This window comes from Schistocerca piceifrons, chromosome 4 (genome assembly GCF_021461385.2).
Source record: "Schistocerca piceifrons isolate TAMUIC-IGC-003096 chromosome 4, iqSchPice1.1, whole genome shotgun sequence".
In the NCBI taxonomy this organism is placed as follows: domain Eukaryota; kingdom Metazoa; phylum Arthropoda; class Insecta; order Orthoptera; family Acrididae; genus Schistocerca; species Schistocerca piceifrons.
In genome coordinates this window covers 590,450,584-590,522,672 of record NC_060141.1, presented here as the reverse complement: position 1 = coordinate 590,522,672, position 72,089 = coordinate 590,450,584, and positions in this window count along the sequence as shown.

The window sequence follows — 72,089 nt, the reverse complement described above, 5'->3', positions numbered from 1 at the left end:
CGCAACCACCTCATATCGTAGTAGGAAAATTTGATACTTCCGTACGAAACGACTAGACAGCTGTTTTAGTCTCCTAGTCAGCACCGCAGTAAGAGGAAAGATCTGAACGATGTAATATGCTTTGCACAAGACGTCGGTATTTAGAATCCTAACTTTCTGAAGCAGGTTAAGCGAATGCCCGTTTATGTTCCAGGATTGCTTCTCGTATCCTTTCCTTAACCGGCTTCCAATTAAGTATAGACATTTGGCGTCGAGAACGGTCAATTACGACTCCCAAAGATTTATGTCCATCGACCATCGTCGCCCGCGAAATGACAGCATTATCAGGACCCCGTAATTTTATTACTTGACATCTGCCTTCGATGCGAGCACCAGGTGCATGGCAAAAAGATATCCATCGTAGCCTTGAACAATGGGATCTCAGCTGGAGAACGCGGTAACAGCAAGCGTCTGCGCGCACCGAGATTGCCTTGCCCGAGTGTGTCCACCCTTGTAAATGAGCGACCATTCTTCGAAGAAGAGGCTCAAGTCATAGCATAAGCAATGACACTAAAAGCGGACTTACCTGAGGAAAACCCCTAGAGATGGTAATAGTGTGTGTCAGTCGGCCATTGACAGCCACCCAAGCTTGGATACCCGTAAACAAACTGCACAAGGTCCTGCGTGCGTCAATTGTGAACCCAGTGGCTTCCGGAACCTGGAACAGAAAGCTGACCAGGTCGAACGCCTTGTGAAAATCCAAATACGCCCGAGCACCAGGAACAAGTAACAGCGTCCACCGATATTGGCTCTGAGCACTATGCAACTTAACTTCTGAGGTCATCAGTCGCCTAGAACTTAGAACTAATTAAACCTAACTAACTTAAGGACATCACACACATCCATGCCCGAGGCAGTATTCGAACCTGCGACTGTAGAGGTCGCTTGGTTCCAGACTGCAGCGCCTAGAACCGCACGGCCACTCCGGCCGGCCCACCGATATTATATCGCGACTTTCTGCTACTGGGCTCAAAGTACGACCAGGAATACAACTTTGACGGTGAACAACTTATCCCAGCAAAGCAAGCAGCCGACCATTCGCCGCCCTCGCCACCGTCATATAGTCAGAATTTAACAACGTAATCGTGCGAAATTTATCAGTTGCTGGCTGACCAGAACTAATACAATTTTGCCGGCTTTAAAGACTCGGGCTCATATGCTCCTCTCAACACTTCATTCAAAATCAATGTAAAAGTACTATCCAACAAAGGCCAAACACGAACTTAAAACTCCTGAGGCAGACCATCCAAAGCTGCCGATTTGTGAGCCGGTTATCTGACCATAAGGTCATAGACATCGTTACATTCGAAAGCTTCTGAAAACGCAGCATTAGGAGCTGATGTAAGTCTACGATCTAGAGCCTGAACAAATAAATCGGATGGCGTATCGACAGGAAAGGATACACCATACAGCCCAACATAGAATTGATCTGGCGAATGCAATAAGTCCTTTTGTGCAGTCACAGCATTACCGTTCTCTGTCTTGAGGAACGTGATACACCCACGTCGATGAAGAACGATGTCGAATAAGATGAAATAAGAAGTGAATTCATCCGTTAACCTCGGAACGTGACTTGAATCGCGTCCCCGACCTTTCCATTTGACACTGCTCCAACTGTACAGTTGCGCCGCTACATGCCAGCCGTCTGCAAACCGTAGCAGAGGCTGATCGGAAATTTCATAAAGGTCACGTAAGAGAGTGTAGTAACATTCTGTCCTCCGTAATACCTGCGCACTATCAATGCAGAATCGTATCAACGTTTGTCTGAGCCTCGGTTTTGCCAGTTGAACTCAGCGTTCCAAAAGAGGCATATCGAACAGTTGAGCAGAGAATACGGTCCAACACCTCCATGCATCACCTCATCGAGAGAGGGATCCACCACGTGTGCCGCATTCCAGTCATCCTCTCTGTGTATTAACTGTCTTATGCCATGATTCCCTAACTTCGGTCGTATATGTCCTAGGGCATAGCAGAAGGTGCGCCATTCTCACAACATGCACAAGTGTGAGTCTGTTGCCGGCCGGGGTGGCCGAGCCGTTCTAGGCGCTACAGTGTGGAACCGCACGACCGCTACGGTCGCAGGTTCGAATCCTGCCTCGGACATGGATGTGTGTGATGTCCTTAGGTTAGTTAGGTTTAAGTAGTTCTAAGTTCTAGGGGACTGATGACCTCAGAAGTTGAGTCCCGTAGTGCTCAGAGCCATTTGAACCATTTTTTTGTGAGTCTGTTTTAGGGCAAACCTGTGGAGGTACACAGGACATCGCCCGTGGCCCATCAAAAAGTGCACCATGCCGCGTCTTGGGTTTATGTACTTCAAATTTATCCAGACTCGTCTTCCCTTGTCGGCTGTGTCCTATTCCGTCTGACATGTACCAATCCTCCACTTATATGAATGCGTGGTGTCTGTTTCTTTCTTTCTTTCTTTTCTTTTTTCGGACGTGCCGGAAGGAACAGACACCACGCAGAATGCGCAGCTGTTCCACATTACATGAAAATTGAACATGCAGAACGGGGGAAAGGAAAGGAAAGGGAGGGGATCACTGTTGTCAGCTGCATCAGGACGTTATGCGGAATAAGCAGCGACGACTAAAAATGTATATAGGACCAGGATTCGAAACTGGAATTTCCTACTTACCAGGGAGGTGTGTTAATCACTGTGTCATCCGCGACACAGTGTTATCGCAACTGCGTGGACTATCTCAGCACGCCTCATGGCGGATGCACAAATACGTCTGACGTCCGGCGAAAATCTCAGAGAAGGAACATGGAGGAATTGCGCAAGGACTGCGGATTGGTGGCGTTCGATGAGAATATGGATCTGCCGTCAGGGCATGCCGACATAGTCCGCGCAGTTGCGACAATACTGTGTCCCGGATGGCGCAGTGGTTAACGCACCTGTCTAATAAGCGGGAGATCCCGGGTTCGAATCCCAGTCCAGTAGACGTTTTCACTCATCGCCGCTAATTCCGCGTAACGTCCCGATGCAGCTGACAGCAGTGATCCGCCCCCTTTCTTTCCCTTCCTTCCCATCTCCACCTTCAATTTACACTCCTGGAAATGGAAAAAAGAACACATTGACACCGGTGTGTCAGACCCACCATACTTGCTACGGACACTGCGAGAGGGCTGTACAAGCAATGATCACACGCACGGCACAGCGGACACACCAGGAACCGCGGTGTTGGCCGTCGAATGGCGCTAGCTGCGCAGCATTTGTGCACCGCCGCCGTCAGTGTCAGCCAGTTTGCCATGGCATTCGGAGCTCCATCGCAGTCTTTAACACTGGTAGCATGCCGCGACAGCGTGGACGTGAACCGTATGTGCAGTTGACGGACTTTGAGCGAGGGCGTATAGTGGGCATGCGGGAGGCCGGGTGGACGTACCGCCGAATTGCTCAACACGTGGGGCGTGAGGTCTCCACAGTACATCGATGTTGTCGCCAGTGGTCGGCGGAAGGTGCACGTGCCCGTCGACCTGGGACCGGACCGCAGCGACGAACGGATGCACGCCAAGACCGTAGGATCCTACGCAGTGCCGCAGGGGACCGCACCGCCACTTCCCAGCAAATTAGGGTCACTGTTGCTCCTGGGGTATCGGCGAGGACCATTCGCAACCGTCTCCATGAAGCTGGGCGACGGTCCCGCACACCGTTAGGCCGTCTTCCGCTCACGCCCCAACATCGTGCAGCCCGCCTCCAGTGGTGTCGCGACAGGCGTGAATGGAGGGACGAATGGAGACGTGTCGTCTTCAGCGATGAGAGTCGCTTCTGCCTTGGTGCCAATGATGGTCGTATGCGTGTTTGGCGCCGTGCAGGTGAGCGCCACAATCAGGACTGCATACGACCGAGGCACACAGGGCCAACACCCGGCATCATGGTGTGGGGAGCGATTTCCTACACTGGCCGTACACCACTGGTGATCGTCGAGCGGACACTGAATAGTGCACGGTACATCCAAACCGTCATCGAACCCATCGTTCTACCATTCCTAGACCGGCAAGGGAACTTGCTGTTCCAACAGGACAATGCACGTCCGCATGTATGCCGTGCCACCCAACGTGCTCTAGAAGGTGTAAGTCAACTACCCTGGCCAGCAAGATCTCCGGATCTGTCCCCCATTGAGCATGTTTGGGACTGGATGAAGCGTCGTCTCACGCGGTCTGCACGTCCAGCACGAACGCTGGTCCAACTGAGGCGCCAGGTGGAAATGGCATGGCAAGCTGTTCCACAGAACTACATCCAGCATCTCTACGATCGTCTCCATGGGAGAATAGCAGCCTGCATTGCTGCGAAAGGTGGATATACACTGTACTAGTGCCGACATTGTGCATGCTCTGTTGCCTGTGTCTATGTGCCTGTGGTTCTGTCAGTGTGATCATGTGATGTATCTGACCCCAGGAATGTGTCAATAAAGTTTCCCCATCCTGGGACAATGAATTCACGGTGTTCTTATTTCAATTTCCAGGAGTGTATATAATTCTCCACTTGTTTAAAATTCTGGTTTGTCGGTTATGCCCTTTCCAGTTATTTCTGCTATTTTGTCGCGTCTTCATCTCTTCAGGCCAGTAGGTCGCCATTAACCCGACTTTGGAAATGTTACCCCACTGAGGGGCAATCCGGTAGTAGAAGCCGATATGCGTTTCGCCAACAGGGATCTCACTGCACGCAAATCCTATACTCCTATGGTTCTGTAACGCAGTAGAAAAGCTTTTATTAAATTACACACAGCAAAAAAAGTTTTGCATCACCCCGGTACCTAGAACTCCTGAAGATAGACGTTGACTGTGCATACTGTATCACGGACATAGTCCCTTTGGCTCTTCAGAGATGTCGCTAAACCCACGCAAAGATGTAAACAACCACGCATGCGCAGTGCCTATTAGACGGAGGAGGTCCGACAGTCGGTCAGTTCCAGTCATTCCACCAGGAAGAAGGAACACGGCTCGTGTTGTCTGTAGTTCAACTATGCCTAGACGGTCAATACCACGGTTCGACCGCGTCCGCTTTGTTACTTTGTGCTAGGAAGGTCTCTCAACAAGGGAAGTGTTCAGGTCTCGGAGTGAACCAAAGCGATGTTGTGGAGAGGAGATACAGAGAAACAGGAACTGTTGATGACATGCCTCGCTCAGGCCGCCCAAGGGTTACTATTGCAGATAACGACCGCTACCTACGGATTATGGTACGGAGGAACCCTGACAGTAACGCCACCATGTTGAAAAATGCTTTTCGTGCAGCCATAGGACGTCGTGTTACGACTCAAACTCTGCGCACTACGCTGCATGATGCGTAACTTCACTCCCGACGTCCATGGCGAAGTCCGTCTTTGCATCCACGACACCATGCAGCGCGGTACAGGTGGGACCAACAACATGCCGAATGGACCGCTCAGGATTGGCATCTCGTTCTCTTCGCCGATGAGTGTCCCATTTGCCTTCAACTAGACAATCTTGGGAGACATGTATGGAGGCAACCCGATCAGGCTGAACGCCTTAGAAGCACTGCCCAGCGAGTGCAGCAAGGCGGAGGTTCCCTGCTATTTTGGAATGGAATTATGTGGGGCCAACGTACGCCGCTGGTGGTCATGGAAGGCACCGCGACAGCTGTACGATAAGTGAATGCCATCCTCTGACCTGTAATCTAAACGTAACGACAGCATATTGGAGAGGCATTTGTCTTCATGGACGGCAATTCGCGTCCCCATCGTGCACATCTTGTGAATGACTGCCCTCAGGATAATGACCGCTCGAATAGAGTGGTCAGCATGTTCTCGAGACATGAACCCTATCGAAAATGCCTGGTATAGATTGAAAAGGGCTGTTTATGGACGACCTGACCCACCAACCACTCTGAGGGATCTACGCCGAATCGCCGTTGAGGAGTGGGACAATCTGGACCAACAGTGCCTTGATGAACTTGTGGATAGTATGCCACGACGAATACAGGCATGCATCAGTGCATGAGGACTTGCTACTGGGTATTAGAGGTGCCAGTGTGCACAGTAGTCTGGACCACCACCTCTGAAGGTCTCGTTGTATGGTGGTTCAAAAATGGTTTAAATGGCTCTGAGCACTATGGGACTCAACTGCTGAGGTCATTAGTCCCCTAGAACCTAGAACTAGTTAAACCTAACTGACCTAAGGACATCACAAACATCCATGCCCGAGGCAGGATTCGAACCTGCGACCGTAGCGGTCTTGCGGTTCCAGAATGCAGCGCCTTTAACCGCACGGCCACTTCGGCCGGCCGTTGTATGGTGGTACAACATGCAATGTGTGGTTTCCATGAGCAATAAAAAGTATGGAAGTGATGTTTATGTTGATCTCTATTCCAATTTTCTGTATAGGTTCCGGATTTCTCGGAACCGAGGTGATGCAAACCTTTTTTTGATGTGCGTACATTACCATGTTACCTGCCTAACTGAACCAGCTGTTCGACTGAATTGTAAGGAGTAGACTCTGTTATTCTCTGATCAGCTATATCGTTCTGTTGTATCTTCTGGTTACGTGGTTAACGTTGGTGCAAAGGAGGTGGGACAGAAACATTAACTACTCGAGTTGCTGTTACACATCCTGTGGATATATGTTACGAAATTTCTAGGAAGTACGGAGCTGAGTGGGGAAAATCCGAGCCACCCCTCAAGAGCCGAAACACATTGTTTCCATGTCGGCCCAGTGTGCTCTTCCTCTTCCCTTGGTATTGTCCATGATAGGTTCAGTTTCTGGGAGGAGAGGGCTTGTTCAGCCTGTAGTTAGCGGGCCTCTCTTTTCCTAATTCTCCTGAGTGGGTTGTGGTCTGAGTATGAGTGGCCAGCTCGAGGACTGTTGTCGTCCTGAAGACGGCCAGTGTATCCACCTCTCGTTGGAGAGAAACTTGTAAAGGTTCTCTTAGGAGCAGCACCTTACAGAGGCGCTGTAAGCCGGTGCAGGAAATGGCCTACGTTCTGCTCTTGATTGCAACTGGCTGAAAGACTTGAGTGTCAAAGAGAGTGGTTTAGAGGTCGAGAAATCAAGAGTCGGCCGTCGGCCCTCGGGCGCTTGAGGTGGCAAGTCGTGGGCAAGTCTGTGTTTTAATGTGGGGATAGTTTCGGAAGCCTGAGTTAGTGATCCTTCGTGATCAGCGAGATTGCGTGTTCGGTACGGAAAACCTATAAAGTTTCCTACAGTGCTTTCCCGTGTGCGAGTGCCGAATTCTGTTTAGTCACTTTACTGTTTTTCTCGAAGTGTTTTCCTGGTTTGCCATCATGGAATAGTTCGGTAGAAAGAGACCTCATAGCAGAACGCGGAACCGTTAGCAAGCTGGAGATAGTGTTGGATAAAAGTGACGGACTTGGTTAGGTTTAGTTGATACCTCTAAATTCCATTTATTTGGTGGAAATTTGAGTGTGGTGTTCTTGTGTGACTTCTTTGCTGTTGTCCTTCAACTGTATTCCTGTTTCGTTATTGCGATGAGCTGCGTTAGTTCCTAGTGGCCTGCTGGAGGCAGTGTGAGGAACTGTCAGTGGTGAAGAAATTCCAGCCCAGTGGTCGGATCTCGAAGTCTTTTCGATAATAGTTGCACTGCTCCAGAGCTTTTAGTTATTGACTTTGCAGCCTGAGAAGTGTAACTCAGTCCCGCAGTTCAAAGTGGTGCTGGTGACCCCAGTTTAAACTGATTTTTCTATCGATGGGCCAGCTCCATCAATGGACCGCTTGAATTTCTCTGTGAATATTGGCAATAGGCACATCGCAGCAGCCATTAAATGTACTCTGAGTTGTAAATGATTCGCCAGCTTAGTGGTTAGATGTACCACTAAGACACAAAGCAACAGTGAAAGAAGATAAGATTTGCACTATGTGCTCGTAATTGACAAGCATTAATGACTGAAACGGCAGAGTGATCAGGTAATAGCGATTAAATTTCTGCAACCATCTTTGGGAAATAGAAATTCTCGCCATTTTGCTATATTCACAATATAAAGTGCTGTGTACAGAGACTGGGTGTTGTTAAGCAAAGCCGTGCGAGCGATGAGCCGTTTCGAATTTTGACTAATCTCAGGCCTTTGTAGGTCACAATGCACAACACTTAAGTAATGGTTTTCATTATATGTTTCAGATGGTTTGTAAATGTTTTAATAATGTCTATAATGTGGTTTCTTTAATCTTCAAAGGCGACATTTCTACTTTTAGCATCCTTGGTTTCGAATACACGTTATACTGTTTCAGATGGCAACAAAAACTTCCTAAAAATAAAATGTGAAATGTTTTGACACGTATTTTGACGTGTATATCCATTAACAAATATTACACTATAACCATTCATGGAAACTGCCTGGCCTAAGGAAGCAAACCAGTAGCCTTGATGGAGCCGATGGCACATGTTTTTATTTTTCAAATACTTCGTTAACACTGAATTTTTATGGAGTCTATGTCTACAATACAGAAGTGGAAATGGTAATATTAAAGTTACACTGAAAGTAAAATATTTACCACAGAATCCGAGGGTTTTATTACACATTGGCAGGGACCGTACCCTGAAGCAGAGAATGAATCCGGGTTCGCCAGTAGAAATTTCCAATGAAATCCGCAGAGCAGAACGTCACGTGATTTGTCCTGCACACCGAACATCGCCGAGAGTGTGTGGATTGTGGCCGCGGACGCCAGTGTGATTTCGTGCGACGGCACGGCACTCCGAAGCACGTACTAAAGGAACACTTCTGATCTGACTGTCCCGTTTGGAGCACTGTAGGTCTTGAAGAACTGGTATGAGACGGTCGTGTTATACTGCGCTGCTGTCGTCGAAAGGCAGGACAGTTAAACTGTGTGTACAGGGAGATCCCGTGACGACGTTAGATTAGGGGGGGTGATGGGTACATGCGTCTCTAGTCCGGAAATGACCGAATCGAAGGGTAGATGCGAATATCGATTTTAGTTCGGCTTAGCCTCACGCAGCGCTCAAACTAAGGGTCCTAACTTCCGAACCCTGATCATGACGTACAAAAATCCCACTGATTACTCCCTCTCAGATAATTTCCCCTGTTGATGGATCAGTAATAGCGCATATAACTTGATATCAGAGAGAGCGAAAATCCTGACTCTAAGATGTACTATTCATCTGCGTAAGTTTTACAATCTGATACATTTACAACAGTTGTTCAAAATCGCCTCAAGCGACAAAGCAGGTATGATGGCATCGTCGCACAAAGTTCTGTTGGACCCGTTGTAATATCCACGGTGTCGTTCGAACAGTGTCGTAGGCAGCGAGAACTCTTGCCAGGCGATCATCTTCAGTCTCGATAAGCGTCTCGTACATAAACTTTTCACATGCCCCCAAAACAAGCAGTCAAGTGGGTGAGACCAAGTGAATGTGATGGCTACAAAAGAGGACCTCCTGAGCCTATCCACTTTTTAGGGAATGTCTGAACAAGGTGTAGAAAATGAGGTGGAGCTCCATCATGTTGGAACCACATCTGTTGACTAACAACAAGTGGGATATCTTCCTACCCTACACTCTTAGGAACAACGGTACCGGTACATGTACTCTACTGTCACAGGTATCAGAAGGATTTTAGTTCATAACTTTTGCATAGCCCGTTCCCGGACCAGGGTCTCCTACCTGAAATTGGTACATTTACCCTTCTCAATCATCCCTAAAAGTTTGTAACACCATCACGGAATCATCCTGTATATGCGAACTGGCTATGTGGAATCAGCGCAGTGAGAATGTGACAACGTGGAGACGTGACGCAATCGATGAATCGAGCTGTCGCTTTTGGACGAGACAATAACCACTCCGCTAATGAAGTTCCCCGATTTGTTGGGGAATCAATGTGGACTGTTTAGTGTGTGCAGCGAATGGTGTATAACTCGTAGCTGTGTAATACAACGCAAGAACAGTGGTCGTGAAAATACGCTAACCGGCACGCGCTTGAGGTGAGTATTGTGTCCTATTCGCAACAGTCTGTTTCGAACTTCACTGGAATTTCTGGTCCTTCCCAAGCAGTTTTCGAGCGAACATTGCGAAGAGAAATGCATGCAGCGGACATTTGGAGTCGAGCAACTCGCAAAAGGCCCTTGCTCACAGCGGTACATATCGCTGCACGCCTTCGATGGAAGAGAGAGAGAGAGAGAGAGACAGAGAGAGAGAGAGAGAGAGAGTAGCGCTGTCAATAGTTACAATCGTGCCTCTTTTCGAATGCTGCAAGGTGTCGAGTGCACCCACGACCAAAAGAGGCGCCTGACCTCCAGTGTTGGGAGTGTGCAGTTCTATCAGGAACTGAGGTTGTTTTCGAACCATTATTGCCGGCCGGAGTGGCCGAGCGGTTCTAGGCCTACAGTCTGGAACCGCGCGACCACTACGGTCGTAGGTTCGAATCCTGGCTCGGGTATGGATGTATGTGATGTCCTTAGATTAGTTAGGTTTAAGTAGTTCTAAGTTCTAGGGAACTGATGTCCTCAGAAGTTACGTCACATAGTGCTCAGAGCCATTTGAACCATTTTTTGAACCATTGTTTGGCTCACTCGTTCAAGTTACCGTGAACATGAATGAATGTATTTATTTGAGCATTCTTGGTGGCCGGGTGATTTCCTTCCTTCAACAGCCTCGTTTTTGACCCACTTCGTCGCCGAATCTAAGCCATTCTCAAGGTGGTATTACTTGGTACGCTACAAGATAAAAAAAAAGACACTCCACGAAATAATTATCCGAGTGGGACGGAAATAGGTAGATGTGTCATAAATGAACAGAGAAACAAGTCTTTCTAATTTCAGAAAATCTTAGCAAAACACTAACGCGTTGATCCACATTTGGCTCTTATGCAATCAGTTATTGGGTTGAGCACTGATTGATGAGGAATATCATTTTAAATTCTGTCCAGTTGATGCGACAGATCGTCAAAATCTGGAGCTAGTGCAACGTCCTGCCCTTAATGGTCCAGGTGCTCACTGTCGGGGATACATCCGGCGACCCTGCTGGCTGTGGTAGGATTTGGCAAGAATAAACACAAGGAGTAGAAACTCTCACCTTGCTGAAATCTAAGACCAGGATGGCCATCCATGAGGAGCAACAAAACGGGGTGTAGTATATCAGCGACGTGCCGCTGTATTGAAGGGTTCCGTGGGTGGTAACCACAAGGGTCGTGCTATGAAAGGAAATAGTGACCCAGTCCGTCATGCTTGGCTGTCAGGCTGTATGGCGGTTGACAGTCAGGGCGTCTCCAGACACTGCTTGGACCTGGAATCGCATTGAATGGGGTAAATTGACTTCAGTGATAAGCCTTGCTTGGAAATTAGACTCGAAGATTAGCGAAGACGGGTCTGGGAACACCCTGGACATCAATGGGGTATCACTGTGACGGTAGCCCAGCATATGGCCTGACAACCAGGAGTAATCGTCAAGGATGCCATTTCTTCTCATAGCAGGACGCCTTTGGTGGTCATCCACTGTATCCTAACAGTACAGCGGTACGTCGACGACGTTGTATACCCCGTTTTGTTGCTCTTCATGCAAGCCATCCTGTGTTACATACACTACTGGCAATTAAAACTGCTACACCAAGAAGAAATGTAGATGATAAACGCGTATTCATTGGACAAATATATTATATTACAACTGACATGTGACTACATTTTGCCGGCCGGAGTGGCCGTGTGGTTCTAGGCCCTACAGTCCGGAGCCAAGCGACCGCTACGGTCACAGGTTCGAATCCTGCCTCGGGCATGGATGTTGGTGGTGTCCTTCGGTTAGTTAGGTTTAATTAGTTCTAAGTTCTAGGCGACTAATGACCTCAGAAGTTAAGTCGCATAGTGCTCAAATCCATTTGAACCATTTTTCGATTTCATTTTCACACAATTTGGGTGCAAAGATCCTGAGAAATCAGTACCCAGAACAACCACGTCTGGCCGTATTAACGGTCTTGATACGCGTGGGCATTGAGTCAAACAGAGCTTCGATGGCGTGTATAGGTACAGCTGCCCATGCAGCTTCAACACGATACCACAGTTCATCAAGAGTAGTGACTGGCGTATTGAGACGAGCCAGTTGCTCGGCCACCATTGACCAGACGCTTTCAGTTGGTGAGAGATCTGGAGAATGTGCTGGCCAGGGCAGTAGTCGAACATTTTCTGTATCCAGAAAGGCCCGTACAGGACTTGCAACATGCGGTCGTGCATTATCCTCCCGAAATGTAGGGTTTCGCAGGGATCGAATGGAGGGTAGAGCCACGGGTCGTAACACGTCTGAAATGTAACGTTCACTGTTCAAAGTGCCGTCAATGCGAACAATAGGTGACCGAGACGTGTAACCAATGGCACCCCATACCATCATACTGGGTGATACGCCAGTATGATGACGAATACACGCTTCCAATGTGTGTTCACCGCGATGTCGCCAAAAACAGATGAGACCATCATGATGCTGTAAACAGAACCTGGATTTATCCGGAAAAAAGAGGTTTTGCAATTCGTGCACTCAGGTTCATCGTCGAATACACCGTCGCAGGCGCTCCTGTCTGTGGTGCAGCGTCAAGGGTAACTGCAGCCATGGTGTCCGAGCTGATAGCCCATGCTGCTGCAAACGTCGTCGAACTGTTCGTGCAGATGGTTGTTGTCTTGCAAACGTCCCCATCTGTTGATTCAGGGATCGAGACGTGGCTGCACGATCCGTTACAGCCATGCGGACAAGATGCCCGTCATCTCGACTGCTAGTGATACGAGGCCGTTGGGATCCAGCACGGCGTTCCATATTACCCTCCTGATCCCACCGATTCCATATTCTGCCAACAGTCATTGGATTTCGACCAACGAGAGCAGCAATGTCGCGATACGGTAAACCGCAATCGCTATAGGCTACAATACGACTTTTATCAAAGTCGGAAACGTGATGGTGCGCATTTCTCCTCCGTACACGAGGCATCACAACAACGTTTCACCAGGCAACGCCGGTCAACTGTTGTTTGTGTATGAGAAATCGGTTGGAAACTTTCCTCATGTCAGCACGTTGTAGGTGTCGCCACCGGCGCCAACCTTGTGTGAAAGCTCTGAAAACCTAATCATTTGCATATCACAGTTTCTTCTTCCCGTCGGCTAAATTTCGTGTCTGTAGCACGTCATCTTCGTGGTGTAGCAATTTTAATGGCCAGTAGTGTATCATCAAGATAATACCCGGCTGCACGTGACGACAGTTTCTGTTGTTTTTCTTCGCGCTTGCGAACCTCTACCCTGGCCAGCAAGATCCGAATATCTCCCGAAGTGAAAACGTCTGCAGTATTATGGGCAGGGTCCAACAAACAGCTCGGTATTTTGAAGATCTAACGCTCCAGTTGGGCAGAATTCGGCGTGATATCCTTCGGCAGGACCTCCCGTCAATCAAAAAACTTCTTGCCTATGGACCAGAGCTGTTTATGGAGCTCTTTCTCTTGACAATCTTTCTAAAATTGTAATCATTTATTTGTCTGTAAATGTACTGCACTTCAACTGATTTCCGTCCCATTCGGATAATGGAAAATCCCTTCGTGGTGTGTGTGTGGTGTGCCCTGTCTTTTAAATGTAATTGCGTTGTGTCTTCTGGGGATGGCCAATTTTTTTGTCCTCTTACACTGCTCAATGAAAAGCACAGTGTGGGTGAACTTGTATACTGATCTGCATGATGCAGACGCAGACGGGCACTGCTGGACGGGTCAACCCGGGCCACAGCTCTGGGGGAGTGAGGGAGGGGGTCAGATAATCCCTGAGGCGACGCCCGCGCAGAGCTGGTGGCCACTGTTGGCAAATCTGTCGTCCCGGACCCAAACTGCGGCTTCCCCGGCTGTGGACTTTGGAAACTCGCTTCGTCCGCGGCGGCCAACTCATTGTCTGCCGGCGCTCGCCTCCGCCCTCTCCGCCGCCTCCAGGGGCTGGGATTATCAAATTGGGAGCGAACCGGACCGGTCTGTGTTACGCCGGGCTGTTTGCAGTGGTTAAACGTTCTGCAAGTAGCGTGACGGGCATTGGACCCAGCTCAGCGGCTGCTGTTTGTGATGCACAAATGGTCGCGGCGCCGCCCGGCGTACACAGTACAGCCGGTTTACTGACACACTCCCGGTGTCTTGCGCAATCTCATCTGCGCAATGGCTCCCGTCCGTAGGCGATCTCACATTCCGGCGAGAATCAACGCTGGCAGTAAGAAAAGCTAATGAAGTTCCAAACACTTGTGAATATAATTTCAAAACACACATCCTACTTATTAATCACAGAAATATTCAGTAGAGTTAGATAAAAGCTGCGAGAGATTCTTTCCAGCAGGAGCTTTCTAAACGACATCGGTGTAGGGTGTTCCAAAAAGAATTCTCCAGTTTCTCAAGACTATATCTTCTGCAGAAAAGAAGACTCAAACTTGACGTGATTATTAATTTACAAAGACTGTCTAACTTGACGTATAGATAGTGGTTGTAGCTTCAGATAAAGAACTATGGTAGAAAGTACACTACTGGCCATTAAAATTCCTACAACATGAAGATGAGGTGCTACAGACGCGAAATTTAACCGACAGGAAGAAGATACTGTGATATGCAAATGGTAAGCTTTTCAGAGCATTCATACAAGGTTGGCGCCGGTGGCGACACCTACAACGTGCTGACATGAGGAAAGTTTCCAACCGATTTCTCATACACGAACAACAGTTGACCGGCGTTGCCTGGTGAAACGTTGTTGCGATGCCTCGTGTAAGGAGGAGAAATGCGTACCATCACGTTTCCGACTTTGATACAGGTCGGATTTTAGCCTATCGCGATTGCGGCTTATCGTATCAAGACATTGCTGCTCTCGTTGGTCGAGATTCAATGACTGTTGGCAGAATATGGAATCGATGGGTTCAGGAGGGTAATATGGAACGCCGTGCTGGATCCCAACGGCCTCGTATCACTAGCAATCGAGATGTCAGGCATCTTGTCCGCATGGCTGTAACGGATCGTGCAGCCACGTCTCGATCCCTAAGTCAACATATGGGGACGTTTGCAAGACACAACCATCTGCACGAACAGTTCGACGACGTTTGCAGCAGCATGGACCATCAGCTCGGACACCATGGCTGCAGTTACCCTTGACGCTGCATCACAGACAGGAGCGCCTGCGATGGTGTATTCTACGATGAACCTGGGTGCACGAATTGCAAAACCTCATTTTTTCGGATAAATCCAGGTTCTGTTTACAGCATCATGATGGTCGCATCCGTGTTTGGCTACATCGCGGTGAACGCACGTTGGAAGCGTGTATTCGTCATCGCCATACTGGCGTATCACCCGGCGTGATGGTATGGGGTGCCACTGGTTACACGTCTCGGTCACCTCTTGTTCGCATTGACGGCACTTTGAACAGTGGACGTTACATTTCAGATGTGTTACGACCCGTGGCTCTACCCTTCATTCGATCCCTGCGAAACCCTACATTTCGGGAGGATAATGCACCACCGCATGTTGCAGGTGCTGTACAGGCATTTCGCGATACGTTGAAGCTGCATGGGTAGCTGTACGTGTACACGCCATCCAAGCTCTGTTTTATTCAATGCCCAGGTGTATCAAGGCCGTTATTACGGCCTGTTCTGGGTACTGATTTCTCAGGATCTATGCACCCAAATTGCGTGAAAATGTAATCACATGTCAGTTCTAGTATAATGTATGTGCCCAATGAATACCCGTTTATCATCTGCATTTCTTCTTGGTGTAGCAATTTTAATGGCCAGTAGTGTAGCAACCATATAAAGCTAAATCTTCTTGGATCCACCAAGGACACCGGACGGCGGCTAAACAATCAGTATGTAGAACACAAACCAAATAACAGCCGTATTTCAATCATTTCTTAGTTATTTTTCTCTAAGCTATCAGTTTCGGCACTTCGCTGGTGTCATCCTCAAGTTCCTATGCACATTGTGAACGGATGTTACCACATAGCTTGGTGCAATACGCCAGGAGTTATCAAATAAATCTGTATTGAGTAGTTGTCTAAGCGTTGGGACACTCACTCCAGAAAAATAATCACGGAAGGCAGACTTATTTGATGGGTCCTCTTATATTGCACCAAGCTTTGTGGTACATCCGTTCTCAGGCTGCAAAAGGGCCTGAGGACGGTACCAGTGAAGTGCCGAAACAGGTAGCTTAAAGAAAAATAAATAAGTACTGATTGAAAAAGACTGTTTTTTTGTTTTTGTTCTACATATTATGAAGCTATACTTTGAAGTCTGACAATGCTACATTGTTTGACATTTCTTTAAAGTCAGTACCGCCATTAGACTGTTTTTTATTTGCAGTGTTACGTTTACACGACCATGATTTCGGCTTCAAAGTGTCATTATCAAGTGTTTTAATTGCTATATAGTGCCTAAGATGGCATACTGTCATATTTAAATTACACTATCAGACACATTGTCTAAGGTTCGAAACTGTGTCTAATAGTGTAATTTAAATGTAACAGTATATGACAGTACATTACAATTAAAACACTTGATAATGGCAGTCTGAAGCCGAAATCATGATCGTGTAAAAAGTAACACTGCAAATAAAAACAGTCTAATGGCGGCACTGACTTTAAAGAAATGTATTATGACTGTGGCCCCGCATTATGAAAAAATTATTGTTTGATATTTGTTTGGCAGCCGTCAGTAGTGAACCCCTTCCGTGAATTTGTAAACAGAAATGAAACTGACCATCGTTATGTGATACAATACTTTCCTTTGAAAAGTCATGGTTCAATTGATATTGAAGCTGAGTCACTGCGGGGAATCTGATCCTTCGTTTACAATAGCGAAGTATTGGTTGTAGAGTTTAAGCGAGGACATACTAACTACCAAGACGAACATCAGAGTAGTCGATCAAATGAGATGACTATTCGAGAAATCGCAAATAAAATCCGCAAAATGGTACCTACTGAAAGTGTACGAGCGAACAGAAATCCCAGTCAATTCAGAGAGTGCGGTACATCGCATGCTGACTGAAAATTGGGACATTGAGAAAGCTGTGCGCATCTTGGGTGGGGCGCTTACTCACAATGGAACAAAAAGAGCGTCATGCCGATTTTTCAGTCGAGTGTTCGACGTTTTTTGCTGCAATAAAGTCGAGTTTTTGCAACGAATCATAACCATCGATGTAACATGAGCCAATCACTTCACGCGTGAGACAAAGTCACAGTCAAAACAGAGAACTGAAAGGAGAGAAACGACTCCAAAAAATACGAAGACAGTTCCATCTGCATCTGCAGGCAAGATCATAGCGTCAGTTATTTATGATGCGAGTGGAATTATTTTCACAGATTATGTTCAAAACAGAAAAGCAATCCTTGAGGAGAATCGTACAAACTCACTGCTGCGTTTCAGTGATGAAAATAAGCGAAAACGGCCGCATTTAGAAAAAAAGAAAGTTTTGTTTCATCATGACAGTGCAACGATTCCCACATCTACTGCTAGTGTCAAATTGAATGAGTTAAAGTTCGAGTTGCTTCCTCATGCATCCTATTCGCCAGATTTAGCCCCCTCTGATTAGTTTCTGTTTCCAAACTTGAAGAAATGCTTCGGTGGTAAAAGATTTGTCAAGAAAGAAGAGGTGGAGTCTGCAGTTCACAGCTGTTTTGCTGAGCTTGACAGTTCTCACTAGAAAGAGGGTATCAAAGCAGCTGAACGTTGCTGAGAGAAACTGAAAAGAGACAACGTAGATAAATAAAGATTTTTTCCCCCAAAAAATTGTTTTGTTTTGTTGGTCAAGTATTTCTGGGACATCTCTCATACACATCGAAACTTAAAGTTTACCTTGGCACCAACTGCAAGTTTTGGGCTCGTGTGGTTACCGGTGCTGGTCTCCTGATGCAGCTATAGCTCACTCGCAACCTCGATCGCTTGCTCGTTCAGTGTGTGTCGATTCGACTTTGCGTAACACACCAGCAAAACTAGTTAAGTTCATTTAGACAATTTAATAATGGCAGAGCATATGGTGGAAACGAAGTACATTATCAATAGAATAGAAAACAATTTGGTAGGACAGTACAACGAAAGCAACGGTGACGAATCTTTTAGAACAAGTAGGAATACACCTTTAAAAAATCACAAAGACTGAATACGTGTTAAATCAACAGACACATTTCGGTAGCCGTATCCTTTTATTAATTTTAGAGAATTATTTTAAATGTATTTCCTTATATATGTCGACTTATTTAAAAGCCTGATATCTGACGCTACATAACATACTTAATCTTAGGTCATCTAATATTAAACTCTATCTGTGAAGTGTATTGAAATGTTGAAACAAATGTGCTCCTGGAAAGACGTGATGTGCACTTACAGACTGGATAAATCAATGTCTGTTGACACAATGGCGTTAAAAATGCTCTCCGATTTTTCAATAAGTTTGTCACTGCTTCTCGTCATATTTTACGTTACTTGAGTCGCGAATTTCTAAACTTTGCGTCTAACATCCTCTCAACAGGAACACGCGTTTAGCATCGCCTCACCCAAAAGTAGACGTAAATAATGTGTTAGGTTGGTACATAAATTCGTAGCATTTTTCTTTTGCATGCTGGTCTTAAGATTGCTAAGCGTTTATTTATCGATTGTAATTTTTTATTTTCAGTTCACTGATGCTCTCTGAGTCTGCGTCTTATCATTTTGTCATTTAAAGATAGTGAGTGGAGCTGTGGACGCTAGAAAATTGAGCGCCAAGTGGAGAAAATTGAACATTTCTGACATATTCTTCTGTCTGAGTTCAGTAGAGGGGTGGCAGCAGCAGCGGCAGTCAGAAACATTTGAGGCGTGTATGGGGATAAGGCACTGGGCAGATCACGGTAAAGAAATAGTTTTCTAGTTTCAACGAGAATCATTTTGACATAGTGACTCTTCATTTTCAGGAAGATCTTTGGGATTTGATATAGTTCATTTAAACACATTCATCCACAATGATCCACGTCAGTGTACTAGAGAACTGGCAAACATGATGAACTGTGATCATTTCACTATCGTACGACATTTGCATGCAATTATGGGTGGCCAAATGTGTATCAGTAGTAGAGCAAAGCTGTTACAGCCCACTGACATCATCCAGGATGGCGGCCGTGACGTCAGATGACAAACTATCGCTATCCAAGATGGCGGCCGTGACGTCACCTGATGACATGAGTAGCATTATCCAAGATGGCGGCTTTCTGCAGGAATATGCCACACTCCCCTGGTGGGAGGTTTGAATTTAGGTGGGAAATTGAATTATGTGCTTGTACGAGTCCCCCTTTCCGACTTTTTGCATGATGGTGCGTTATTCTCTTGGAAAATGGGGGAATTTCGAATTTTGGAGGGAATTTTGCTCTAAGAGCGTACTCCTGCAACTGAGGGGAGTTACTATGGTGTTGCGCCAACCAGAGGCTGCTCATGATGTCATTCAGTTCGAATGTAATTTGTTTAAATTTGTTTAAAATTGTTTAAATTTGTTTAAATTTATTATCTACCTACAGCATTAGTGGCTTAGTTTGGTGGTACCACCACAGTAGGCTGAGATATCAGATGTTGGTGTGGAAGGAGCATGAGGAAATGTTGGTGGCAGACAGAGGGAGTTTTAATAGCTGTATTACATGCACCCATTCAGCTGAGGAGTGCATCCACAGCTCACTGCATTAAGAATGAAAGCGAGCATATGAAGAGGAAGAATACGGTCCTGCAAATTAATGCTTTGCATAACACAACACATGGAAACATCTGTCTCAGCTCCCATCACACAAGAGACAACTGCCTCCAATTCACCAGACCACCAACCTCTTTTGGGCAGCTGGAAAGAGGAAGGAGTGTACTTTATTTATTTTTGAACAATTTATTTAGGGACGGTTTCACGTAGTTTATTTATTGTTCTGATACAAAACACTCACCCTCATGTGCTTGGGGTCACAATATACAGTTTACAGACCTGGAAACTACTTATAAATAATGCAGTACACTGATGTGCAGAGAGGCGAACAACTAGTAAATAGCCGAAATAATCGGTACACAGTATACAGATGTGCAAACTACTAGTAGATCACGGAAATAATGCATGCAAACACGCTCACAACGCTGAAAATAATGCATTGCACAAACACTCGGTGCATGTAAAAAACGCAACTTATCAGCAACTCGAACCATGATTCTACTGGATGGAAAGCCTAAGTGCACCCCCTAACACATGGAAACTGTCAAGATGCGGGAGAGGAATGTTAGGCTAGTATACTTTATTTTGCCGGCCACAGTGGCCGAGCGGTTCGAAGCGCTGCAGTCTGGAACCATGCGACCGCTACGGACGCAGGTTCGAAACCTGCCTTGGGCATGGATGTGGGTGATGTCCTTAGGTTAGTTGGGTTTAAGTAGTTCTAAGTTCTAGGGGACTGATGACCTCAGAAGTTAAGTCCCATAGTGCTCAGAGCCATTTTTTTTTTTTTTTTGTACTTTATTTTGGTCAGGAAACTGACGCAAATATCCGTCCTAATTACCCAATTAATCACATAGATCGTTCCTAATTACACAACTACATGCATAGCACTGCCTAAAATCACAAAAACAAATGATACCATACAAATGGTCTTATCCTGCTGGGAAAAAATTTCGCAGTACCGTCGAAACTGAAGCAAATATTGATCCTAAATTACATAATTAATCACAAAGATCGGTTTCAATTACACAATTATATCCATAGTGCTGCAGAAGGACAGTCTAAAATCGCAAAATAGTGCAAAAACTGATCATACAATACAACTGGTGTTATCCTTCTGGGAGAAATATCTCGCAATACCATTCGAAACCAGCGACAGAAACACTCAAAATCTACACCTACAAGCTAGGCGGAAAAAGGCTGTGGTGTAAGGTACAAACGTTATTCTTTTTGGTGGAGAATACGTTCAACTGACTAGATGCTGGTGCTGGACAGAGAGGAGTTTATAAAAACTGTATTACCTGCAAGCATACAGCATCTATTGCTGTTTGACATAATAGTTCACTACAGATGCCCACTAAAAATCAACCTACAACCCAGCAACCAAAGCCAATACACGCTATTACAACTGATGGGAAAAAAATGCGTCACAGTTCTAATTACACTTCGAAATTGTCGTTAAAAAACCATCACGTGTAATGAACAGATCATAATGCTGCACACGTACTGGAGAAAATCGTTGTCCTAAAAGACTGCAATTGAACTCGCATTCTCCTCAATGTACAATCACAAACTGTCTAAAATCTAACTATGGGATGAGTTGGTCGAGGGAGCTACTACACCAGCAGCCTCGCGATACGTCCGGGCCACCGCTCATCTTGATACGATCACCCTTCACCAACGCAAAAGCAGATATAGTTAAGCGTTAATGCTCACTTCCTTTCTGCATACAGTGAGCTGTGGATACACTCCTCAGCTCAATGAGTGCATGTAATGCAGCTATTAAAACTCCCCCTGTCTGCCACCAACTTTTCTTCATGCTCATTCCACGCTGACAACTGATATCTCAGCTGCTTGTGGTGGTACCACCAAACTATGCCACTAATGCTGTATGTAGATAATAAATTTAAACAAATTTAAACGAATTTATACAAATTTAAACAAATTACATTCAAATTGAGTGACATCATGAGCAGCCTCTGGTGGGGCAACACCATACTAACCCCCCCCCCCCCCCTCAGCTGCAGGAGTAAGCTCTTAAAGCAAAATTCCCTCCAAAATTCGAAATTCCCCCCCCCCCCCCCCATTTTCCAAGAGGATGACGCACCATCGTGCAAAAAGTCGGAAAGGGGGACATAATCCAATTTCAAACTTCCCACCAGAGGAGCGTGGCACTTTCCCGCCAAAAGCCGCCATTTTGGATAACGCTACGCGCGTCATCAGCTGACGTCACGGCCGCCATCTTGGATAACGGCACTCGCGTCATCAGCTGTCGTCACGGCCGCCTTCTTGGATAACGGTACTTGCGTCATCATCTGACGACACGGCCGTCATCTTGGATGACATCAGTGGGGTCGTAACAGCTTTGTTCTACTGCTTGCATCTCTGCCTACTCGTCATCAACTGGTTTGTGATCATCACTGATCATTGTATCGCTACTGTGGCGAGAAATGGTGTCTATATGATATCATAAGGAAAAGAAGGGGATTTTTGACCCCAAACAAAGCAACAGCTCCCCACAGAGAAACATGCGCGAATCCACAAAAGATAATGTTATGCTGTTATGCATCTGGTGGAACGGGGCCGGTGTGGTGTACTGTGCGCTGCTTCCCCAAGATGTAACCACCACAGTGGATATTTATTGACAACAACTGAGACGTCTTGCAAACGCAATCCAAGAACAACTACCAGAACATGAAGTGATGCAGCTCCAAAATATTTCCCGTCCCCATTCTGCAACACTGACGAAAAATGCTGTGCAGGAGTTGATTTGGGAATTTATTCCTCACCCACCATGTGAGTTGGGAATTTATGCCGCACCCACCACGTTCACCTGATCTTGCGCCATCAGATTATCACCTTTTCCGCTCTCTATCGAAAAACGTTGAAGGACCTTCCTTTCCGGATGAAAATGCAATCCGACCATCACTCGACGAGTTCTTCACTTCAAAACCACGTGATTTCTGCAGTTGCGGAATCGAAAAGTTACTCCAGCATTGGCAGATTGTTGTAAATAGTGCATGAGAATATAATATTGATGACTTAAATCTCTGTTATGTGTATCTGCTGTGCTTATTTAAATTACACAAAAATGCTACAAAATCCTGCACCAGCAAATTTGAAAAAGATTTGCGCGCGATGATAGACACACAGGGTCCGAAATGGCTCGTGTAAATAAATAAAAGACGAAAAAACTATGACTGAAGGCATTATTATTTATGCTTCCTATGTAGTGAATACAGTCATGCCCACAGCTGCAAAATATGGATGAATATAGAATCTCAATCAAGTTTCAGCAAATGAAACCTCTGTGACGCAACTGTAGACTGATTCGAAATAGGGTGGTTCACGACGATTACCAGTCTTGAGACCACGGAGCGGAAACGGCACGCGCTCTCACCAATGTCCACTGCAGTGTGTGGTGAATCTTTTACGTATTGGTATTTATATGTTATCAATAGTTGGAGGTAATGTTATTCTGGCTGCTTCACAACTGAAAAAATTATTTACGTTAGTGTCTGACTTGTGGTACTTCTCACTGTTAGTTCACCCGATACGATATTTTTATATTAAAAGACACCAAACCAGCACACAAAATTTCACATACACAACTGCATTTATTATTGCAGTCGAGATTTGTTAATTATCGTTTACTTTTACGAAAATGGATCGGTAAGGATATTCTCGCAAATTTGTTAAGCGGTGATCGAAAAAAGCTTACTGAACTCACTTTACTGATATATTATTCAACATTGGGAAAACTGATTACTTTGACTGTTTCAAAAGGAAAAACCGCTAATCAAGAGAATTCTCCTACATTTACATTTATTTTTTCTTGTCAAAATTAGCGAATACTAAGAGATTTTTTACGACTTAGGCCGTTATCATTTAGAACAATGGCGCTGACCTCTGCGCCAATGTTTCCCTGCAAAATTTGCATGAAGTATTGAAATATATCACTTCGTGAATATAAGAGTTGTTACAGAAAAAAATTAGCGACACTTTTAAGAAATATTTCATTATATTTAGGCTAAATATTACATGAAACTTACACGTTTTCGTGTCACGTCACAAAATGGCTTCTTGCGCTACCAAGAAACAAAAGGAAAAGCGAGCGATCCTTTTGCAAAAGAACAGAGATTGCAAGTACATTCCCGGATCATATTAATTGGTTGCAAAGTCTTTTTGATTTTTCTGCGATAATATTTATTTCGTTGTGACGTCAGTTTTGGTATATCTCCGAAGTTATTGAATAACTTTATTGTCACGTTATGTGGCGTACCGCCACAAAAGTTAGCCAACGTACCGCATGTACCACTGAACTCTATAACCATGGAGGAATTTTTTCTGACGCCACGCCATGTGGATTCCCAGTAAGGAAAGAATTTCTGCTTAAGCGTTTGGCGTAAGACTCAGATGCGAGAGATGTAATGTAAGTGGGTCTCTCTTTGTGTTAATGTAGGCGTCTGAATTATAATTAAATACGTTCAGATTTGGTTATATTCATTTTAAAATCGAAGTAACCCCCGCAATTGTTAAGTGATATATGATATGTGATTTTGTAACGTCTGTTACGGAAAAGATAGCTAGTACCGCGAGCTCAGCCGATCTTGGTAAGGAGACGTTATGTGCCGTATTTAGTTAGCATCTAGCCACTGAATTCGTTGTGGTACAAGCAAAGCGCGTCCCTGAGATACTTGCCTATCATTTATCAGTCGCCTGCGATCATTTTGAGCAATCACAAAATACGCATCATCTGCCCACTGTCTCTGAACCGTGAATCTGTAGCTCTCGATTCTGTCAGATACATGTCCCACAGAACTGATAGCGGTATTAAATTACTACGGCTAATGAATGGTGAAACTTCAAGAGCCAATTTCTTCTTTTCAAATCAATGCATTATTTTTAGATGCGTATCTGCCACTGTAGGGAGAGCGCGGGCCATCATCACCAATGACCGTTGCTCCAGTGCTCTTATTTGATAATCAGTTTGTCACCATTTCTATCACCATTTCAATTTCAAGTTTTGGAGTGCTATTTAAAACTAACGAATCATGCTTCATCATCGTTTATGTTCCCTTGGTGACCCACATCGGACAAAGTAAAAAAGGCAAGCCTCCAGAAACGAGGAATGACGGCACAACAGGAGTATTTTGTAAAGCATTCCAGGCGAATGCCCGCGCCATCAAGGGCCCCGCCGCCGCCGCCGTGTAACTATCGGAGCACCGCCGTGCAGCCCTCTAATTCAGTCGGCGAGCCGTTACAGCTTCCGTTCAATAACGAGGAATAATGCCCGGTGTAATGAGACGGGAAGAGCGCGCCAGATGTAAGCGGTGCCCAAATGCCTTCAGCCGTACAGCAAGTACCTCGAGTATAAAACGATCTTCCCCAGCTCCACGGGAAATATTAATACGGTGCGTCCCTTGTTAAAGCACTGTGTTGTGTGATTACGGTTTTAACCGCCTAGCAAAGGGAACAGGTAATGAAACAGAGGCGAAAAGTACTCTTCAGAGAGCGCGTTACAGGCATTTACAGACCAGTTCTATCCTCGGCTTGTCGGAATCAAGGCCGTATAGCACACAATCACAAAATTTATATATTAATTAAGGAAGCCTTCAGAGCAGTTTCCCGCGAGAAATGGAGTCAAATCCGTTTCGATGCTACAAAGGAAAACAGTAATGACTAGTGTGTCTCTAACTTATGACGGTTTCCCTCGACAAATATGAATGTGGGTCAGAGAACAAATTCGTTAAATGGAATATCAACAATACGAGGGCGGTTCACTGAAGAATAATCCTAACTTTCTTACAGTCACATTTCTAGCACTAGAATTAAATTTTATATTTCCGTAGCTTAATGTGTAAGAAACATACATGCCTCACTAGCTTCATTGTTGGCACTCCAGGTTCCCGCCTGTCAGAGACAGGAAGCTGAGCCATGTCCAGTATCGTCTACCGCAATAATGGAGGTGACTTGCTTTGAACAACTTGCGGCTTTGAAATCCTGCTTTCAACAAACCTTCATATGAAGCCTGTGCAATGTTACAAGAAGCGTATGGCGAGTCATGACTCTATTCTTCCTTACAGCACAGCTCTAAGACCGTTTGAATTGTTTAAAGACGTGAAACAATCAATTTGAAAGGCAGACGGACCTGACGCTTCAATTGGTACTTTACTAAAGACAACATCAACACCGCTGCTGTCATTGTCAGAATACAACGAATAGCCTTATGAAACTTTCTGAAAAACTGAAAACGTCACTGTGGGCCACCTACAGCTTTGTGACTGGAGGTAACGTGCACATGAGATGTGTTTGCGTGTGGTGTGTTCCAAGACTGATGATTCCCCCCCACCCACACACACATATACACACACACAAAAAAAGACATTCGCTTGCAGGTCTGCAAGAGGTGAATCTGATGTTCGAGGAAGATCCGCAGTTTCTTTCAAAATTAATCGCTGCTGATGAATTGGCAATATCATTTTGATCCTAAGAGCAAACAACAAAGCTCAGTGTGGAAATCTTCATCACTAACCCTAGGACTGTCAGAGATGTTAGTTATAAAATCAAGATAAAATCCACAGAAATCCAATCATAAGACGAGGTTGAGGAGGGGCTTAAAAATTCTTGAAGAAATTGATCTGAGCGAACTTTTATTGATATATTTGAAAAGAACATGATATAACGTAAGTTACTTCCATACACAATTTTTACACAGATTATTTTTTGGACCTGTCATACTTCTCAGGTGATTTGACACCTTTTAGAAGATTAGTTCGCTTGATTACATAACTATAAAACTCTGCAAAGCTCATCTGAAAGTTACAAGTATACTGTACTCTCAGTTACTGATACATCCAAACGACCCCTTCCTGAGTTCATTCAGCTCCCATTAATGAAAAAATTCTCTCAACGTTAGAACTACGTGCAGCTCTGTCTTCTGAACGATGAAAGATGTATTTCTGAAAAATACCAGATATTTTTTCTGGACAGGTGATACTGTCTTCCAGTTATCCTCTGAAACTCTTGAAAACAAAAAATTCTTCAAATGCACGTACTGATCAACCATTGCTGATTCACAAATATCTACTTCTGTTCCTCTTAACTAAACGAATGTCCTTCCTATGTCTTCCCATTCCACTTACTTAATCAAAGGCATCCACTCAAAAATGTCAAAACCCTTTGATGAAACCCTTTTTTTGAGGTAAGTAATGACAGCTTCATAGAACTCTTTTACTTCGTTGTGAAATTTTTCGATGATTAGTTCACACTGATGATCTTCCGCATTTTTTAAATTTCTCTTGTAGGGAAATTATTGTATTCTCAGCAATGACCTTTAATTGAATCACAAATATGTTGCTACTCTCAGTTTTCTACTCTCAGTTTTCTCTGTTTGCTTACTAAACGAACTAAACCGATGGAGTGTAAATCAAAAGTATGGCACGTCTTAGGCAGCAGAGAAAAGTTCTACTGATATCTTTGATAGTTTTTCTGCTGACAAGAAATAACGATTTCAGAGTTCCCCATAGTTGTAAGAGTGTCTCACTGCAGATATTAAAAACAACGATCTAGTTTTGGTGTGTGACAAGAGTTTCCTATAGCAGATATCCACAAGTTCACAAAAATCAGCGAGTTTTAAGGCTCTTATTGTGTAGATGGAAAAGTAGTTAAAAGGTTTCACCACAATTAACTTGACATCAGTAGATAAATTATGTGCAGCAGTTAAAACAGTGCTATCTAAAATGTGTGATGAACAGACCAATCGTTACAACTTCTACCTAAGTTTCGTTTTTAACCGAGTGACTACGTTTTTTTCACCTCCAAGGTACAACCTCCCAGTTGTCGCTGCAAATTGAGACACAACTCTTTATAATAATTTTAAGATCTCAAATGCGTAAGCTGGATTAAGCTGGAAATAGTCTTTGACGTTTCAATTTGTTCAGAATCCAGCTTAGTTTAGTTTTATCCCTTCACTTGCATCAAAATACGGGGTGTTCAAAACGTCTCTCCGCAGTGCCGTATGATTGTTGGCCGCGCGTGCCGTATGATTGTTCGCCTGCCTGGGTTAATTCCCTTCCAGTGGACTCTCGCAACATTCCACTGTTTCGTTTATCTCAGCTAGCGTCAGTAGTATCGTTTGTGTGTGTCGTTACGTGTTGACGTGAACGTTTAAGTTTAGTTCCTTTGTTCCGTTTTTGTCACTGTCAAAATGCTAACCATTGAAGAACGTGCGTTTTTAGTCGAACAAGTGTTCAAAGTTGGCGATAAATACACGGTTTCATTTCGTCAAACACTTACTTCAGTTTTCCCTGTGACAACACTCCCACATCATGTATTGTGCGAGATTTGACTAACAAATTTTGAAGTACGGGTTCAATGACAGATGCGCCGAGAAGTGGTCGTCCTAGCGTTTTGCCTGAGGGTATATTTCTCGATATTTCCGATAAAAAGTCCATGAGTCAGAACACGACAATAAGTAAACTCGCCCAGGAAATCGTTGTTGGTGCCCAAACGGCCCACACAGCTGTAAGGAAAAATTAGGACTTTTCCCATACAAAGTGACAGTCGTGCAAGAACTGAAAAATACTGATCATGGCAAGAGACGGCATTATTGTCAGTGGTTCAAAAATTTATTTCAACAAAATGGAAACGTTTTTCACTGATGAGGCGTGGTTTCATTTATCCGGGTACATGACTTCGCAAAATTCTCGTATGCGGAGTACTGCAAATTCATTGAGTATTTATGAGGAACCACTACTTCATTCTGTGAAAATAGCAGTTTGGACTGCAATTTCTAGACGTCGGTTTGTGGGTCCCATACTTTCCAACGAAACAATAAATGCACAACGATACTGCAGTGATATTCTGTACCCATTCATAGGAGAACCTGTGTAAAGTGAAATACTGAACGGTTATTTTGAACAAGACGGTGCAACCGCCGATGCAGCTCGCGTTTCAATGTCACTGCTTGCTGATGTTTTTGGTGATCGCATAATTTACAGGGACTTTGGCCTCCACGATCGCCTGACCTAACACCACCTGATTTTTTCTTCCAGGGTGCAGCGAAAGTCGCTGTCTATAAAAACCGTTCAAAATCCATCGATGAATTGGAAAATGCAATATCCACTTTCACTGCTTCTATTACAGAAGTGTTGTAGCTCGTGTTTGGAAACATGTTTAGACGAACTGAATCGGGTATTCAACAACAGGGGGGACACTTTCAACATTTAATGTGAAAATCTGTAAGTAAAAATGAATATTCAATAAATTAATAACTTGTATTTCATTGAGTTTCAATTGGGTATATTCACTGCAGCATACGGCACGCGCTGCTAACAATCATACGGCACTGCGGAGAGACTTTTTGAACACCCCGTACATTCGGGTTTGATTGTGGTTCGATGTTGGACTGCATGGGAATGTGAGGGCAGACATACAGGTTTTGGTCGACCACGTTCGACCACCATAAGGGACGATCGCCGTTTTGTAGACCGAGCGTGGCGTAACCCCTTCACATCCGTACCTGCTACCCGAGAACAAGTAATGGACTCCCTGCAACGCCCTTTGTCATCCCGCACCACTTGTCAGTTACTATCAGCAGCCGGATTAGGAAATCACAGTCACATGCGTAGTGCGCCATTAATATTACGACATAAACTGGTGCGTTTAGAGTGGTAACGCAACTGTGAACAATTGACTGCTGAGAAATGGCGTAGGAATGAGCGCAGCGGTAAATCGTGATTCTGCCTCATCCAGGCGAGTATGCTAACGACCCAGGTAGAGGTCAAATTCTTCCAGTGTTTTGGAGAGGCACAGCGGTGTTACTTCTGGTGCCGTCGTGTTGGGAGCCGTTGGGTGGGCATGTCACGGCTAGTAGTGATAGTGAGAGGTGGCATGAGTCCCCTCTCACATTTCTATCTTACGATTTTCCTCTCTAATTGCATGCAGTGGAAAGTCGCTATTCCTTCACACGCGGACTTCCCACGCAGCGTCTCTCGTCATCCGGGTGGTCCAGTGACAGGCGGGCACTGCTGATCTGGAAAGGGTTAAGCCGACGGGTGTGAGGAAGTCGAGTGAATGCTTTGCAGACGCCGACATTGTCAAAAGACACGCCCGGAGGGGTCTGAAGTAGTGACTGGGCTAGAGGTTCCGTTACTTCGCAGAAACTTAGCAAAAACACTTTCTGGCGGGCTACCAGCAAGGCGTGGGAATGGCTTGTGTACCCAGGCAGTTGTGGCGGGAAAATTCCCGCGCTTTCTGCAAAATAGTAACTGTGATTGGCTTGCTCAGGGCATAGCTCCGTGACGTAGCAAAATCAGCGCAGAAATTGGCGCCAAGAATCTCCATTGGTGGAATGGTAGTGCTCCGGCAATAGACTGGAATTTTCCGCCGGTTTTCGAGTTGCTGATTGGAACGTTTAACCACGGCCACTGTCGTGGGGGCGGGAATGTTGTGTGTTCGGCCTGTATGGGTGCTCTATGTAGTCAGCTCTCGCCTTTCGGTCGAGGACGTCGAAGCAACCAGCCATCGCCTCCGGTACGCCAAATCGTGTTCTTGCAGTTAAGAAGACAGATTGGTAATGTATGTCCGCAGCACCGGCAGACAGGGATTTTCCTAGGTGATAATCAGAGCTCAGCAGAGCGCGCCTGTTCGTCTTTTTCTAACTTTGTTCTGTCTTGGGTAGCAGCAATTAATGTTGGGTTGGCTATGTGTTTTCTCTTAAGATTTGAGTTGCAAGGAATTGGCTCCACGTACCACTTCGTCATAATCCTCACAATCTAGTCTAGGGACAACTTCACATTCACAGCGTTTGTTTGAGTATCAAATTTGAGCCAATTTGATGTATTGTAAATGTTTCATGTGTTTTTGTTTATTATTTTGTGTTTAGTCTGAATAAATCATATTGTTATTTTGGACAGAACTTTCATTCCGTTAATCGGTAGAGCAACCCTATCATTCCTCACTATGTTAATGAAACCTTCGTTTATTTAACTTAGTTATCAAATTAAATTATTGCAGGTGCCAAACTCTCTTCTACTCCACTGGCAGGGTTGATTAGAGTCAGTTTGCGTTTTTTTTTTATCCTTGTGCAACAGCAAAAGTCGGAGTTAGAATAGGGGGGCTTAGAGCATCATTTACATATGTAGATTCTAGAAGAATTTAGTGTTAAATACGCTGCTAGCCCCGGCACCTCGCAACAGAACTCTGACGGCCCAACGGTACATTACTGACACCACGTATCTTCATGTTTTACCCGTCATGTGACCGTATTGTGGTGCCACTTTCAACAAGACGATGGTCGTTCACACATGGCAATGTGTCTATGAACTGTGTGCGCGATGTTGATCTCATAACCAGCAGGTTTTCTAGATCTGTCCCCGATGGAACATGTACGGTACCAGCTTGGACGTCAATTCCGTCCCTGCACTAGCAACCACGATATCAAGGACCGGCTACAACAGCTGTGGGCTAGTTCGCCTCAGGAGAGGCTGTAACGTTTTATGACGCCCTTCCCAATCGAATCAGTGCATGCGTGCAGGCCAGACGGGCTGTAACGTCATATTGATAAATTTGATTCGATTTTGCAAACGCTTATGTAATATCACGTACCCTCTCATCCTGTTAAGTGTCATTTCGTGTCCTCCGCCACTTGCGGGCGCTTTAGGCACACGCTGGTCACAGCCGCGTAAATGTGGGGTTAACAGCGTAGAATTCCGTAACATGTTGATTATTGTGAGACGCAACCACATTTATAGAACTACAGGGTGTTCAAAAAGTCTCTCATTCACGATCCGTGTGAAGACTTTGGTTGTAAGTCAGGACCGTTACAGTGACTAAACAACCTGTGGCAAGACAGCCCTCGCAGAAAGCGATCTTTCTGTCCTGTATCTAACCGGCCACATTCTTCTCCACTCTGGACAGATCTAACGCGCCTGATTCTGCATTCCATTCTTGGGAACGCTGAGCAACGCGAACTCCTATGTCTCCTCACAAGGGAACCTCCCCATCACACCCCCCTCAGATTTAGTTATAAGTTGGCGCATTGGATAGGTCTTGAAAAACTGAACACGGGTCAATCGAGAAACAGGAAGTAGTTGTATGGAACTATGGAAAAAATAAGCAAAATATACAAACTGAGTAGTCCATGTGCAAGATAAGCAACATCAAGGAGAGGGTGAGCTCAGGAGCGCCGTGGTCCCGTGGTTAGCGTGAACAGCTGCGGAACGAGAGGTCCTTGGTTCAAGTGCCGACACGGTAGCTCAGCGTGTTCAGTTAGAGAGCTGGCTGGCCTCTGTAATAAAAAACTGAGTGAAAAGATCAACAACGAGCATCGACGGATGTGATGTGACGTCCGCCACGACGAAATATAACGAACCGTAACGAACAAAATGAAAAAAAAGTCTTCCCTCGAGTGAAAAGATACTTTCTTTATTTTCGCAAAGTTATGATCTGTCCGTTCGTTCATTGACGTCTCTGTTCACTGTAATAAGTTTAGTGTCTGTGTTTTGCGACCGCACCGCAGAACCGGGCGATTAGTAGACGAAAGGACGTGCCTCTCCAATGGGAACCGAAAACATTTGACCGCTAGGTCATAGGTCAACCGATTCCTCCACAGGAAAACACGTCTGATATGTTCTATACGACACTGGTGACGGCATGTGCGTCACATGACAGGAATATGTTGTCGACCCACCGAACTTGTACACTTGGCAAATGGGTAAAAAGATTCTTCTACCTTGCAGGATTTACGTTTTCTTGTGGATGTGATGTTGTGTTGTTGTTGTTGTTGTTGTGGTCTTCAGTCCTGAGACTGGTTTGATGCGGCTCTCCATGCTACTCTATCCTGTGCAAGCTTCTTCATCTCCCAGTACCTACCGCAACCTACATCCTTCTGAATCTGCTTAGTGTATTCGTCTCTTGGTCTCCCTCTATGATTTTTACCCTCCACACTGCCCTCCGATACTAAACTGGTGATCCCTTGATGCTTCAGAACATGTCCTACCAAGCGGTCCCTTCTTCTTGTCAAGTTGTGCCACAAACTTCTCTTCTCCCCAATCCTATTCAACACTTCCTCATTAGTTATGTGATCTATCCATCTAATCTTCAGCATTCTTCTGTAGCACCACATTTCGAAAGATTCTATTCTCTTCTTGTCCAAAATATTCATCGTCCATGTTTCACTTCCATACATGGCTACACTCCATACAAATACTTTCAGAAACGACTTCCTGACACTTAAATCTATACTCAATGTTAACAAATTTCTCTTCTTCAGAAATGCTTTCCTTGCCATTGGCAGTCTACATTTTATATCCTCTCTACTTCGACCATCATCAGTTATTTTGTTCCCCAAATAGCAAAACTCCTTTACTACTTTAAGTGTCTCATTTCCTAATCTAATTCCCTCAGCATCAGCCAACTTAATTCGACTACATTCCATTATCCTCGTTTTGCTTTTGTTGATGTTTATCTTATACCCTCCTTTCAAGACACTGTCCATTCCGTTCAACTGCTCTTCCAAGTCCTTTGCTGTCTCTGACAGAATTACAATGTCATCGGCGAACCTCAAAGTTTTTATTTCTTCTCCATGGATTTTAATACCTACTCCGAATTTTTCTTTTGTTTCCTTCACTGTTTGCTCAATATACAGATTGAATAACATCGAGGAGAGGCTACAACCCTGTCTCACTTCCTTTCCAACCACTGCTTCCCTTTGATGTCCCTCGACTCTTATAACTGCCATCAGGTTTCTGTACAAACTGTAAGTAGCTTTTCGCTCCCTGTGTTTTACCCCTGCCACCTTCAGAATGTGAAAGAGTATTCCAGTCAACGTTGTCAAAAGCTTTCTCTAAGTCTACAAATGCTAGAAACGTAGGTTTGCCTAATCTCTCCCAAAAAAGTGATGAAAACATAAGAGTTTGTCACATAAACTGCAACAAATGAATGCAACAGTTTCACAGTCGCGCAGTTTTCCCTGTGCTCTGTCAAAATATATGTTTTCTTTCGATGTTTGTTTAGGTGTAACGTCCCCATTCCACGGCGCAGCTACCTCGCATCGGACGGACAGATAATAATTGCCTGAAAATAAACTTTTCACTCGAGGGAAGACTTGAACCAAGGACCTCTCGTTCCACAGCTGCTCACGATAACCACGGGACCACGGCGATCTTGAACTCACACTATCCTTGATGTTGCCTGTCTTGCGCATGGACTACTCAGTTTGTGTATTTTGCTTATTTTTTCATAGTTCTACACAACTTCTTCCCGTTTTCTCGATGAAAAATGGAGGACTGTGTACATACTCCATGAAAAATGGAGGACTTTGAAGAACGAGCCCTGAGCAGTGCACACCTCCGCCCATCATGCTTCTACAGATACGTCGACGATACTTTTTTAATCTGGCCACACGGCAGCGACACGCTGCAGCAGTTCGTCAAACATCTGAATGGTGTACATCCAAACATAAAATTTACATTGGAGGTAGAGAAGGAAGGGAAGTTACCTTTTTTAGATGTGTTGGTAGAGCGAAAGCCGGATGGACGACTGGGCCATTCTGTGTACAGGAAGCCAACCCATACAGACTTACATCTGCATAGCCATAGCTTCCATCATCCGTCTCAGAAGAGAGCTATGCTGAATACTTTAGTACACAGAGCCAGGACTATTTCCGACAAGGACCATCTCGGTCCCGAGATCAACCATTTGATGACTGTTTTCAAGAGGAATGGTTATTCTGCCGGTGAAATTAAATCAGTATTGTCCAAGAAAGTAAGACACGATGCCGGCCACATACAAGAAGAGGACCAACACTTAGCGCGGCTTCCTTTTTGCGGTGCTACAACGAGCAAGATAGCCAGAGTCCTGAAGAGGCAAGGAATAAAACCACCTAGGAAAATTAAGGAAATGTTGAGACCAGTGAAAGATAGTCTCGGCTTAAGAGTGCCGGGAATTTATACTATTCCTTGCGAATGCGGCAAGAATTACGTGGGCCAGTCTGTAAGAACCGTTGCCGACCGCTGCATCGAGCACCAGCGTCACCTGAAATACAGGTATTTGGAAAAATCAGCGGTGGCTGAACATAGCCTGCTTAACAAGCATAAGATTTTATTTGAAGAAACCAGAGTAATAGCCCACACATCGAATTACTGGGACTCTGTGATCCGGGAAGCAGTCGAAATTAGGCTTAGCGACAATAACTTTAATAGAGACAACGGCTATGCACTTAGCAACACTTGGAAGAGTGCACTGGATAAAGAAAAATCGCTGAGAAAAACTTCTCGCACTTTACCTCCTGATTTAAGGGATGGCGCTGCAAGCAAGGCGGGATAGCAACTACATCTATGGAAGTAGAGAGCACCACTTCGCTACGCGCCATATCGCTGACGTATTCCAGCCAATAAGAAGCCGTGCTTTGCATATAAAAGTGGGAACCTCGCTAGTTCACGACAGTCAGTTTTAGCCCTGACGACGACCATGGAGGTAGTGGTCGAAAGCTCGGAGATTTATCCTGATTTGACGCGGCATGCACACCGAGAAATTTTTACTCAGGAAATACGTCGCGAAAGACTTCGTAGCTATAACTGAATCTGATGGGGGTGCGATGGGGAGGTTCCCTTGGGAGTGTACATCAGGACCGCCGCAGTAGCTAAACAACCCGCTCAGTGAGTGGCGGCGCACAGGAAGCGGCGTCGCGCTGCCCCCTGAGGGGAATCCCCGGCGGCGTGTCGCATCACAGCGGCGCCGAGTGCGCCCCAGGAAATGAATGGGCGTCTCCCAGCGACCACTAATTACCGGCGCAGGCGGCGGACTCGTTACCGCCGCACGTCCCATTATGTGCCCGCCGGCCGCCGTCCTAATATCGTTATTAAGCAAACTAATTTCTCACGTGTCCGTAGAGTGCCGCCGTCACGGGCGTCTAACGTCTTCATCAGCCGCCACCGCCGCTGCCGCCGCCGCCGCCGCCGTCCCCGGTCACCGCCTAGGCCAGCCCTCGCTGCCTCCTGCTTGCTATGTAAATGCGGATTCTCATTAACGAGCGAACTACTACGCTGTTTCTCCAAATTACGTTTCTTGTTGGCCGCGTTAATTTCCTACCTCCTCCTCCCCGCCCCCTCCACCTACATTCACTATTGGGTGCCTTAAAAATTTTAGCTTGTCGCACCAAAACTTCATCGTGATGGTCCTTTTTACCATTCGGTTAATACCGCCCGGCACAATAATTATTATTCCGAAGACGTTGGCTTCTTCCAGCTTGTTCGACCATACCTGCTTCCTCCCCTACTCGAAATATTCCTGAAGTTACATCCTCACTATTTCACTCCTAATTAAGCTATTTTTAATAATTACAGAGGTGATATGTCAGTGTACAATAGCTCGAAGCGTTAAGCTATTCAGTAAGTTTTCGCCCGGGTTTGAGTCGAGACAAGATTTCTGGCTCACAGCTCCATTTCGTATAACGCGTCGCTTTCTGCCACGATCATCCTAGCCTTGTAGAAGCATGCTTAATAAGATGAAGCAGAAGAGGTGTCGTGTGTTTCATGTGTTTCTTTTTCCTTTAACAGTCAGAAGTGAACCATTCACTTCCTCTCTCTCCTGTCTCACCAGAAGATGGAACGGAAACATTTAGGAACCTGCACATAAAAATTACTCCAGGTGCAGATAGATGGGCTGCACTGATCACTTCCTGGGAGGTAAAAAGGTGACTAATGGCCTTAGATGTTTGGTCTCATTAAACCCACAATCAGCAACGGCAACCAGCAGACAGAAAAGCAAATAATCTATACTGCCTCTGTCGCTCAGTTTGTAAAGGTGTTTTCTGATCCCAAGAGCTTAACGTTTCTCTGTAGTAGATTTTCTTCTCGCCGTTCTGTCCCTAGTGAATTGCACCTGACGGGAATCCTGTGACGATTATGGGCTAACTACAATGCGATGAACTGGTTGAAATGGCTCTGAGCACTATGGGACTTAACATCTGAGGTGATCAGTCCCCTAGATCTTAGAACTACTTAACCCTAACTAACCTAAGGACACCACACACATCCATGCCCGAGGCAGGATTCGAACCTGCGACCGTAGCGATCGCGCGGTTCCATACTGAAGCGCCTAGAACCTCTCGGCCACAGCGGCCGGCTGCGATGAACTCTCCAGTGTATGTCTGACCTCATATACAGGCCGTATAAGTGCAGATATTTTTATATGTAATACCATAATATGTACACATATCAGTGTGCTGGTTGTTTTTGCTCTTCATCGAACAGTCTTCCTGCAAACACGTCACATAATTTACTCCCAGATGTTTCCTGCACGGTCGTAATTGTGCATCTGACGGTACAACGCCTATCAGTAGACCAACCGTTTTGCGTCAACGCGTCCACACTTCATCGACTGACCTGCTGCCGAGGGGAAAATAACTGCTAATGTCGTGCTCTTGCCACATGGAGATACTAACGAACCTAAAAACATATGACTTGTAATAGCTATAATTATTAGTTTGCAGATGACGTAAATACTGACTTAATATTATTTAGGACAGCGTCCTGAGCCACTAACAGAAACTTCTGCACTTCTACCCGTTATACCCTGTATAGTTTGTGAAGGTGAGGCTGCTTTATATTTATCAGAATGGTCCAAATGGCTCTGAGCATTATGAAACTTAACATCGGAGGTCATCAGCCCCCTAGCACTTAGAACAACTTAAACCAAAGTAACCTAAGGACATCACACACATCCATGCCCGAGGCAGGATTCGAACCTGCGACCGTAGCGGTGGCGCGGTTCCAAACTGAACCTCGGCCACTCCGTCCTGCCAATATATTCATCATTGCATCTAAGTTTACACAATTTAGCCGAAAATATACATCACTATATTGTCACCCTATTTACGATTCGTCAGACACAACTAACAAGATTATACAGTAGACGAAGCTCATAGGACAGACACTGAGAAAGTGGATTGTGGATTAATGCATTCCACGAATTCCTATATCTTTCGTCAAGAGCAGTGAAAACTTGTTACATATTAGCACAGCATCACATTTTTTACTATGTTCCATATCACTTAATAACGTCTTGCCGATGAAATTACCGTATGCTGATGATTAATAAACACGTTGATTTATATGCGTGTTACAGCATTTATATTGTGGTACTGTGTCTTCTCAATTTTGTAACCCGTTCACAGTGGCATAAACTGCATAATAATGTAATAATATGACATATTCGATTCGATCGACTATAAATAGGAGAAATGAAAACTCTTTTTCGCTACAGTGGACTTGCTGCATCTAAGTTACCGAAACAAGACCGTACTCGTCGTTCAAACATAGTCGATAGCACTCACATTATTGTCTATCTCAGTATGTAAATGACATAAAATCGTATAAAACATGCCAAGGAACTGGGCAAAGGGGCAGTGCCATCCCAGTTGATTTAGAGTAGATTGGGCTGTGTATTTTGTAGCACAACGGAGGGCAGCAGAGACAGTCAACAGGCTCATGAAAGTAACCTGAGACATATTTGACCCATATTACGCTTACACAACGCTTTTCTGTAGCAGTTCAGAACAGATGCTAACAATCCCATAAAACGAGAACTGTAAGTTTATTACATTTAAGTCCCCAACAGAATCAAGCAAAAACATTTGAAGATTGGAACCGTCAAACGTACTAAGTGCCTAATCTCACCTTGAGGATAAGCACAAAAAACGAATGTATTTGTTTGATTTTTTCCATAGTGTTAAAATAGCGGCTCAACTACCTATTGAAAGTGTAGAAAATACTAAAATTTACACGTTTCGAAGGACGGGCCTTTATCGTCAGAACTGTCATACAATTCTGAAATTGATAGAGAGATAATATGGACAAGTACAGTGAAATTACTTGGTTACTTCCCTTGCAACCGTGTGTTCTTGAAATGTACATCCACAGCACGCTCAAGTGGTACAGTAGACTAAAACTGAATGGCATATATTGTTCTGAGTACTGTCATTGTCACAATGAAGACCATTCGCGTGCACGGCCCGTGTATCTCAATGAAAGCCACATCCAGAGGGCGAACACCGAAGTAACGCAAGTGACCAGTTCGTGACTGTAAACGCGAAATCGGATACGAAAGAACAAATATAATGCATAAACTTGCTGGTAAGCTCAGAAATATAAATGCCCTCAACAACAGAACAACTGTGTAGCGCCGGCCGCAATGGCCGAGCGGTTCTAGGCGCTTCAGTCTGGAACCGCGCGACCACTACGGTCGCAGGTTCGAATCCTGCCTCGGGCATGGATGTGTGTGATGTCCTTAGGTTAGTTAGGTATAAGTAACTCTAAGTTCTAGGGGGCTGATGACCATAGCTGTTAAGTCCCATAGTGCTCAGAGCCATTTGAACCATTTGAACAATAATGAAGTATAATTTAAATCAAGGAAAAATTAAGAGGCTGATAAATACAACAGAGCTGGTATCTACACTTGTAATACGAACTAAATCAGCGAGACTGGTAGGTCCATCATGTTGAGGTAAAAGGACCATAGGGCCGCTTTTCGATTTAATAATTTGGAAAAGTCAGCCCTAGCCATACATATTTAAGAAACTGGCCATCCTAATATGGGATTTGATGAGGATTTGGCAATTTCGTATACACGAGATAAAGACAGGAAACTGGATCTACTAGAACAGTGGTTTCCTACCTTTATGAGACCATTACCCCAAAGTGAAATCAGGTATCGACTCCCCTCGCTGCCGCCCCCCCCCCCCTCACCGCTTCTTGCCTAAACAACATTTCACAGCGATTGCAACCTACAAGTCCTTCTCAGCAAAGAAAGCTAGCTATGTTCCTTGAGGGTAGACAGTTGTTACAAAACATGTTCCCTCTGCACCACTCCTCTCCCTAGGGACACTTGCTTCACCATATTCTGCATTCACATTTAAAATCAACCACGTTAAAGTGCGAGCACTACACTTGTTTTTTTTGTGAATTACTTGATTGACTGTTGCACTCCTTATTTCTGAATTGACAGATAATAGAAGACTTCAAGCTGCCAGTCCATTGTGTCTGATCACTGCAACTAGTAATAGTAACAATAACAACAGTAATAATAATAATAATACGGTGTATACTATTTTCCTGTACTTAGCATAGAACAGACAGAAAAGCAACAAAACAGAACTTAATCTGGCAACATCCGTAGAGGCGAGCAATCGAACGATAAGACACACGAGGAGAGTAAAAAAAATATGTAGAGGATTACTTAAAAGGGCAGAAAATGATTTCGGAAATAATAATACAGGAGACTATAACATTCAAAATCACAGTGTACCAATAAAAAAATACGTGTTTCAGAAAAAAAAAGAATAGACAGCTGGCACTCAAATAGAACTGCGAGATACTTTCAAAATACTTCAGTGAACTACTGAATTGTGCTGAAACGGTTGAGAGATTCCAAAGGAGCCATGATACCAAGAGACAGATCATGAAATTGGAAAACCGTAGAATAGCAGGAGAAGATGGCATTGTACTTGAAGTTTTAAAGAATGCTCATCCGAATACCATGAGAGAAACAAAAAATGCGATTCAAAACATATGGGAGACTGCAGTAATATCAGAAGAATGGAAGTGCGCTGTTACACAGCCTCCAACTAAGAAAGAAGATTGGACCGATGTTAACAAGTGCAGAGGGATATCTTCACTACACGTCACATACGAAATTCTGTCACAGTACCTGCTAGAAAGGACTCAGTTCTAATTGGAAAACAAAATAGGAGAATACCAATCAGGCTTCAGACCAAGAAGATCATGTGCTGAACAGAACTCAATTTAAACACAGCCGATGAGCTGGAGAGAAAGTCTGTACACCTTTGTAGGTTTCAAAAAGGCATATGACTCTGTGGACAGACCACCGCTGCTCCAAGATCTGGAAGAAAGAAGCCTCGACGAGAAGATAGTGAATAATATCAAACAGACACTAACAAACACCAAATTCAAAATTAAACTCATGGTAAAGTTATCAGAGTCCTTCAGGATTAGGAGTGAACCGCTACGGTCGCAGGCTCGAATCCTGCCTCCGGCATGGATGTGTGTGATGTCCTTAGGTTAGTTAGGTTTAATTAGTTCTAAGTTCTAGGCGACTGATGACCTCAGAAGTTGAGTCGCATAGTGCTCAGAGCCATTTGAACCATTAGGAGTGAGACATGTTGATAGTATTTCACCACTATTATTCAATAACCTATTAGAAAAGGTGTCACGGAATGGGAAAAATAATTCAAGATACATGGACTTTATAAGCCCGTCAGGCTAGGAAGGAAAACGAAAGGACTAGATATTGGCTGTCTGCCATTCGATGATGATCTGGCAATAATCACAGATACCACAGAAAGCGAAATGAAGCAGATCGATGTCCTGAAAGAAAAGGCTGGAAAGATCGGACTATAGATCTCCTTCGAGAAAATAGAATACATGTCAAACCAAAACGATGTATCAAAAAGTATCACGACAAAATATGGCGAGATTAAGACAAATGGAATAGAGAAAGAAGCTCATGAACAGACAAATCATAAGTAGAGCATTATATAAGACAGGAAACATCTACAATAAATCATGTCTATCAGTAATGTAAAAGTGAGACATTACAATATTGTCACAAGCCACAAACCTTATACGCGTAAGAAACGTTATCATGGATAGGAAAGGTGCACTAGAAAATATCAGGAAACTAAAAAGATGAAACATCAGAAAAATCGTAGGGCCCTATAAGACAGAAGAAAGCTGTAGATTACGTAGTAGACAAGAGACCAAGAAGATATCGCACACAATACGCGACATGAGGAAACGTCGGATGAAATATTTCGTACATATCAGGAGAATACCAGACACCCGACAAACTGAACAAATTTTGGAAGACACAGAAAGTATTGAGAACATGAAGTGGATCACCCAAGTCAGAAAAGATCTGAACGTCTCGACCGTCGGCTGAGTCACTTCTTTCTTTCGCAAGGCTGTTAGTATGTATTCAATTGAAACCGAAAAGGCCACCACTAGACAGTCGGATTATTGTAATTTTTACTATTTATGGCCCGTGAAGTTCAGAACTCAAATATACATCTCCCAAAGCAGTTCGATACAACACTCACAAATACTGGAGAAAATCAACTTTGAAGTTTTCCGATCATTCTAATACGCTAATATATGGTAGTATTTTTTTGACGAATAACGTGTCTATGTTTTCCATCGACGCTGTGGCCCACGGTTTGGAGACTGTCCACCAGCCTCTCTTTCCGTTCAACGATCGGACAACATGGTACCATGTTGCGCGTGGGAAATTCGCCATAGGTCAACGTCTTCACACAATCGAATTGTCGGAACTCCACTTTGTACAATGTGCCACCTTATGGACGACGGTGACGAAACTGTGTCGACAGTTAGCCTGCCACCTCCGCGTTTCGCCAGACTCGATCGAGCCGTGGACTTTTATCCATCCGGAGGACGCTCACTTCCCACCATCACTTCCACCCTCCTACTGACCTCTGATGCACCCAGCGCTACATTTACGAGGTGTGGCTAGAAAAAAACCGGACTAGTACTGGTGAAACAATAAAACGAATGCAATAAGGCTGAAAGTCGCGTGGCCTGTCATGTGACTCTCGCTCCGCCTACTGCTCGAGTTTCATCTGCCTCCTGCACTCAGTCTGCCCGTGGCGTCTGTTTTAAGTAGTTGACTTTTGTCTGTGCGTCGGAAAATGTTGAGTGTACAGAAAGAACAGCGTGTTAACATCAAATTTTGTTTCAAACTAGGAAAATCTGCAAGTGAAACGTTTGTAATGTTATAACAAGTGTACGGGGATGATTGTTTATCGCGAACACAAGTGTTTGAGTGGTTTAAACGATTTAAAGATGGCCGCGAAGACACCAGTGATGACACTTGCACTGGCAGACCATTGTCAGCAAAAACTGATGCAAACATTGAAAAAATCGGTAAACTTGTTCGACAAGATCGCCGTTTAACAATCAGAGCAGTGTCTGAGTTAACAGGAGTTGACAAGGAAAGTGTTAGGCAGATTCTTCATGAAAGTTTCAACATGAACAAAGTGTGTTCAAAAATGGTTCCAAAGTGTCTCACAATTGAACAGAAGAAACGCCGAAGAATGATTTGTTCTGACATCCTGGAAAACATTGAAAGTGATCCCACCTTCTTACAAAATGTTATTACTTGCGATGAATCGTGGTTTTTTACTTACGATCCCGAAACTAAACACCAATCGATGCATTGGAAAACTCCTGGTTCTCCACGACAAAAAAAGCACGAATGTCAAAATCGAAATTCAAGGCAATGATGATTGTTTTTTTTGACATCAAAGGGATTGTGCACATTGATTGGGTACCAGAGGGACAAACAGTGAATCAGCATTACTACATTAGCGTCCTGGCTACCCTACGTGAGCGAGTACGGAGAAAACGGAACGATTTGTGGAGAAAAAAGTCATGGATCCTTCACCAAGACAATGCCCCAGCTCACAGTGCGTTGTCAGTGAAGACGCTTTTGGCAAAACACAACATTCCCATCTTAGATCATCCACTCTACTCACCTGATTTGGCCCCCTGTGACTTTTTTCTTTTCCCTAAAGTCAAGTCAGCTTTGAAAGGAACTAGATTTGAGACTGTTGAAGCAGTAAAAGAAAAAGCGACGGAAGTAATGTATGGACTTACCGAAAATGATCTGCAGCATTGCTATGAACAGTGGAAAATTCGTATGGAGCGGTGTAGAGACCGAGGAGGAGAGTACATTGAAGGAGATAACATGAAATTGTAGATAATTGTAAATAAATGTTTTTTCCAGCATCAGTCCGGTTTTTTTCTAGCCGCACCTCGTATATATCGTACCGCACAGCGGGGTAGGCACACAGACACGAGTCCCTTTGTTTTACGCTCTGTACTAGGCCAAGCCGGGCAGTCCCCCAATTCTGCTGTTCTCCCCTCCTTGGCTTCTGCCCTCCTTTCGTGCGCGCCTGTCCGGTGGTGGTGCCCGGGACGCCGTGACCAGGCCTCACATGTTGACCAGGACCCGTTCTGCCCCCACGCCCCACCTGCTGCCCATGAAAATGCCTTCCCTCTTTGTCTACGGCGTCACACTTTTTCGCTTACTTTCAGTTGTTCTTGTTGTAGGATGCATGTATGCATATTCCTCCACACCTCGTTAGTAAAGACTTTTGTTTAAGAAAGAAAATGAAAGAAAAGAAAAGCGGTAGAAGGATCCGCAGACGTTGAAAGGTGGCTACACTGAGTCACAGCGCCAGTGATCGCGCCAAAGAGTTTTATTCCGCCGCCTCCACTGGCAGTGCTTGTTCAGAAGTTGTGGTGGTTAGTGCTTTGCTGAGAGGATGTTGATAGCTGTACTATTTGAGGCCATGTCGTGTGCAGTTGTTTTGATGGGCTAGACAGCAGATGATGTTCGAATGGAGATGTTGTAATGATCAGAGTGTATTTTTAGTCAATATATATGAAGGTAAAAAACATTTATTTAAATTTTTTTTAAATTTAGTAACTAACAATGCCTCTTGGTCACAGGTTCAGTCAACAAAGCATCTGGCTTGTGTTCATGTATTAGACTGTAATTCGGGTTTCTATGTGCAGTTATAGTATTTCAGTTTTATATAATTAATTCAGTGTAAATGGTATTTACAATTTCTTTTCTTATTGAGGAAGAACCGTACCAGATGTGTACGTTGAATCACACTTCCACACACAGAACGCCGGCCGCGGTGGTCTAGCGGTTCTAGGCGCGCAGTCCGGAACCGCGCGACTGCTACGGTCGCAGGTTCGAATCCTGCCTCGGGCATGGATGTGTGTGATGTCCTTAGGTTAGTTAGGTTTAACTAGTTCTAAGTTCTAGGGGACTGATGACCACAGATGTTAAGTCCCATAGTGCTCTGAGCCATTTGAACCATTTTGAACCACACACAGAACAGTTACACTTGTGCTTTGTTGTTCCGTAGTTTTTGTTTCGTAGCTTTTATAGTTGCTGGGGACTTAATTAATTAATTGTGGTAACGGAAATTTCCTTTCATTCTTTGTTGTTATTCTATGCAGTCAGATTGCGTACTAATACTAGTCAGGGCCAACCGGTCACGAGACTTCGTAGCCGGACATATTAAAACTAAAATTAAAATTATTTGCATTATAAATAATTAAGCCGCCATGCAACGTCTTGTTGCTAGTGGATTCGAGTGTAATGTCACGTACTGATCATTACGTTGAATTTATACTTTAATTTTGTTTTTGCTGTTTAGGTACCTTTTTAACCCTAGAAGGGCACAATTGTACGAATAAAGTTGTTTTGTTTAACCTGCCTTTCATTTCAACAAAATATTAGTAAAAAAGGATGTGGTAGAGCGCTCGCCTGTTGCGTAGGGGGGGGGGGGGGGGCAAAGTTTTGTATCCCGCCTCGAAGGCCGCGAGTGGGTCTTCTCTCGTAAACTGAAGGGTAGGCCGAATGTAGGAAGTGAGTAGGAGCGGGAAGAGATGAAATGCTTCGGTACTGCCCTTAGAAATGGTTTTACTATCTGACTACACAGTAACTTGAATTCATAAACTCTAACTTAACTTTGGCTGAGACGAGCACGTAGGCGCGAAGCTGTACATCAAATGTAACATCGGCTAGAAGTTACAAACGCCAAATCTGTAGTGGCTCGCCCACTATGAAATAGAAACAACGTTGCTTGGTCGTCTACTCGGAATCAAATGGACCGAATCTGGAGCGGCGCTCGTAGAGCTCCACAGCGCCGGCTAGAGGGCGCTGTCGTCTGTGTGGGTGTCTTAGTGCCAACCTAAGAACTTTCACCTACGTCGTGGCATCGTAGTTATCGATACCACACAAAGGTGTACGAATTTTTGTCTGCAATGAAAAGCCGATTTTTGTGTACAATATATAATTAGAACCAAAAGAAATTCAGTTTTCATAAAAATGGCCATCACATACGTTAAATAGCATATTAACGGTATACTGCTAATTTTTACTTATTGATCGTTGAACTACAACTGAATCAAACACAATTTTCGTGCCATACGTGTTTCGCCTTTAGTCTCTGTAAGTCATCTTCAATGGCCTGCAATATGTACATATTTTTGCTATTTGGTTTACATTTTGGGAATATGTGTACATAGGTTATAAACAGTTCTGGTGGCTGGTTTTTCTGTGGCGTAGTAATATTTTAAATTCTACTTATAGGTTCCGTGGATGATTTTCTACATATTGTGTTTTAGTTCCGTTTGTGGAGCTGTTCTTCTTCTTATAATTGCCATTTCGGTTATTGTTTTCCACACTTCACAGCACTTCGAACTGAATACTTGTTTTGTGTTGCCGACTGTCGGATGTTACTTTCAAAGATCGAATGTGTATGTTTTTGTGAAATGGTATTTGTTTTGGTGTGTATTCTTTATCTTTTTTGATGAATTTTATATTTAAATTACGTAAGTATTCGAACGGAACGAAACGAATAGAAATATTGACCGAGACACGGTCTAGTGATTACCAGCCTTGTGCGTTTTGTGCATTCTGCGATTCACGGAAACGCTCGTAGAGCAGGAGCCTTTCTAAAAGAATTTGAATCAGCCAGTATTAGAATCCAAATCCTTCTCCCACGCAGGGGGAAAGCACTCTACCACTGCTCGTCGAAGAATATGTACCTTATTTTACCCTTCAAAACATGGTTAGAAAACTCGAGTATTTTGAGAGCTGCAACGAACTGCTTTGGGAGAGGTATAATTGAGTTCTGAATTTCATGTACAATAAAAATTACAAAAATTTTATTGTGTTGTAGTACGCTTATGAGTCAAACATTTCCCAATGAGAATGTTAATTCATAGTCTTTGCTCCGTTCTACAGACTGCTGTTAAGCATTTCCCATTCAAGGTCGTTCCCTTCAGCTCCTGCGCGAATAGTAATTTCATTCCCAGTTTGCAGATGGTTCATTATACTGTAGCCTCTTCCAAATCCAAATCGAACCGGTGCCTTTTCTCTGTTAAAAGTTGTTATTTCTCCTGCTCATAATGATTTTCTGTAACATCTTGTACATGATTGAGAGAAAGCGAAAAGGCCCACAGCTTTTTCTCATTTGTCTGTTTCTTTTCTTATAACGTAGGAAATTACAGCATTGTTCCGGTTTGGGAGATATATTTTCTCTGTAAACAATTTTGCAAATAAATTTTGTTTTATTTTGCCTCCACATTGCTCAGTTTTTGTTGAGACAGGAATGTCTCCCGGTAGCAATCCTTTCTTTATACTTCCAATAATTTTGTACACCTCAACTAACCAACATTTGACCTTTAGATTATCAGATATCTGTGTTCCTTGAACTAAACAAACATTTAACGACACCTTCGATCGCTTACAAAATTTGTTCTACGTTGCTAAATACTGTGCTATATGGCATAACAGGTGATATAAACCTTCGATACTGTTAGATTTCGAACCATTATTCTCCACATGATTGACATTAGAAACAGAGTGTCGACTAATTACAGTTACATCTTTTTCCTAAAAAGGTGCCGCATGTGCCCATGTCAGTAAGACAGTATTCTGAACGTTGAACGAGAGCTAGTTGTTAAGTTTTCCATCTGCGAAGTTGTTCTTGATCATTAATGAGTTTGTCATTGATTCGAACAAAATATAAACTCTGTTAAAGTTTTTTTTTTTTCAAAATTTTACCCTGCTTATAACGTCCAGCCTCCGAGAGTGTTTCCTTTCCTGCAGGTACGTATCTAAGTGTATTTGCCATCGTAAGTCATGACGCCTCCAGCACTATGATTCATGACTTCTTGATGACTACGTTCATTGGCTTTGCAGAGTAATTCTTACTGAAAGAAAGACAGCAGGAGTTAGGCCTAACTAGTCCATGCTTTAAAACAGTTTCTAAATGATATTTTCACCATAGCTAGTCACACTAACGTAAAGTAATTTTTGTAGTGCTGGTCTTATCTCTATCCAGCTGTTGTGAAAGAAAGCTTCGATACTAGAAAAAGAGATGATTTATCTTTCATCCGCATAATGAAAAGGTTTAGAAACTTACCTGGCTGTGTAAAGTGACGAAGAACTGTCTTCTGGTATTTGCCACGAAAATCCGGCGCATTCTTGACTGATGTCTTTCTTCGAAGGCCTCGTCTTGTGTGCAACACTTACTCAAACAGACATTTTTTCCCAAATTTTGAAGATATTCTCGGTGTAATGAGTCATACGTACGTCCATACTTCGACCATGTGATGACGGTAAGGTTTTAAGCGTGAAGTGATGATGATAACCCTTCAAAACCTTATCATCATCACATGACGCTTGCGCACAACTACGATTATTGAGAGGCACAAGACAGCCGAAATGTATGTCGGTTGCGTTTGAGACTGTGTGATTATAGTTTTCTAAATATGCTCTAATTACATAGTTAATCTGAAACTAGATTATTTTATTTATTTATTTAACCTGGCAAGATTAGGGCCATCAGACCCTCTCTTACATCTAACCAGGCATTCTATTTATTTTACTTTCATATGTTTTAGTAGACATGTTAAACTACATCTAGAACGAAAAGTGAAATAAAGAATTACAAAGGTACACTTGGAAAAATACATACATGTGTAGTTTATATTCGTAGATGAAAAGTATTGCTATAACTAGACATTATGAAAGAGACAGATTTGAGATAGGATTGCTAGCAGCAGGGAGTATGAGGGAGACTGATGGTGAAGGGAGGAGAAGAATAGAGACATGATGAAACATAATTAAGGAAATATAAAGGAAAATAAGATTGCGTCGCTAATAGAGATAGATGAAGAGGAAGAAGAGTAAGGAGCAAGACAGGAGACACTAGCTTTGCTATTTGACAGAGGGGAGAATTGGCCTTGTACATTTTGTGGAAAACGTTATGAGGATGACAGTAGGAAATGCTTCAACTTCTTAAAAGCAGCAGGAGACTGAATTTTGCGCGAGGTAACGGGCAGTTTGTTTCAGAGGCGGACAGCGGCAACTGAGAAGGAGTTTGCAAAAGTTTTCGTTTTGTGTACGGGCACAGTTAGGATACAAAATAATAGTGACCTTGTGTTTCGATTATAATGGCATGAAAGGTGTTTAATCTCTGAAACAAGGTATTGGGGTGCTTGCGCGTCGAGGAGTCGGTGAAGTAGACATAGAGTGTGGTAGTCACGCAATTTGTCCGGCCGCAGCCACCCTAGCTGGGAGTATGAAGCACCAACATGATTGTATCGGCGAATGTTGCACATGACGCTAGTCATGAAAGCTTTTACAGTAACGTCTGTACCGATTCGTTGACGGCGACTACCCGCATGATCCTCTTCTGTTTCATCGTCCCCGCTGTAGTCATCATAGAGATAAGCTTAACAGGGGACAACTAATTTGACAAAATTCTCAGTGAACAGAACTGCCGAATCCAATCTCATCACTTTCTTTCGACTGAAAACCCAGAAGATTTCAGACAGCAATAATCACGATGACATCGACTGACGGATGTGACGCATTGGTCAAAGCGACCGTTTTCTTATCCGGTAGATAGTGGGTTCAAATCACTCTCTCGTCATACAGAGTTCGGTTTTCTATAGTTTTCTAGAACCTCTTCAACTAAAGAACACAATGGTTAAAGTTCCATGGACGATTCATTTCTCCATCCTTCGTCACGTCAGCTCATTCTTTGTCTCTATTGACCTCGATGTCAACGCGACGTTTCGCTGAAGCTGTGCTGCCGTATGCCTTCGCCAGCACACCGGTCGGCACTAGCAAACACTGTGTAGCAGACGTTGAACTAGGCGCGCCTATGACAAGAGAAGACCAATACACGCTCACAGGCTACTCGCCGATAAGGCCCCCTGAGCAGCGTGCATATAGACCGAGCTGCCTCAGTCTCTCTATCTCAGTACCTCAGTACGTCGCATCGGAACTCAGTTCCCATTGCAACTCAATATGTGGCACCGTGCTCTAGTCTTCCACAGTGATAGTCGTCGCCTCAGTCTCTCTATCTCAGTACCTCAGTACGTCGCATCGGAACTCAGTTCCCATTGCAACTCAATATGCGACACCGTGCTCTAGTCTTCCACAGTGATAGTCGTCGCCTCACACCTTAGGTAGGTGCGAGAAAACGTTAGCCATTTGTAACGTATTACTATCTTTACGACGTTTCTCATCGAGCCTTATACGTTATCTCGCATTTCTAGCTGCTTCTCTCACACAAATAATGATAAAAATTCAGAAATTCAGGGTTGCCACCAGTCCAAGCCCTTCCTAACCATTTAGAGAAAAAACGGAGCTGGAAAATTATTAGTTTAATTATTTTAATAATTTAATTACAAGTATGCAAATTTCTTTAAGTAGCCAGATAAACAGTACTCCATGTCGTGGATGAAGCAACTTGACTAATTCAGGATTGGAAATCTGAGTAAGTGGGTAAGATCAACGCCACAGAATTTATCTTTCACGTAGATTATTTATTGTATCTAAGTATTTGGTTGCACACCCTAAGTACACATAACTGGTGCCTGACTAGAAATATTTAAGTAAGAATTACATGAGAATGAAACAGAGCACAATTTAACTACAGCAAGAAGAAACACAGAAAACGGGGGTGGGAGACAATGATTCTACCATCTCCTTTGCATTCATACCTTAAAAATGTCTCAGTGAGATTCGCATTACAATTCTACGCATGCACTATTCTGGACAGAGGTTTATAGCACAACCTCGTGCATTGGTTAATTATTCAACATAGTAACTGCGTCTGCTGCTTGCAAACGGCCGAACTAGAGCACGTGGTGCATTCCGAATCAAACTGTTGTGCTGCTTCGTAGAAAGCGCACGAAAGAACAGATACTTTTGCAGAAATTGTAGCTCATTAAACAAGCAAACTGTCAAAATAAAGCCTATTGCGGCGCCGTGGTGGACCAGAAGGGTCATTGATTACCAAACACGTGGCACAAAATCGACACACAAAGACAAAAGCAATTTCCACAAAATATAAGATTAAAAATCATTAAAATCGTTCTCGCTTCGACACGATATTACACTAACGTACGGTTGAAGCGATCCTAACCCGCTTTCTCTAATCAAATTTATCGTTTGAAATTCTACTTCATCGTTGTTCAAAATGAACAAAGAAATTTCCAAACTTTTAATTCAAACACGCAAAAATCGCCTATTTAAAGCAATATAATTATGGCACATTCGGAAAAATAACTCACTTCACCGCTTCAGTTAAGCAGAAGTTCTCAAGTATTTCAACAGTTAAACGTAACGAAGTCCTAACTCAGCCTGTTTCCCATCACATGAAACCCCCCCTTAAGAGCCACGTTCCGTACTCACCAAGCGTTCACCGAAGAGTGCCGCTTTCTCTTTCGAGATTACCTAGATCCCCGTGCAGCGGAAGCCATCAGAGGGGTAGCCCTCCGTCAGCAACTTCACGCACAAAAACAGCCTTCGACACAGCCTTCGACTAAGATGGGTAAACCTCTCTGTTCAGGTATTGGATACCTGTGTTCTCCTTCGAACGAGAAGCAACATCGTCTGCTCCCAGCAGACGATGACCAACTCAGCGTTTCCCACAAAACAAAACCGAAACCCCAGATTAAAACACACATATGAATTCAATAGGCCTTATTTGAGTGCTCAAACTTTCTGGAAGAGTTCATGAATTGAGCTAAAATCGGGTAGTAAAGTGAATAAGTTATACCGAATTCGACAAGCGTCTTATGAAACGACTTCACAGAGACGTTTCACATTGTATATTGTTCTGATATGCATACTTACAATATTCAAGAATTAGTACATGTCATCTGATTGCTGTTAAGCACAGTACTTCAGACTGGACATCACTGAAGCTGAATTGGTTCCTGTAATAAAGTGTATCTTAACCACTAGTGCATTTTGTGTTGCAGTGATAGGAAACCGGCCACCCACCTATCATACCACTGTCTTTTCATCCAGCCAGGAACCACAAAACATCACAAGAGGGCACAGCCACAATAGACGCTTTGCTTCATCTTCGAACAAAGAGTACAGTTCAATAGGTGCCCTGGAGCCAAAAGGAAATGATGTTTTTATAGATCTCGGAAGAAGAGAAAGAGTGTTGTAACAACATACCGCCGCGCGGGATTAGCCAAGCGGTCTAGGGCGCTGCAGACGTGGACTGTGCGGCTGGTCCCGGCGGAGGTTCGAGTCCTCCCTCGGGCATGGATGTGTGTGTTTGTCCTTAGGATAATTTAGGTTAAGTAGTGTGTAAGCTTAGGGATTAATGACCTTAGAAGTTAAGTCCCATATGATTTCAAACACATTTATTTGAACAACATACCGGATGTCTCCTCTACGAGACTTCAGGGGCATGTTCTCTGGTGTTCCGGCATATTTTTGCAATTTCGTTTTTCCATTACGTACCTGGAATCAACCTCAACAACTGCTACTCATCTCGTTTTCCATGCGTCGCCCAGTGTCAACAGAAGAGAGCAGGTTGTGTCTAATAACAAACAAAATTATTTTTAAATCGAAATTTGACATCCCCATTCGATAGACCACTCACACATTATTCTAGTCCGATATTCCTTTTCTCGACACGTATTAAAAGGCACAGTAAAACGTGAACAATGCACAACAATCCAGCAGCAACTCAGTGGCGCTGCATGGTTAGTGGTAGCAGCCTGTGCGGGCCAGGGCAGTGCTGTCACTGCAGGAATACTGGCCATTCTTCGGGTTTTACTGGCACTGTTAATACACATCGATAAAAACAAATATCACACCAGATTAGTCAAATGGCTCTGAGCACTATGCGACTTAACTTCTGAGGTCATCAGTCGCCTAGAACTTAGAACTAATTAAACCTAACTAACCTAAGGACATCACACACATCCATCCCCGAGGCAGGATTCGAACCTGCGACCGTAGTGGTCGCTCGGCTCCAAACTGTAGCGCCTAGAACTGCACGGCCACTCCGGCCGGCCCAGATTAGTCTCGGACCGCTCTATCGAATGGGCACGTAAAATTCTGCCTTAAAAATGATTTTGTCTGTTGCGTTGAGCAAACCGTCACGTTCCGTCGACACTGGGTGCCGCATGAAACATGTGATGAACTGTATTTGTTTGTGCTACACAAAGCAAAAACGAAATTGAAAATATCTGCTGAAACGCCAGAGAAAAGCCGCCTGACGCCTCTTAGGAGAGACACTGTATTTGTGAATAACGAGCACGTAGAGATTTGTATAGTATAGATGTAACATTTGATGGCCTCATTGCTGCAGTACGTGTAAAAACGACCTTGAAATTTCCCCTTCATAAGTTAAGAATGACTGTGCTGGTAAACTTATACGTTATTTGATTTTCCAACAGCTGAGCAAAACTGAACGTACTCAGACAGTTCTCTCTTTACTTATTCTGACCGTCACTAAACTGACACACAATATTTTTTAGCGCTACGCAATCTGACTTTCAATAATCCCTACAAAAGAATGGCCCTGACTAAGAATAACCTATACCTTTCTTGAATCACTTACCTCACTAAAATCTTCGTTACTCGAACTACTGCAATACAGCGAGCGCCAATACTGCCAGATAAATAAAGCATTCTAACTACTGAAGACACTAACTACTGATATTCATAGTTAGCAAATGAAAGATTTTGATAGAGAGAAAACAACGTATTTACCTTAACAGTGTTCATCAGCTCATGACATCCAATCTTACAAATTTCCTTTTTCTGACGGACACACGTCCAGATCGCCCGCTCTCAAAACTCTGGCATCTCTCTCCCCCGCTGCTGGCGGCTCACGCTCACCTCCAACTGCCCAACGCTACGCGCTGTTCACATCCAACTACCCAACACTACAACAGCGACTATTTCAACAATGCCACCCATCCACAGACTGCACACAACACAGTCAGTGATTTTCATACAGAGCGCTACGTGGCGTTACCAACATAAAAACCTAAACAGCCTACTTACAACCGAAATGAAAACGGCGAAGAACTGCAGAGATTCATAGTTACTGTTGTAACAATTTGGTGTAGCTCATACTAAAGTGTTACGTATGGTTAGGAAGATTAAATGTTAATTAATGTAAGGTAAACGATAATACAGGGTGACAATTATTGAACTATGATGATTATGAGATCCCGTACTCCGAGGAGCGTAGGGAACGATGTGGGAGACCCGCACAGCCGACTAGGCAAGGTCCTAGCAGAGGTGGTTTGCCATTGCCTTCCTCCGACCGAAATGGGGATGAATGATGATGATGAAAACAACAGAACAACACCATCCCGAGGCAGGAATAATCCCAGACTCCACCGGGAATCGAACCGGAGACCCCGTGAGCGGGAAGCGAGAACGCTACCGCAAACCACGAGTTGCGGACGCATTGAACTGTATAAAATAAAATCGTCGTAACTTCTGAACGGTTTGCGTTAGGAGACACAAACTATACGGTTGGCCGCGGCGCATGATGGCAATAAGTACGCGCTGTGTAGTTTGGTTTATCGACAAAATCCACTTTTATTTAGATGGGATTGTAAATAAGCAAAACTGGCGCATTTGGGGGACAGAGAAACCGCATTTAGCAATCAAGAAGTCTCTTCACCCCCAAAGGGTGACTTTGCGGTGCGCAATGTCCAGTCACGAAATAATCGGTGCGATATTCCTTGATGGCGCGGTGACAACCGAACGGTACGTGAAGGTTTTGGGAGATGATATCATCCCCATAATCCAAAGTGCCCCGATTTCGACAAGATGTGGTTCATGCGGGACGGAGCAGGAAAGTGTTTGATGTTCCGGAGGAGCACTTTGGGGAGCGCATGGGCCTCGATTGGCTACCATATTCTCCGTGTCTGAACACATGCGACTCCTTTTTGTGGTGCTACACTCCTGGAAATTGAAATAAGAACACCGTGAATTCATTGTCCCAGGAAGGGGAAACTTTATTGACACATTCCTGGGGTCAGATACATCACATGATCACACTGACAGAACCACAGGCACATAGACACAGGCAACAGAGCATGCACAATGTCGGCACTAGTACAGTGTATATCCACCTTTCGCAGCAATGCAGGCTGCTATTCTCCCATGGAGACGATCGTAGTGATGCTGGATGTAGTCCTGTGGAACGGCTTGCCATGCCATTTCCACCTGGCGCCTCAGTTGGACCAGCGTTCGTGCTGGACGTGCAGACCGCGTGAGACGACGCTTCATCCAGTCCCAAACATGCTCAATGGGGGACAGATCCGGAGATCTTGCTGGCCAGGGTAGTTGACTTACACCTTCTAGAGCACGTTGGGTGGCACGGGATACATGCGGACGTGCATTGTCCTGTTGGAACAGCAAGTTCCCTTGCCGGTCTAGGAATGGTAGAACGATGGGTTCGATGACGGTTTGGATGTACCGTGCACTATTCAGTGTCCCCTCGACGATCACCAGTGGTGTACGGCCAGTGTAGGAGATCGCTCCCAACACCATGATGCCGGGTGTTGGCCCTGTGTGCCTCGGTCGTATGCAGTCCTGATTGTGGCGCTCACCTGACGGCGCCAAACACGCATACGACCATCATTGGCACCAAGGCAGAAGCGACTCTCATCGCTGAAGACGACACGTCTCCATTCGTCCCTCCATTCACGCCTGTAGCGAAACCACTGGAGGCGGGCTGCACGATGTTGGGGCGTGAGCGGAAGACGGCCTAACGGTGTGCGGGACCGTAGCCCAGCTTCATGGAGACGGTTGCGAATGGTCCTCGCCGATACCCCAGGAGCAACAGTGTCCCTAATTTGCTGGCAAGTGGCGGTGCGGTCCCCTACGGCACTGCGTAGGATCCTACGGTCTTGGCGTGCATCCGTGCGTCGCTGCGGTCCGGTCCATGGTCGACGGGCACGTGCACCTTCCGCCGACCACTGGCGACAACATCGATGTACTGTGGAGACCTCACGCCCCACGTGTTGAGCAATTCGGCGGTACGTCCACCCGGCCTCCCGCATGCCCACTATACGCCCTCGCTCAAAGACCGTCAACTGCACATACGGTTCACGTCCACGCTGTCGCGGCATGCTACCAGTGTTAAAGACTGCGATGGAGCTCCGTATGCCACGGCAAACTGGCTGACACTGACGGCGGCGGTGCACAAATGCTGCGCAGCTAGCGCCATTCGACGGCCAACACCGCGGTTCCTGGTGTGTCCGCTGTGCCGTGCGTGTGATCATTGCTTGTACAGCCCTCTCGCAGTGTCCGGAGCAAGTATGGTGGGTCTGACACACCGGTGTCAATGTGTTCTTTTTTCCATTTCCAGGAGTGTATATTAAAGACAAGGTGTACGCAAATAAATGCGAAACCATTGCTGAGCTGAAAACAGCCGTTTAGGAGGCCGCCGACAGCATCATGTTCCAACACTTCAGCGGGTCACGCAGAGTTCCGTTGTTCGTCTTCGCCACTTTATTGCCAGTGGTGGCAGGCATATAGAACATGTCAAACCTAAATCTGAATATCTGTAGTGACGTTTAAATGTTGAATAAAGTGTGTGCACTTCGTAGTCTGTAACTAATTTATGTTTGTTTTCATATAGTTCAATAATTGTCACCTTGTATATTTAAAATAATGTATACCATTATATGCGTCACGTACAGAACTTGATAACAAGATGACGCACGTACGGCATGCACCGGAACTATACACTACTGGCTATTAAAATTGCTACACCTTGAAGATGACGTGTTACAGACGCGTCATTTAACCGACAGGAAGAAGATGCTGTGATATCCAAATGATTAGCTTTTCAGAGCATTCACACAAGGTTGGCGGCCGGTGGCGACACCTACAACGTGCTGACATGAGGAAAGTTTCCAACCGATTTCTCATACACAAACAGCAGTTGACCGGCGTGGCCTGGTGAAACGTTGTTGTGATGCCTCATGTAAGGAGGAGAAATGCGTACCATCACGTTCCCGACTTTGATAAAGGTCGGTTTGTAGCCTATCGCGATTGCGGTTTATAGTATCGCGACATTGCTGCTCGCGTTGGTCGAGGTCCAATGTCTGTTAGTAGAATATGGAATCGGTGGGTTCAGGAGGGTAATAGGGAACGCCGTGCTGGATGCCAACGGCCTCGTATCACTAGCAGTCGAAATGACACGCATCTTATCGGCATGGCTGTAACAGATCGTGCGGCCACGTCTCGATCCATGAGTCAACAGATGGGAACGTTTGCAAGACAACAGCCATCTGCAAGAACAGTTCGTCGACGTTTGCAGTAGCATGGACTATCAGCTCGGGGACCATGGCTGCGGTTATCCTTGACGCTGCATCACAGAGAGGAGCGCCTGCGATGGTGTACTCAACGACGAACCTGGGTGCACGAATGGCAAAACGTCAATTTTTCGGATGAATCCAGGTTCTGTTTACAGCATCACGATGGTCGCATTCGTGTTTGGCGACATCGCGGTGAACGCACATTGGAAGGGTGTATTCGTCGTCGCCATACTGGCGTATCACCCGGGCATGATGGTATGGGGTGCCATTGGTTACACGTGTCGCTCCACTTTGAACAGTCGACGTAACATTTCAGATGTGTTACGACCAGTGGGTCTATCCTTCATTCGATCCCTGCGAAACCGTACATTTCAGCAGGATAATGTACGACCGCATGTTGTCTTAACATTCTGCGAGGTGTCTGTTTGTTCTATATCGTGTCTCCCTACCACTTTCGCGCAACGACGCTCTGAGCGTGTTTTTTAGGGAATTGACTAGTTTGAACCTGGGACCTGTTGCTGGTAAGGAGACGCCAGACCACACATGACATATAGAGTTCAGAAGAGTTCAGTGAGACTAGCTATGATATAACCAAATACTTAATGATTTCAGCGTCAGCTCCACTGCACTCCTTGTAAAAGAATCTTAATACTAACAAAATTTAGTGGAAGGGATTCAAGGCTTTCCTATTTTTAGTTAGCTGGTAAAATAACGTCGAAAATGCAGTTAGGTTTACCATTGGAAATTTTATTCTACTCACAAATCATTGTTCATAAATTGCACTATTGATAAAAGGAAATGTTTTAATACAAGATGATAAAAACCAACTGCGTTCAACAAAAACGTGAACGAATATTCCCTGAGTGGGTTTCCAAGTTCTACAATGGATCGAAGGATGACCTATGCCGTATCACATCTATAATCTAGGTTTAAATTAAGTTTCACAAGAGAGAAAACGATCAAAATGGTCTACAGTGACCCTCAATTATCTTTAATTACTTATCTAACTTGGCGTAAATTACAGTGGCTGATGTGGCTTCTCAGTGACTATATAACAGAAAAATCATCGCGTTTCAGATTTTTACTTCAAGTGGCAAATGTGAACACCATGAGCTTTAATTGACGATCGACACTAGTATTACGCAAAAAGGGGGTGTAACAGATGAGACTTCTGCAGTTCTGAGTGAAGCTTTATGAGCTGTTATGCAGCATCGCGTGCGTTCATTACCTTGTCGGTGTTCGTTAGGGGGCGGCAGGCAGCACAGCTCCGCTCACCTCGCCGTCTGGGAAGCAACTCTCTCCTAATTTCTCCTTACTACAATTTACCGAAGTTGTTTTAAAGAAACTATCTGGCTGTGTTTTCATCTGACCAATCAGGGTCTCAATGTTAACCTTAAGCTCCACCTACAAAAATTCTGTCTCTCCAATGAGAAACGTTATACTTTTCGTGTTGGGGCAATGTTTTTAAAGTTTGCAACGTAACAGAGACGCGAAAAAGTCTCACGCTAAAACTTGCGGCTGGGGGTAGCCCTTTTAGTGTTATCGTAAGATATATACTGTTCCTCTGGAGGGCTCTAGCTCTTAACATGGGCTGGGGGGTGATCCTGACGTAACAGAGACGCGAAAAAGTCTCACACTCAAACTTGCAGCTGGGGTGGCCCTTTTTGTGTTATCGTAAGATCTATACTGTTCTTCTGGAGTGCTCTAGGTTTTAACATGGGCTGGGGGGTGGTCCTAGCGGTTAGCTGGGGACGTGGGTGTCCGTCCCTTATCGTAGGGCCTTCAGCTTAACACGGTTCTGCTCTCGCCTTCTGTTCTCGTTTCTCCCCTCGGAACTGCGTCTGTCTCACGGTGGGAAGGTATGACATGCATTTTAGGCATTCGTGTGTTAGTTTGTGGTATTCCATTTGCTCACTCGTTACTCGTATTACTTAGGTTAATTTAATGTCACGATTTATTCGGAGCTATGTGACATACTACTGGATTTGCTTATCATGTCAGGGTTTTCATGGAAGGTGTTGGATTTGTTTGACACCTTACAGTTGCAGATCCTGTACGGGCCTTTCTGGATACAGAAAATGTTTGACTGCTGCCCTGGCCAGCACATTCTGCACATCTCTCACCAACTGAAAACGTCTGGTCAATGGTGGCCGAGCAACTGGCTCGTCACAATACGCCAGTCACTACTGTTGGTGAACTGTGGTATCGTGTACCTGTACACGCCATCCAAGCTCTGTTTAACTCAATGCCCAAGCGTATCAAGGCCGTTATTACGGCCAGAGGTGATTGTTCTGGGTACTGATTTCTCAGGATCTTTGCACCCAAATTGCGTGAAAATGTAATTACATGTCAGTGTTAGTATAATATATTTGTCCAATGAATACCCGTTTATTATCTGCATTTCTTCTTGGTGTAGCAATTTTAATGGCCAGTAGTGTATTATCTTTCTTTGGTATGCGATTGGAATAGGACTATGACTATCTATCACTGGTTCGACGTTCCCTTTACCATCCACTGTAAAATGGCCTGCGGAGGAAAAATTCATATAAAAGTCATGCTGATTGTCATCATGCGGTGGACTCCGATTCATATATTTCAATTGCTTGGGCTACACTGAGGTGACAGAAATGGTGGAATACCTCGTAATGTCGTGTCGGATCTGCTTTTGCACGGTATAGTGCAGCTACTCGATGTGGCATGGACTCAACAAATCTTTGAACATCCCCTGCAGAAATATTGAGCCATGTTGTCTCTATAGTCGTCTGTAATTGCAAAAGTGTCACCGGTGCAGGATTTTGTGCACTTACTGACTTCTCGATTACGTTCCATAAATGTTTGATGGGACTCATTTCGCCTGATGTGGGTGGCCACACTATTCGCTCTAAGAGTCCAGAATGTTCTTCAAGCCAATCGCGAACATTTGGTGGCCCCGTCACTCCATGATCGGTTCAGTTGGACAGGAGGACCCATTCCATTATATATTAAAACCGCCCACACCATTATGGAGCTACCACCAGTTTGTACAGTGACTTGTTGACAATTTGTGTCCATGGCTTCGTGCGGTTTGCGCCACACACTAACGCTGCCACTCCGGTTTCCCTTCAAAACGTATAAACCCCTCTAATGCTGCCACCCGCTCTTACTAACTCAAATCGGGACTCATCTGACAAGGTCACGGCTTTCTAGTCGTGTAGGACCCAACCGACATAGTCACGAGCCCAGGAGAAACGCTGCAGGCAATGTCGTGCTGTTGGCAAAGACACTCACGTTGGTCGTGTGCTGCCATAACCGATTAATGCCAGACTTCGCCTTACTGTACTAACGGATACGTTCGTCTTGTATCTTACATTAATTTCTGCGATTATTCACGCAGTGTTGCTTGTCTGTTAGCACTGACAACTCTACGCAAACGCCGTTAAGAAAAGGCTGCCAGCCGCTGTTTTGTCCTTGGTAACAGATAATGGCTCAGATTTGGTATTCTCGGCACACTTTTGACACTTTGGATCTCGGAATACTGAACTCGCTAACGATTTCCTAAATGGAATATCCACTTGCGTCTAGCTCCAACTACGATTCCGCGTTAAAAGTCTGTTAACTCCAGCCGTGCGGTCATAATAAAGACGGAAACCTTTTCACAGGAATCACTTAAGTACAAATGACAGCTCCGCAAATGCACTGCCCCTTTGTACGCAATACTACCTCCATCTCTGTATGTGCATATCTCTATCCCATGGCTTTTCTCCCCCTCAGTGTGTATTTACTTCGTAGATATAACCTGCCCTCAGAATAGATTCAACATTTGAATTATAATAGAAACTGGAAGCAGTATGTAGCTGATAAAAATGGGTGAAATTTGCGATACTTGGGTGCTAGTCAAAAGTGGTAATTGGCCAGCAGTGCTGTTTACTACTCGTTTGCTTTACGACACCGTTGCTGAATTGTTTGAGTCGTGCTTGAACTATGATAGGAGTTGGTTAATCATGCCTCCGTGTGAGGACGTGCTCGTGTGGCCCGGGAGAGCGGACGCCGGGTCGAGTTGCGCTGACCCTCGGTCTGGCCTGGGGCGACCTATCGACCTGGGCTATCGGATCGGGTGGCGGCCAGCCGGTATCGATAGGACGCAGCCTTGGCAGGTGGGCCAGCTTCCAGCTTCTCGCCCGTAATTACGGGGGCCGGATTAGCGCTTTCATCAGCTGGACGGCTTATTACGCCGCCTAATGACATTACGGCTGGCAGCGGCGCGGCGGCGGCAGCGACGGCTCCAAGCCTGCCGTGTCGTGGTCCCCGGTGCTACATCTGATGCGGGGTCTCTCTTTGTGTGTCCACCTCTTTGCTCCTGACGCTCGTGAAGAAAGCCCTGTGCAACCGACTCTCCATTCGCATTTCGTATGTCATTCCTTGTAGAACTATAGCTATACTATTTACATTTACATACATACTCCGCTAGTCACCAAGCGGTGTGTGGCGGAGGGCACAATTCGCGCCAAAGTCATATTTCCCCACCACTGTTCCACTCGCGGACCGCGCGAGGGAAAAACGACTGTCTGAACGCCTCAGTACGAGCTCTAATTTCCCTTATCTTTGAATGGTGATCATTGCTTGATTTGAAATGTGGAAGTAATAATATACGGTCTACATTTTCGGTGAAAATCGGTTTTCGGAATTTAGTGAGCACCCCCTTCCGTTTAGCGCGCCATCTATCTACAAGGGTGCCCCACTTCAAAGTTTCTATGAAATTTGTAACGCTCTCGCGATGGCTAAATGTATCAGTCACGAATGTAGCCGCTCTTCTTTGGACCTTGAATCAGACCCAACTGTTAATGGTCCCATACAGACGAACAATACTCCAAGACTGGACGAACTAACGTATTGTAAGCTATTTCCTTTGATGAAGGACTGCACCGCCTCATGATTCTACCAATAAACCGCAATCTAGAGTTCGCCTTGACCGTTACTTGTGTAACCTGATCATTCCATTTGAGATCATTTCGAACAGTCACACCCAGATTCTCGATTCCAAAGACTGGGCATTTATTTTGTAATCTTACGTTAATGGGGATTTTCGCCTTGTTATACGCAGTAGGTTGCACTTATTAATATTGAGAGATAACTGTCAGTCATCGCAGGAGGAACATACAGCTACCCGCAGCCCTACCACACAACCTCGTTCAAACCCAGTGAGGTGTTAATAATGGCGTCTTCGTCGCCCCAAAGGCACTCCTGCCCAACATCGACCCACCACGTCCAGTCCCACAGTTAACTAACGATCACGATCGTTACAGCGTGTACTTTGCATCTTGACGCTACTAGCGCCACTCCCAAGCGACCGCCGCGGAATCCTGACGTACATCATCTTTCACATGCAGAAACACGCCCACCAACCCCCGCCCATGCCGCACAACTCCTCCTCGGGTGTTGAATTTTTTTTCCGTCAGTGTATTTTAGCTCGTGAAATGGCTTTTACAGTCAAAACTAAACAAATTAAAATATAAAACGATCGGCTGACTATTGATGTGAGGTGGACAATCATAGGTCCCTGCAAGACACGCGGCATCTGTGACTTTCTCGGCGCCACGCCGCCTGGTCGTGTCGGCCGTTAGGAGAGGATGGATGTGGAGGCGTCCTCTTGTCGGCACAGACCGCGTCTCTCAAGTATCCGGACACCAATCAGTGGAATTAATATGGTGTGTGTCCATCAGGGCTTGAATGCTGGGGACAAAAATGGTTCAAATGGCTCTGAGCACTTTGCGACTTAACTTCTGAGGTCATCAGTCGCCTAGAACTTAGAACTAATTAAACCTAACCAACCTAAGGACATCACACACATCCAAGCCCGAGGCAGGATTCGAACCTGCGACTGTAGCGGTCGCGAGTTTCCAGACTGTAGCGCCTAGAACCGCTCGGCCACCCCGGCCGGCGTGCTGGGGACGTTTCCAGTGAGATGTCTGAATGTGTATGGAGGAATGACAGTGCGTTCTTCCACAGTAGCTGAAACCAGAAAAGATATACATGAAATCTATTCGCAGTTGCAAAGACGAACAACCATCGCTTGTGAAAGGGAATGATGGCAATGAAAATTTGCGCAGGACCAGGACTCGAACCCGGATTTCCAGATTTACGTGAGCAGTCACACGAACCGCTTCGGCTATCCGTGCACAACTCACGGTCAGACCAAAAATTCCATATGTCGCCGTTCCTGCGTCAGAGCCTGTACTCGTACGCACAGTATGTAATTCCCATACAGGGAAGGACATTTTTAACTGGGGGTCGCTGCATTCATCTCCGAAGGAACATTCAGTCGTTCTTCGTAACAACAGAAGCACTGCGATATCGAAAATATTGAAGTTGAACACTGAGGCCTGGAGATATCAAATGTATATCATTGGGTTTAGGTTAGGAATCTGGACAAGCCAGTCGATTTCACAAATGTTACTGTCGGCAGACCGTTACCTCACGGATGCTGCATTATGACAGGATGCACTGTCGTTCTGAAACAATCATCGTCTCTGAACTCCTGCTCTGTTGTACGCAGTACACAGTGCAGTCAGTGTTCGTATCATTCCCCATGTAGCGTTTTCTGAAGCACAATAGGGGAACCACACCTTAACCACGAAAAACTCTCGCATTCCAAACCACCACCTTCTACCTATTTCACTAAAGGCACTACACCTAATGGCAGGTAACTTTCTGTTGGCATTCGCCAATCCCCTTCCATCTGAATGACGCAGGGTACAGCGTGAATCATCTCTCAAAATCACTCGTTACCAGCCATTCACTGTCAAGCGTTGCAGAGCTTCACACGACCTCAAGCATCGCTTAGTATCACAAGCTGCGACTTGGTCGAAAATGGAAAAGTGATCCGAAAAAATTTAGAATAAATTTAATGCGATTTTGTAATATGATGACATGGTTGGAGACCGTAGCTGTTATTTGAAGACAGATGTTGATGGTGTTGAGACAGCAACCAGACAAAATTTATTTTTCTTTATTCAAAAGGTACCGTTACCGGTTTCGAATCATTACGATTCATCGTCAGACGGCCTTCATGCTTTCATTACAACATGTGCTGCGCTTTTTACTGATTAGTTATCCTAAAATACAAATAACACATAATTATAAGCACGTCACAAAGGTGTTGAGTTACAGATTTGCATTGGGAAGTGACTCGCGTGAAATGTCGGTTCGGAGTACATCCCAGTGCAAATCTGTAACTCAACCATCCTTGTAACGTGCTTGTAATTATGTATTATTATTTTTATTTTAGGATAACTAGTCAGTAAAAAGCGCTGCACATGTTGTAATTAAAGTACGAAAACCGACTGACGATGAATTGTAATGATTCGAAACCGGTAACGGTACCTTTTGAATAAAGGAACTTAAAATAAATTTGTGGCTCGTTGCTGTCCCAACAGCATCAACATTTGTAGAATAAATTTCTTTTATTTCACATCTACGGTCACAAACGTTTCGGTCCTAAGAGTACCGGTTTCGGTCAGCAATTACCATCTTTTATAAAACAGATCTGAAGATCGTCATTGCTGCCCGAAACCAGTACTCTGAGGACCGTCACGTTTGTGACCGTAGACGTGAAATAAAAGAAATTTATTAATCTCTGAGTACAGAAAAATGTGACCTATAAGAAGCTGCTCGAGTATTGTATGTCATTATATTTAACTAACTATTCACAGTCGTTATGCTAGCTGGATTGTTGGTAGCACTCTGGAGCTCACAATTGATTTATTGCACTGATTTCATGTGATTTTTAGAGACATTCTCCGCAAAGCTCGACTGTCCCTCTCCGTCATTAAAAGAGGTCTGTCTGCCTCTTCATACTTGAAGCGTACAAGTGTATATATATGTCTGTAGTACTTTTCATTATTGTCTATTTATTGTTTTTAAGCTGTAGACAATCTGCGAGTGTATTTATGTTTTTCCCATTTTTTGCTGCAGATCTGATGATGGTCATTATAGACCGAAAACGGTAATCTGTTAACAAAAAGTTTGTGTCCATAGACGTAAATTAAAGGAAAATTATCGCCTGATATTGGCTTAGCTGTGCGTGTTCCTTCAAGTTTCCATTTCACAAACACATCACCAACGACATCTTCGCCAAATTGCTAAGGGTTCAAATGTCCCTGATGGATTCGTTACTGAGGTGACATTCAAATGGATAGTCCACGTCCGAGGCCACTGAGCTCTCATGACCGATCCTTTCTGCTGCTACTGATTCCGTACTGGCAACACAAAACTCACCAGCTCCTTTTATATTGGCGGATGCTCTTCTCGTGATATCTAGTGCTCATTTCCGTATTACATAGGAATGTCCGCATACTTTTGACCGGATAGTGTAATTTCGTAAGTTTGAGTACAAAGTCAGATGGTGCTACATCGCAGATCGCTCGCCCATAGATAAAATTCGATTTCGTCTGTGTTCTGAAGTAAGCAGATGTACACAATTTACCGTACTATCAATACCTGGACTTAGAAGTGTAATCTCTGTATTAATACCGAGCTTCCGTACCGTCGCGCGAAAGCACTGTGGTCAGAATCTGCAGAAACTTTAATGAGTGGAGCGCGAGAGAAACTACGCAACCTGCTGTTTTGCTGAGTTGATCGGAAATGTTTATTGACATACCCGGGTTGATTCTCTTCACTACAGTACAAAAAAAATGTTCAAATGTGTGTGAAATCTTATGGGACTTAACTGCCCAGGTCATCAGTCCCTAAGCTTACACACTACTTAACATAAATTATCCTAAGGACAAACACACACAGCCATGCCCGAGGGAGGACTCGAACCTCCGCCGGGACCAGCCGCACAGTCCATGACTGCAGCGCCTGAGACCGCTCGGCTAATCCCGCGCAGCCATTGCTGCACATCTGCTGCCATTATGAATAAGAGTCACCGACCTCACTTCGACTTGCGAGACAGGTTTAAAATGGTCAGTTCTCCTATATTACTTGTGAGTACCCTGCAGCAATCCATCGACTTTCAAAACACTTAAATATTCGAGCTCTGGATTGGAAAATAAGCTCTCCAAACACTCACAACACTGTTTCAAACAGGTTTGTAGCCTCTCCCGCCGTTATTCTCCTAGATAAGCAAAACAGGATAACAGTTGGAGGCCTGCCGTCCATTTTTTTTATTTTAACCTAGAGAATGATGAAAGAGTATGACTCTGGTTTTGTGTCCCTTTATATCAAAATTGTCCCATATGTGAATAAAAGCACTCTGTCAGAAACTTCCCATGTTTCGGAGAGTGAAGGACTTAAGCAAAGTGCAACCGAATAAGAAAGGGAAAGGGGGGGACGGCGGGAGGGTTAACCAGTTTTAACAAAGGCAAAACTGAAATCAGAATCCTCACTGTAGAACTAATGAATTTGCTTACTATGTTTAAAAAGAAACGCCGCCTTATAGCTACGATCTTTGCAAAGAAAATGTTTTTGTCAACTCTGGTTTATATCACCTGGTAATTTGAAGAACTGGGCTAATGCGATAACGGAAATGATTCGATGTCTTCGTTTGCACTGGCACGAGTCTCGAAGTTGAACAACGACACACACTTACCTGCACAGCTAATCTTCGTTGATCCATTATGGACCATGGGACAACGGCTGGCACGTATTTCTTGATGCAATAATTTACCAACGCCGTATGTATTGTAGAAATTTATTTTATGAACTTCTCATGTGCTACCAGTTTCGGCATTACATTGATGCCATCTTCAGGCCCCACACGTCGTAGTCGTAAAATCGCTATACACGGAAGGAGCCACATAACTGGATCAGTGTATCAAATCGTTATGCAACAGCTATTGGTGGCCAGGCGACACAGACTGGGCGACACAGACTGGGTCTGACCAGTGACACCATTGTCTGCTCCTAAATATGACATTATATATATTTATAAATCGTGGCCCGCAGTGTGGCATAATCGTCACAACATCAAAAACCGCTCAGTATATCGTGAGATTTTCTCAGCTTTTGTGTACTCATAAGAGGCTGCTCAAGCAGTGTGCACCGACCGAATTTAGGGCCTCGTTGCTATTGAGCGGCTCTTATGTCGAACTCGGAAGTGCGTGGCTGCGCGCCGTGGCGTAGGTTGTACCAACTCACGCAGCAGGCAGCTCTCGTGATAGCAGGTCCACGTGCGCGCCACGTGATCAATACTGGTGCACGCGCTCCGCCGTTATGGAGCCATTTTACGTTTTTCCCGCCCCCCCCCCCCCACCCTTTTCTCAGCCAGAAGTGCTCCCCTCCCCTATTTTTTGGGCCAAGTGCGTAAAAAGCTACATATCTGTTAAATGCGATGGCTCAGGAAATGAACGGCGTTTTAGTGCACACGTTTCCTCTCGTAACCTTGTAACGGCAGATGGCAGGAGTTTATGAAAGTTTTAAAGGATACAATCGAATGAAGCGAATTATTGGACGTGTGATACACACGTATTTTTGAATTCGTTCGCTATAAAATGTAGCAGTAATGGCCGGCACTCCGTTTTAGCGCACAGCACTCTGCCGTGGAAATAAAAGTTGGTTAACGCCATTCGGCATTTTTCAGTACTGTTTTTGTGCGCGAGGTTTTAAACTATTTTTAAGACTAATAGGTCGCAACTCACCAATCCTTCCTGGAATGACAATATTCGAGCGATAAGCATCTCCGCAACGTTGCCAGCATCTGAGCTCAGGACGCATTCCACTTCACTATATTTCGTTTGATTATTACATTTTCCGCTCGTTGGGTAAACAGCAACACAATTCCCTCCTAGTAATAACATTTCAATAAAGCGCTCTAGAACCGCGCGTGTAAAAACAAAATATAAACTGTATTAAAGCCGTTTACTGTCTTTACTGACCGTGAGCAGCGGACCACTAATTGTTACTTACTCTTAAATTCCATTCCTCGTAAAAAACGATTAATATAATCAGTACGATCTCTCTCTCTCTGTGTCTCTCTCACTCTCCCTCCCTCTCTTATCACCACTCTTCAGAGAAAACGCAGATGTGCTTAAAGATGCTCTCTGCAGCAGCTATTCATTGCGATAACGACTTTTCTGACATTCCCAAGTGAAAGCAACACAGAAAGTTTGATCTCGTTTACACCTTTCTCCTCTCCATCAAATCATACGCTACCAGCTTTCGAGCACATTTAAATTTACTGTAATATTCTGACGCAGCTGGGTTATCAGTCGAATCAAAAGTGGAGCTCAAACAAATGAAGCCGTCTTTATCGTTTAGATGTTTATTTCTAACGCTCTAGTCATTTTCAAATGGCGCCCAGTTTCTCAGAGTAAAGGAAGGACTGGCCCGGGTTTCAGGTAAACAACATTTACCATTTGTAAAATATTTATCGTAAAAGATTATAAATTGCAAACTTCCAATTTCACATTAAGCAAGCTTTCAGCATGTACTCAACGGCTACTGCAGATTAATACGCTCATGTTCAGTAAAAACAGAACACCTTAAACGACTAGAGATAGGACGTTCATATTCAGAGGACATGTACAGTTGTGGACAAATCCAGCTAGACCTCTCGCCTTTTCGTTATGCTAACCCGCACAGCTTAAAAAGTCCGCTACACAGCATAACAAGCAAGGCGACGAAGTGCTACCAACATACTACACACAGGTGTGAAATTGAAAAACCATCCGAACTTTGTCAGACTGTATTAATGCTGATTAGTGTCTTAAACACAGCACGTAAACATTGCTACCTTTATTCTCTACCAGCGCCCTGTGGATGTAAATATGAAACTCTTGTAGAATTTCATACTTGTTACTGCCTACTTTTTCCGCTTCAGTCAATAATTGAATTGACTTAAGTGTGGCACTGAATGATTTTCAGCTGAATTTCGTTATGAATCTTCACGCATTTCTAAATCTCCACACTTCCATGGTAGGTGAGCAACGGTAATCCAGTGTGGCTGGTCTACGTTGACACAGACCGTTTCGCGGCCGAATGCGCATAATATTTTGCTAATTCGTAACGATGTGGGGTACTTGGTCTTACTAAAACAGTTATGTTATCTCGATAAGCTAAAATTAATTTTTATTAGTACAGTTCATACTAATTAGCGTTTCTTCTTTCATTTGTATCTTATACACTCCTGGAAATTGAAATAAGAACACCGTGAATTCATTGTCCCAGGAAGGGGAAACTTTATTGACACATTCCTGGGGTCAGATACATCACATGATCACACTGACAGAACCACAGGCACATAGACACAGGTAACAGAGCATGCACACTGTCGGCACTAGTACAGTGTATATCCACCTTTCGCAGCAATGCAGGCTGCTATTCTCCCATGGAGACGATCGTAGAGATGCTGGATGTAGTCCTGTGGAACGGCTTGCCATGCCATTTCCACCTGGCGCCTCAGTTGGACCGGCGTTCGTGCTGGACGTGCAGACCGCGTGAGCCGACGCTTCATCCAGTCCCAAACATGCTCAATGGGGGACAGATCCGGAGATCTTGCTGGCCAGGGTAGTTGACTTACACCTTCTAGAGCACGTTGGGTGGCACGGGATACATGCGGACGTGCATTGTCCTGTTGGAACAGCAAGTTCCCTTGCCGGTCTAGGAATGGTAGAACGATGGGTTCGATGACGGTTTGGATGTACCGTGCACTATTCAGTGTCCCCTCGACGATCACCAGTGGTGTACGGCCAGTGTAGGAGATCGCTCCCCACACCATGATGCCGGGTGTTGGCCCTGTGTGCCTCGGTCGTATGCAGTCCTGATTGTGGCGCTCACCTGCACGGCGCCAAACACGCATACGACCATCATTGGCACCAAGGCAGAAGCGACTCTCATCGCTGAAGACGACACGTCTCCATTCGTCCCTCCATTCACGCCTGTCGCGACACCACTGGAGGCGGGCTGCACGATGTTGGGGCGTGAGCAGAAGACGGCCTAACGGTGTGCGGGACCGTAGCCCAGCTTCATGGAGACGGTTGCGAATGGTCCTCGCCGATACCCCAGGAGCAACAGTGTCCCTAATTTGCTGGGAAGTGGCGGTGCGGTCCCCTACGGCACTGCGTAGGATCCTACGGTCTTGGCGTGCATCCGTGCGTCGCTGCGGTCCGGTCGCAGGTCGACGAGCACGTGCACCTTACGCCGACCACTGGCGACAACATCGATGTACTGTGGAGACCTCAAGCCCCACGTGTTGAGCAATTCGGCGGTACGTCCACCCGGCCTCCCGCATGCCCACTATACACCCTCGCTCAAAGTCCGTCAACTGCACATACGGTTCACGTCCACGCTGTCGCGGCATGCTACCAGTGTTAAAGACTGCGATGGAGCTCCGTATGCCACGGCAAACTGGCGGGGGCGGTGCACAAATGCTGCGCAGCTAGCGCCATTCGACTGCCAACACCGTGGTTCCTGGTGTGTCCGCTGTGCCGTGCGTGTGATCATTGCTTGTACAGCCCTCTCGCAGTGTCCGGAGCAAGTATGGTGGGTCTGACACACCGGTGTCAATGTGTTCTTTTTTCCATTTCCAGGAGTGTATTTACGTGTGGTGTTTAAGACACTAATCAGCATTAATATAGTCTTACACATAATTGAAAACAGTCTGACAAAATTCAGATCGTTTTTCAATTTTCCGCCTGTGCGTAGTATGTTGGTAACACTTCGTCGCCTGGCCAGTTTTGCTGTGTAGCAGACTTTAAAGGTGTGCGGCTCAGCATAACGAAAAGGAGTGGGGTATCGCTTGTTTTGTCCACGACTGTGCGTTAGTATGTTCTGCAGAAACGACTAATATTTGAAACGCGTCGGCCCGCAGGTTCAAGGTCAACGTCGATATTGCGGAGCAGCACCACTTACCGGTAAAAATGTGCCTGCGGCTCTCGCTAGCGCTTTTGCTAACAGCACGACGTCGTCTACAGCGTATTTCCTGGGTCCATCAGCATATCGGTTGTACTCTACACGACTGCAAAACCGTGTCCCGGTCAGACGAGTCCCGATTTCACTTGGTAAGAGCTGATGGTAGGTTTCGAATGTGGCGCAGACCCCACGAGGCCACGGACCCAAGTTGTAAAAAAGGCACTGTGAAAGATGGTGGTGGTTCCATAATGGTATGAACGGTGTTGACATGGGAAGGACTGAGCGCCCTGGTCCAAGTGAACCGATCATTGGCTAGAAATGTTTATGTCCGGCTACTTAGAGACCATTTGCAGCCTTTCATGAACTCGTGGATTTTTTACGGATGACAATGCGCCATGACACCGGGCCACAGCTGCTTGCGGTTGGTTTGAAGAACATTGTGGACGATTAGAGCGAGTGATTTGGCCACCCTGATCGGCTGACATGAATCCCGTCGAATGTTTATGTGGCATAATCGAGAGGTCAGTTCGTGCACAAAACTTTGCACCGACACAATTTTCGCAGTTACGGGTGGCTCAGTCTCTGCCGAGGACTGCCAGCGCCTTGAGTCCGTGCCACATCAAGTGCTGTACTGCGCCAGGCAGAAGGAGGTCCGGCAAGTTATTAGGAGGCATCCCACGACTTTTGTGACATCAGTATACCTGTAGTTACGGTGTTATGAACAAGGGAAACTCATGGGAGTGAGACACATGGAGCTAACAGACAGTGAAAAGTCTCTGTTGGATTCCTTTCATGTTAATTTCTTAAATCTGTTGTCATTTACGGCATAAATTCCTCTTCTAAATTTACTGTGGTGTTTTTGACTATCTGGGAGGAGACTGAGCAGTGAAACGAGTTACTTTTACACATAAACAAGAACGATCTGTCACACTACCACACTTTAAAACGCAGTTTATATGTAATTCATGTCACACAGTCTCATACGGAAACTACATCCGCTTTCTTTTATATACTGTATATGATAAGATACTGTCATCCCCCTTCCCTTCTGTGTGAAAGAATGAATAAATGAGCAAATGTATTTCTAATTGCATGCTTGATGGCAGCAGACAAGCCTGTCTGCTAGAGAACAGTAGGACCAACGTCGGAACAGGTAGCTACGCTTTCTCGAAGCAAAGAGGTTTCTATTCTTAGTATGGTCCTGTCCGTCCCTTGTCATGTTGGTATAGGGAGCTGCCTCTCTGTCACTTCCGTTTGTATTTGTGAAGCACGCTCGGTAGGAGCGCAGCAGGTCAGTCTGTCCGCGGCGAGCGTCTGAAGTGGTAAGATCTCCGGCTAAGCGTGTGTCTGCTAAGTCCGTAGGACAATGGATTTCTTAAGTTCA